Here is a 72,089-nt window from a genome sequence, read left to right as displayed (position 1 = left end):
CTACTATCTTCTTTTTTTTTTTTTTTTAACATATAATGTATTATTTGTTTCAGAGGTACAGGTCTGTGATTCAACAGTCTTACACAATTCACAGTGCTCACCATAGCACATACCCTCCCCAATGTCCATCACCCAGCCACCCCATCCCTCCCAACCCCCACCACTCCAGCAACCCTCAGTTTGTTTCCTGAGATTAAGAATTCCTCATATCAGTGAGATCATATGATACATGTCTTTCTCTGATTGACTTATTTCGCTCAGCATAATACCTCCCGGTTCCATCCACATTGTTGCAAATAGCAAGATTTCATTCCTTTTGAAGGCTGCATAATATTCCATTGTATATATATATACCACTTCTTCTTTATCCATTCATCTGTCAATGGACATCTTGGCTCTTTCCATAGTTTGACTATTGTGGACATTGCTGCTATAAACATCAGGGTGCATGTACCCCTTCAGATCACTACATTTGTATCTTTGGGGTAAATACCCAATAGTTCAATTGCTGGGTTGTATGGTAACTCTATTTTCAACTTTTTGAGGAACTTCTATACTGTTTCCCAAAGTGGCTGCACCAGCTTTCATTCCCACCAACAGTGTAGGAGGGTTCCCCTTTCTCCGCATCCCCACCAACATCTGTCATTTCCTGACTTGTTAATTTTAGCCATGCTGACTGGCGTGAGGTGGTATCTCATTGAGGTTTTGATTTGGATTTCCCTGATGCCGAGCAATGTTGAGCACTTTTTCATGTGTCTGTTGGCCATTTGGATGTCTTTGGAAAAATGTCTGTTCATGTCTTCTGCCCATTTCTTGATTGGATTACTTGTTCTTTGGGTGTTGAGTTTGATGAGTTCTTTATAGATTTTGGATACTAGCCCTTTATCTGATATGTCATTTGCAAATATCTTCTCCCATTCTGTTGGCTGTCTTTTGGTTTTGTTGACTGTTTCTTTTGCTGTGCAAAAGCTTTTTATCTTTATGAAGTCCCATAGTAAATATTCTTATGTAAGATACAGGAAAATAAATTTGAAATAGATTTAGTTAACATAAAAGAGGATATTTCTGGAGAAATAGTAGTAAATAAGATAAATGTAGTCCATTACCTTATGGAGATTAAGATATAGTGGGGGGAAAAAGAAAAAGAATTTATCAAGTGTGATACACATTAAGAATTAAGAAATATAAAAAACGTGGTACAATAGAAACATGTAATGATGTTATTTAAGCTATATTAGGGATTCACAAAAATGATGAGGAGTAATATTTAATGTGAGATTTGAAGAATGAGTTGACGTTAGCTGAGTAATGGGAGAGTGAATGAAAGAATATTCCAAAAAGAAAAATAAATGCAAAATCTATTATTGAGGGACAGTATGGCATATTTCAGGTCAGAAATCCAGAATGGTTGAGGTTTAGCAATTGAGAAACAGTGAGTGTGAGAAACTGACAGAGTCGGATCTCAGAGGATCTTAAGTTCAGGTTTAAGATTTCAGAATGCGTTGGCAGCTGAAATGCAGACTGTTGGCAGCTTAGCGCCATTTTCTTCTACTATTCTTTTCCTTTATTTCAGGGGCTGGGTATCTGAGCATTGTATTTCCCAGGATTCTTACCATAAGGATCTGGATCAGATCTACAACTGAGTAGCAACTGTATAAGTTTCGAAAGGTAGAGGAAAAACAGAAATTATTTTATTTTTCCTTCCGGTAGACAAGTGGGCTTTGTCAGAGGTGAGATTTCATAGTGGTTTTGTGGACCTTCATTCCACTTTGATGTTGAGGGTAAGTATGATCATTGCTGGCAGTTTCCTGTGCTTCCAGCAACTTCCCGATGCCTTAAAATCTAGCACACTTTTGATTTATGTACAGTTTTCCTTGATATTTAATTACATAAATCCCTAAATTAAAGTCATTTCTGTTTTCCTAACTAAATCCTGATTGATACAGTATTTGGTGTAAAAAAAGGGTGGGTAAAGTGCTATAAAAATAAAATAAAATTTAGAATGTGTAACATTGGCTTAGTTATGTAAGGTAAGACAAAGAGAAATTAAATATAGTAGAATGAAAGGATAGAGAATTTTGATATTCTGTGAAGAAATACATGTTGACACAGGCACATAACTGTGATGGCAGAATAATAGGTTCACTAAGTCTATAGTCTATGGAAAGCAGTTTGAAGGCTTTAGAATCATCATGTGTGCTGAATACTACTTGCTGCATTGACAAAGGGGTTACAAAGAAGAGGTAAATTCATTCAAGAATTAGCTGATTTCAGGGATAGATAAAAGTGAATGGAGAGGGGCTCCTGGGTGGCTCAGTTGGTTGGGCGGCTGCCTTCAGCTCGAGTCATGATCCTGGGGTCCTAGGATCGAGCCCCGTGTCCGAGTCCCTGCTTGGTGGAGAGCCTGCTTCTCCCTTTCCCTCTGCCTGCCTCTCTGCCTACTGGCGCTCTCTCTCTATTTGTCAAATAAATAAATAAAATCTTTAAAAAAAATGAATGGAGAAAATTCAGAAATGATGGACCTTAAACTGCTGAAAACAACAAAAACAAAATAAACAAACAAAACTAGTTGTTTTAGGACTCTGGTTATGAAGGAAAAGACTAGAAAAGTCTTCAGTGACAAAGGTCCAGTAAGGCTTCTCATTAAACAAATTGGCTAAACCAAATAGGAAGTATCAGAGTGAAGGTTTTACTTCCACAGCAAAGTAATTATCTCGGGCATCCTTAAGATAGCGAGCAGTAATCTGAGAGAAGGGGTCAATTGATAAAGAAAGGCAAAGGAATCAGACTTGGGAATTATGTCTAGGAAAATGAGATGCGGCTATTGGGATGTGGATCTGAGTGGAAGGCAATAGATTAGAGATCAACTAAGTTTTTAAGAGAATTATATTGCCAAAGAAATCATGAGACTATACTTAAAAACTTTGTTCATGTCTTAAGCTATTATTTGAAATTCTACATTTTTACCATTAGGGGACAATATGCAAAATCTCTTCAGACCTCAGAAAGCTGTTTCCCCAGCACATGCTGGTGATATAGCTGTAAAGAACAGTGCACAAGAAAGAATGTTCCCCAAAATAGACTTGGTACCCAGAAAACAATGGAAAAGTTTCTTCCCAGATATAACGATCATTACCTAATTAAATTTTTCCCTACACTTAGGGTAAGAGGTCTTAATAAGGTCTGATCATCAGGATGTCTCCCATTCTTTCCATTGCACGTGGAAGCTATTATTGATGTTATTATGTCCCAGCTTCTGTGTATAATAATGAATGTCTGTGTTAGGGATGGAAGTAATTTGTCTTTTTTGTGCACAGGTTCCTATATCTGACGAATCCATAACTAAATCTGATAGAGTTTTCTGAGCTTTGAGTTGTCTATTGTGACTGGAAATACATTATATTGTCTCACTTGGGGTAGCAATGAGTGCTTTCAGTGTGTGAGTATAAATAAACTGCATATTTAATGAAAAATAGAGTGCGCTATAGAGGAGAATCCTCTAGGTGTCACAAAATCCTTATCTTCTTCCTCCAGCCCATATGATTAGATTTTATTTTCCACTCTTCATTGTAGTGAGGTGTGGTGATGTCACTGGATTCTACTCCATGGGGTGTGAGGCATGTGAAATGTGCACCACTTCTAGGTCAAGCTCATAAAAATCTCCAATACACGATCCCTCATTCTCACTCTTTATTCCCTGCCCATGCATTTCCCTGTGGGGATCTAGAGAATGGAGGAACCACAGGATTCGAGGTGCCTGGGCCTTTGAATTATCTCTTTAATGACAGCCACACAGGAGAATAACTAGCACGACTGCTAGATGGTGAATTAAAGGAACACCCTCGCTGCAAGATGGAAGCGGGCAATAATAGATGTAGAGAGACCAGTTAAAGCCTTGGGGGAACAGAAGTTATGGTGAAGGAGATTTTTGTGATAGTATTAAGCACTATCAAAAGCTGCTGAGAGGGACGCCTGGGTGGCTCAGTCGTTAAGCGTCTGCCTTCAGCTCAGGTCATGATCCCAGGGTCCTGGGATCGAGCCCCGCATGGGGCTCCCTGCTCTCGGGAAGCCTGCTTCTCCCTCTCCCACTCCCCCCGCTTGTGTTCCTGCTCTCACTGTGTCTCTCTCCATCAAATAAATAAATAAAATCTTTAAAAAATTAAAATTAAAATTAAAAAGCTGCTGAGAGGTTGTATTAGTTTCATGGAAATGCCATAACAAATTACTGCAAACTGGGTGGTTTTACACAACAAAATTTGGGGGATCACAGTTCTGGGTGCTAGAAGTCCAAAATCAAGGTGTAGGCAGGTGTTGGAATAACACCCCCTGGCCTCTCAGTCACCACTGGAGTCATTTTTCCCTTTTCTGGAAGGACGGCATGTGTTAAAACCAAAAAGTCCTGCTGGCCATTTCCTGCTTATCAAATCCTAGAAGTCCAGCACCCTTTCCTGCTTATCGAATTCTGGAAGTCCAGCACCCTTCTTTCATGTCTTCCCATCTCTGCCCCTTTTGGTTCAGGTGGGCAGTGTTTCTGTGCAAATGGTCAATTGGACCCATGAGTCACAGTCTAATCTCTCCAGCAAAAGTTAGTGAAACCACACTGTTGGTATTCTCTTCAGAGCACGCTCTATCATTTTTTTTTTTTTGCAATTGGATAGCAAATCTCTGTTTTAGTTCCTATTTGCTTTATAGTTTCTTCCTTAATGTCTTTCTTTCCTCTTGTATTTTACTATAAGCAGCATGGAATCACCAGGCTGTGCCTTCCACACTTTGCTTGGAAATTCCCTCAGCTAAATATCCATGTTCATCACCTGCAAGCTCTACTTTCCCCCAACAACAAGACATAATTCAGCCAAGTTTTCTGCCAATTTATATTAAGCATTGCCTCTCCAAAGGCATTTCCAAAATCGCGTTCTTCATTTCCATCTGAGACCTCACCAGAAGAACCTTTAGCATTCGTTTCTACTAACAATCTCTTCAAGGCAATCGAGACTTGTTCTATCATGTACCTTGGAATTCTTCCATACTCTACCCATTTACCCTATTCTAATGCCACTTCTACACTTTTTAGGTATTTTTTACAGAGGTACCTCATGTCCCAGTGCCAAAATCTATATTTTCCTATGGCTTCCATAACAAATTGCCACAAACTGTACAGCTTAAAACAACAGCAATTCATTATCTAGAAGTTCTAGAGGATAAAGGTGCAAAACCCAGGTATAGGCAGGACTATGCTCTCTCTAAAGCCTTTAGAGGAGGATTTGCTCCATGCCTTTTTCTTTGCTTCTGGTGTTGCTGGCAATCCTTGGTGGGTTTTTTTTGTTTGTTTGTTTTTTAAGTTGGAGATGCATCAGTCCAGTCTCTACCTCGATTATCAAATGGTCTTCTGTGCATGTGCATGTGTGTGTGTGTGTGTGTGTGTGTGTGTATGACCCTTCTATTTTTATAAGAACATTTTATAAGGTCTTTTGGATTAGGAATTCAGTATAACTTCAATGTGACTTGATCGGCTCTGCAATGACTCTATTTCCAAATAAGGTTACATTCGCAGTTATTAAGGTTAGGATATCAACATATCTTTTTTTTCTGTGGAGGGAGAACAATTCAGCCCATAAAAGGGGTCAAATAAGAAATGGTCTATTTGGTTTCATTGGTTTTAGTAATATGAAAATTATTGGTGACCATAGCAATAACAATGGATAAATGTGTTATATAAGAATCAACAACGTGATATGACTACTAAAATAAATAATGAACCTTAAGATACTTAGTACAGTTATGTCATTAAAGGAAAAGAATGATGTAAGTCTATGCCACTTTTTTGGGTTTTTTTCCTGGCAAAGTTGTCCTGTGTCACTGAATTTTATTATGGCATCACAAATTTAGAAGGTCCAGGAGAGTCACTAGGATAGTTATGTCTGGAAACAATGATATATTTTAAAATAATGTGTTTAGACTTGAAAAGACACAATATAAGGGCCTTTGATAGCTATTTTGATAGCTGTCTCTGATACTTGATAAACTAGCATTTAGTTGAGAGATTAGGCTTATCCTGTGTAACTTCAGAAGACTGAGTTAAATTGAATGTAGGCAAAGAATACTTCATCTCCATATGAGAAAGAATTTAATCATTATAGGTGACTGGAAATGAAATGTGCTTATTTAAATGATAGCAATATCCACATGAGTGGAGAACTTTCAGCTGCGCTAAACAAATAAAAAAGTGGATAATATTATCTTTACATTCTCCCAAACCATGCATTTTATTATTTTTTTAATTAAGATGTCACTTAAGTCTATTTCTAGCTGTAATAAATTATATAATAGACATAGAAATACATGCATCTCCTTCTATTGGCTACAAATGGACAACTTTCATAAATTCACTGAATATTTATGCTAAATTATTTTCTAATTTTTCTAACTTTTAATTAGCTATAGTCTAATTCTTTGACTATATTTATCCCCCCTACTGTCGGTCTATTTTTCTTACCATAACACTCATTTAATAATTCTTTTTTAATAGCTGGCTCTTACCCATATTGTAAGTTCCATGGGAGTATGGACCATGTTGGTTTCGATCAAAGCTCTTAGTTCTGCATCTATATCTACATTCTGACTGATGTATAAAGTAAAGGCTATCCAACAAGTTTTTGTAAATAATAAATGTAGTTTTCTCTGACTTAAGAGGTTTTAGTCGACTGCCATTCTATTAGCTCTTATAAACAATTGTGATGATTTTCTACTGATTGCCGTATATGGAATCAAAGCTTAAAGAGAAATCAATGAGGTATTAAAAAGCCACTTCCAATTTATGATATTTATTGCTTAACTTTATTATCAAATGCCTATTTATTTTGTGGGGTAAGGGTGTTTGGTTGGCTCAGTCAGAAGAGTATGTGACCGGGGCACCTGGGTGGCTCAGTTGTTAAGCATCTGCCTTTGGCTCAAGTCATGATCTCAGGGTCCTGGGATAGAGCCCGGCATCGGGCTCCCTGCTCAGTGGGAAGCCTGCTTCTCCCTCTCCCACTCCCCCCGGCTTGTGTTCCCTCTCTCGCTGTGTCTCTCTCTGTCAAATAAATAGATAAAATCTTTAAATAAATAAATAAATACATACATACATACATACATAAATAAAATCTTAAAAAAAAAGAAGAGCATGTGATGCTTGATCTCAAGATCATGAGTTCAATCCCCACATTGGGTGTATAGATTACTAAATAAATAAGTTAAAAAAAAATTGGGGGAAACACGAGAATTGAAAAAGTCAAAAGAAATTATCATCTACATCTTGAATCTCTTCACACATAGTAAACCACTGTTACCATTCTCATGTACTTTTTTTAAAAAAATAGAATGATAAGTCATGAGAATAAAAGGCACAGCATAAGGAATATAGTCAATAATATTGCAATAGCATTGCCTGGTGACATATGGTAGCTACACTTGTGGTGAGCATAGTATAATGTATGAACTTGTTGAATCACTATGATGTACATCTGAAACTAATGTAACATTTTGTGTCAACTATAATCAAATAAATTTTTCTTTTTTTAAATTTAATTTATTTTATTATTTGTTTTTATTTGAGACAGAGAGAGAGAGCACAAGCAGGGTGGAGGGTCAGAGAGAGAGGGAGAAGCAGATTCTCTGCTGAGCAGGGAGCCCAATGCGGGGCTCGATCCAAGGACCCTGAGATCATGACCTGAGCAGAAGGCAGATGCTTAACCGACTGAGCCACCCAGGTGCCCCATCAAATAAATTTTTCTTAAGATTAAAAAGTAGATGATTTTCATAGATGTGATTGTACTATATTCCATAGTTTTGAATTTGGTATTTTATGATACTCAATACAAATCCTAACTACTACATTTTCCTACATTTTTTTATTTTGTTATGTTATGTTAATCACCGTACATGACATCATTAGTTTTTGATGTAGTGATCCATGATTCATTGCGTATAACACCCAGTGCTCCATTCAGTATGTGCCCTCTTTAATACCCATCACCAGGATAACCCATCCCCCCACCCACCTCCCCTCTAGAACCATTTTTCCAAATTATTAAGACTCTTAAATAGATGAAAACACCCCACCTGTTTAACTCTTTTAAATAATTTTACTATTTACTCAATATTGAGATTGCCTCTAATTTTAGTAGAATTTGTTTAATAGGTATTTATATGCTGTCTACTAAAAGCAAGTCACTACTTTAGGTTGTAGAGATACAAAACTATGCGAAACAAGTCTTTCCCCTTATGAAATGTATGTTCTATTTGAGAAAGATAATGAGCAAGATCATCTCCACTGAATGGAATGGAAGAAATTAAGCAAAATGGCTTGTTAGAAAATGTAAAATGGGAGGGAAGCTACCTTAGAAAGGAAACAAAAGAAGAGATCTTAGGAAGATGACTTCAGATCTGAGATCAAAATGTAAAAAAGTAACCCCCATGGGAAAAGTCTGGGTGAAGCATTCCACGGAGAGAGAATAGCAAGTTCAAATGCCCATAGCTATACCTCACTCTATTTTTTTCAAGGAGCAAAGAAAAGTTAGGGCCTGGAGCTCAGCAAATGAGGGTAACATGGGAATGCTGGTGGACATCAGAGTATGTTGCACATAGCGCTGCTCATGTTTAGAAGTTTGAATTCTATTCTCAGTCAGATAAGAATTCATTAAAGGATTTAATAAAGGTGTGACATCACTGATTTGTTGTTCTAGAAGCTAAATCTATCTGCCCTGCAGAGAAAAGGTAAGGGCACCAGTAGAAATAGGGAAGTCAGTTAGGTGGTGTTGAAGTAAGAGCAGAGATGGAACTTAAGCCATAACAACTTTGGTCCTGTCTCTGAACCTGGACTAGAAATAGCCCGCTCTGTTGTTGTTGGTTACCACATGAAATTATCTACTCAGACAGTCTTAGGGTTAGAGTGAAAGATGAATCATCCTTTAGGAAGGGGAAACTGAATTTTCTACCATCTTTACAGGGATAGAAACTTTAGCTGAGAAAGTTTATATAGAGCAAATGTGAAAGTAATCTAAGAAGAGTTTACCAAATAATATGAAACAAATGATTCTTATTTTATCCAATGTTTTTCATACATTCAGAAGACAGAGAAAGCCAACCATTTCATTTTCTTTTTTTTTTTTAAGATTTTATTTATTTATTTGACGCAGAGAGAGAGACTGCTAGAGAGGGAACACAAGCAGAGGGAGTGGAAGAGGGAGAAGCAGGCTTTCGGCTGAGCAGGGAGCCCGATGTGGGGCTCGATCCCAGGACCCTGGGATCATGACCTGAGCTGAAGGCAGACGCTTAACAACTGAGCCACCCAGGCACCCCCAACCATTTCATTTTCTGAAAGTTATATAGCATTAAGTGGGAAAAAATAAACTATTTAATAGCATGCAATAAGCTTATATGCAATGAGGATAAAATAAAATAGTTTAATGTCATTATAAATTTATAAATTTATTTATTTAAAAATAAAAATAATAGTTTAATGCCACTTATAAATTAGATGTGATATTCCTAAATTTAAAAAATTAGCAGATCAAATTCTACAATGTATAAAAAATAGTAACATATGATTAAGAATGCCTTACCCCAGTAATGCAAAGATAATTTGTTATTAGAGAAAATTTGACTAATACAATTTCTTACATTACATAAATATAAATTCCTATACTATTAGGTTAAAGTAATAATAATAATAATAAATGAAGAAGAGGAGGGGGAAAGAAAGAAGCAAATATAATATTGGACAAAAGTCAGTAATCATTCAAGGTAAACACTCGGCAAGTTAAGAATAGAAGGTGCACTTAGAAAAATCTGTATTTTGGGGCGCCTGGGTGGCTCAGTTGGTTGAGCGACTGCCTTCGGCTCAGGTCATGGTCCCGGGGTCCTGGGATCGAGTCCCGCATCGGGCTCCCTGCTCTGCGGGGAGCCTGCTTCTCCCTCTCCTGCTCCCCCTGCTTGTGTTCCCTCTCTCACTGTGTCTCTCTCTGTCAAATAAATAAATAAAATCTTTAAAAAAAAAAAAAGAAAAATCTGTATTTTGGTTCTTAGAAATATATAAAATAGGCATGTCAGGTAATATACCTATTTTAAATAGAGGAAACTAATATTTATAAAGATTAATTAATTTGACCAATGTCACACTGGTAGGAAATGAGCAAAGACTTAATACTTTGACTTTTAAACTCTAAGATGATTTTTCTCCCATATAGCTTGCCATGTACTAAATTCGTTGACTATATCTATTTAACGTTCAGGAAATGCAATTTAAATAGCTCCCTTTTAGGAGTACCACATAAGAGAATTAAATTAGTTCATTTAAAAAAAATTTCTAGTGATCCATGAAATGTCTACACTGTTAATAGGAAATTACTTATGGATCAATGTTATGTGTTTTGCCAAAGAAATGTGTTAAAAAGCAATGGGCCTGATTCTACCTAGTTTATCCACCAATCATTAAATAGCTAAATAAATATAAATAAATAAATAAATAAATAAATAAATAAATAAATAAATAGATAAATAGATAAATAGATAAATAAATAACTCTCTCTTTTTTAAATGTTTACTAAATTCCTCCAGGACATGAATATTTTATGCACTACTTTGACACAAAAGATTAAGTGAGTTTTTTAAATATGGAGATTTATTTCCTTTGCTCAGTAGTCGAATCTTTGATGCAGAAGCAGCCATAGTTAATGTGAAGAACTAAACACATTGTAAGTACTTAATATTAATTATTCCTTTCATACAGAGACATGGTTTAGGCTAATGAATATGCTATTTTAAGTATTTGATCATTTTCTTTAAGCCACCAGCCAAAGAACATCTGCTTTATACTACTTTCTGGGGGAGCTGATGGATTTCTTCTGAACCCTCCAGAGCTTATTCATTTCCTTTGAACTATAGACCATACTAGGGATGTAGCTAATTGAAGTTAGGTTTACAAGTCAGCAAAGTTCATTGTCCTAGAGAGGAAGTAAATATCCCATTACCTTTTCATTAAATTTTTCCAAAAAAATATAACTTTATAACTTTACATTCCACATAGAATTGTCACAGTTTCCAAATGCTTATCTCTCTTTATTTATACACCCATCTGTTTGTTATACCTATACTCAAAATTTTTTATTGAAAACTTATTCTGTTCCAAGTAATATTTTGGACACTGAGTTATGATGACAGTCTGTGATTGCCATATAAACTTTCCTCTGGAACTTAGATTTTACTGCCACAGACCAAATTTATTCAGATAAACACAAAAATGAATGTAATATAACAAGTATGATAAATGTGAGCAATTCTTAAAAGAAAAAGTTTGTGGTGATCGGAGGATAGTTATAGGAAAAACTGACCTATCCTGTGAAGCCAAGGAAGTAGAAGAAAGGATTTGAATTGAAGCCTAAAGAAATAATAGAAGTTAACTAGGCCAAATGGTGACCAGGAAGATTGTTCCAGACCAAAGAATACCATGTGTTTAGGAGCATATATACAGCTGCTTAAATCTGCCTATCAATAAAGATGATGTAATAATCCAAAAACAAAAATGACACCAATGTAATGCTTCTGCCTCAGGACAATTATACTTTCTGTTCCCTGCAACAAAATTTTCTTTCCCCCAAATATCTTTTTTTTTAAGCTTTTATTTATTTATTTGAGAGAGAGAATGAGACGGAGGAGGGTCAGGGGGAGAAGCAGACTCCCTACTGAGCAGGGAGCCCCATGCAGGACTCCAGGATCATGACCTGAGCTGAAGGCAGTCGCTTAACCAACTGAGCCACCCAGGCGCCCTCCCCCAAATATCTTACAAACATGGTCAAATATCCCCTTTGCATTGAAATCTTCCTTAAATACCCTTCTAAAAATAAAAATCATTCCCTCAGCCCAACAATTGCTACCCTTTAGCATGATATATTTTCCATCATAAAATACACTCCATCTGACATATTCTGTATTTCTTTCTTCATGTGTTTGTTGCTTATTGCCCTCTCAGTTTTCCTGAGAACAAAGACTGTATTCCCCTGAATCATTGTCTAGCAAATCACGAGTGTTTAACAAATACGTTTTGAATGCTGTGATAGATAACCTAACCTTTCAGAATGCATACAATATGCCAGTGACTCTGTTGCTGTTGTTTAACATACATTCTCCCATTCTATCTTCTTAAAACTACAAAGTTTATATTATTCTTATTATACTAATGGACATTTTAGACTTGGGAGAGTTCCACAACTTTCCCATGGTCATACAATTAGTAAATGGCAAAGGTAGAAATTGGACTTAGCTCTATGTGACTCAAAAACCCATACTTAAGAAACAAAAAAACAAACAAACAAAAAATACACTGCATTGCATTTTAATTTTTTTTTAAAGATTTTATTTATTTATTTGAGAGAGAAAGAGTGAGAGACAGAGGGCACGAGAGGGAAGAGGGCAGAGGGAGAAGCAGACCCCCTGCTGAGCAGGGAGCCCGATGTGGGACTCGATCCCGGGACTCCAGGATCATGACCTGAGCCGAAGGCAGTCGCTTAACCAACTGAGCCACCCAGGCTCCCTAATTTTATACTTTGTTACCAGAAACTCCGCTACTAAAACTAGAAATAATATAGAAAGGAAAAAAAAAGAATTCCAGGGTGGAGATTTCTTCTCAATGGGCCTCCTTTCCCTCTGTACAAAAGAAATAGGCATTCTAGTAAAGCTACACATTTGTGTCTATTCCTTGTTAAGTGACTTCAACCTACATATTTACTAACTAGACATGATTTACCTAGTTCCAAGTGAGGGATGTATAAATCCTGTGAATTTTTTGTGTAGCTATTCTAAGCCTTAACTTAGGTCTCAAGTGCCTGGGAGAAAGAAAGAGAGGAAGAGAGGAAGAGAGAAGGAGGGGGAGGGAGGAAGGGAGGAAGAGAGGAAGGGAAAGAGAATTCCCTGTCCAATGTCTTCATAGTCGATTCAGCAAAGGAGGCAGGAACTTGCTTCCATACCCTCTAAAGTAAGGTAGACATTTTATTAAAAGGTCTTTTTCAAATGATCTGTAAATCACTGCATCACTGTATTACAATATTTTGTTGTCCTAGCTGGCATAATTTCCCAGTCCTTTCTCCTAAGGAGGCTAAATTCTCACACCAACATTTCAACGTTTCCAGCCGGTTTCTTTCTGGCTTTCTTATTTGTAAAAGTGCCAGTACATTCCTCTCAGCATATGAGCCAGACCTGGACAATCTCCAAAAACATGGGAAGAATCTCCATGACACTAATACTGAGGCAGACTTGGCAGAAGGAAATCAGTGCTTTCCCTCAAGCATGGAAAAGTGTACAATGCCCATGCCAATCTCCAGGCTGCCCGTGTGTCTGGCACAGTTTTCATCCTCTAAACTATAGATTCTCTGATATTTGTTACCCATTTTATTATTTTATTGAGCCAAGCACCTCCTGGGATTCGTATCACCCAAACAGAGTAAAGAGTTTGTTTTGATATATGTTTATTTTCCACTTTTAATTTTCATTGCATAGACAACTTTTTCTTTTCTTTTCTTTTTTCTTTTCTTTTCTTTTTTCTTTTCTTTCTTCTTTCTTTCTTCTTTCTTTCTTTCTTTCTTTCTTTCTTTCTTTCTTTCTTTCTTTCTTTCTTTCTTTTTCTTTCTCTTTCTTTTCTACAGGCAGTAATTTTCTCTTCTCCAGAGCAAGATTATAGACATATTACAATAACATCCATAATTCACAATGATAAACCAATAAAACAAATTTTACATAAATTTATAAAACAAGCAGTTTGTCTTCACTATTCCTCATGTGATTCATATTTTGCATCTTTTTTGGCCATTCCTTATCTTAAATTAAACCTACATTAGTGTCAAAACATGGGGAAAAAAGGGCGCCTGCGTGGCTCAGTTGGTTAAGCGACTGCCTTCGGCTCAGGTCATGATCCTGGAGTCCCAGGATCAAGTCCCACATCGGGCTCCCTGCTCAGCAGGGAGTCTGCTTCTCCCTCTGACCCTCCTCCCTCTCATGCTCTCTGTCTCTCATTCTCTCTCTCGCAAATAAATAAAATCTTTAAAAAAAAAATGGGAAAAGAAAAGGAGACAGTGACAGGAGGTGATGAGCAATGACCAGGAGGAAAATGCTTGTTATTTTACATTACTGAAAATAGGCCACCACTGTCCCATCTAAAACATCTTATCTGGACTTCCCTTACCTGTAAGGATTATTATTTCATTAATACATTAAATTACCTCTTGTTTTTGGGGTGCCTGGGTGGCAGAGTCAGTTAAATGGCGGGTTCTTGGTTTTGGCCCAGGTTGAGATCTCAAGGTCATGGGATCGAGCCCTGGTAGGGCTCCAGGCTCAAAGCAGAGTCTGCTTGGGTTTCTCTCTCTCTCTCCCTTTCCCTCTACCCTTCCCTCCCCTCAAATAAATAAATCTTTAAAAAAATTTTAAGAAAATAAATTACCTCTTATTTTCTTATGCAACTCTGTACCTGAAAAAGCAGAAAAGTTTGTTGCAGCCAGTCCAAACACCCACGATCAGAGGTTTTTATTTAGGAAAATTAAAACAAAATAAATGTTTAGCATGACATTTGAACACTTAAAAGCTACTGAATGATTTGATTATAAGTAAGAAATCTTAATATCTTTGGGTAAAGGAACTGGATGAATATTATAGCACCCACAACCAAATGACAAATAGGGGGAGGTTATCCTAAAAAGTATATGATAATATGGGAAGCTTGAAAAATCAAAATTGCCTGGTTAAGGATGTCCCAACATTGGAATTTCAGTTATACATGAGACATATTTAACTTGACCTGTAGGTGAAGCCTTGGACATGGTTCTAAAATATAACTAATAATACCCTTTACTAGTTTACCATGTTTTATAATTTCCTAGCTATATTGACAACCACCACCTCACTAGGTCTGACAGAATTTCAAATTTTTTTTAAAGATTTTATTTATTTATTTGAGACAGAGAGAATGAGAGAGAGAGAGCACATGAGAGGGGCGAGGGTCAGAGGGAGAAGCAGACTCCCTGCTGAGCAGGGAGCCCGATGTGGGACTCGATCCAGGGACTCCAGGATCATGACCTGAGCCGAAAGCAGTCGCTCAACCAACTGAGCCACCCAGGCACCCCTGAATTTCAAATTTTTAACAGTTTAATAATACACTTTTATTTGTACTGTTTGTTATGAGTTGTTTTTTTTAAAGATTTATTTATTGATTTGAGAGGAGAGAGAGGATTCTCTCTCAAGCAGACACCCCACTGAGCATGGAGCCCAACCCGGGGCTCAACCCCAGGACCCTGAAATCATGACCTGAGCTGAATCCAAGAGTTGGCTACTACTTAACCCTACCCAGGTGCCCCGTTATGAGTTACTTAAAATATTTATTTATTTTTGGTAATTGGCAAAATGTCACTAAAATTAAAAATAATTATTTCATTGACGTTTTCCTTTAAAGGTTGACATGAACACAAGTCTGAGAATCAGAGTCCAAACACCTATCAGCAGATTTAAAAAAAAAAAAAAAAGGGTGTCAAGTTGTTCTCTGATGCCTGTTATAAATAATTCAATGTTATTCTGAAAATTAGTAGGAGAAAACTTGTTTAAAACGGAGTGAGGAGGCCAGAAGGGGAAGTTCTCACACCCTACAACTCTTTGACAACTGTAGACCCAACAAGAAGAGAAGCACCTTGTAAATCAATGCTACTTTAGCTACTACTTTACTACTGCAGCAGGAGGAACAAAGGCTTTCCTCCTCCCCTGGCAAAGCCTGGCCAATGAGAAACAGTCACAACTCAGCCAATGAGAAGCCAGTACATTTTGAACTCCTGTGGACTTTTTGTTTATAATAGCCCTCTCAACTTCCTTCTTTATAAATGAGTGTTTCTCCCCTTTTCTCTCTGGACTTACCTAGGGTCTTGCTGTAGCTTGCTTGTCCCAAATGGTAATTCTTTGCTATTCTTGAATAAAATAAACCCATTTTTCTGGTAAAATAAAATATGAAAATATGTGTGACAGGAGAAAATAAGCACATAATTAATTACAAAGATGAAAAGATCATAAGGAATCTTGATATAGACCCTCCTACATGGTGAGATATGGAATAACAGCCGCAGAAGAGTCACGTTATTACTATATATTTTAGTATGTTAGAAATTCAATCTAAAATAATATATGAACCCCAGAAGTTAATATACAAAATTGTTATTCTGCACAATCTTTTTATCCCATTTTTCAAATTAGTGTATAAACTGCTACTTTCAGCATAGTAATTTCCCACCAAACCCTCCCCCAGGCCCCCACCCCTGCCCTCAGACCCCCACCCCTCCCCCAGCCCCCCCACCCCACAATGTCCTTTCTCCCAATCAACTTTATCTCCCTAGCATCTAATGTCTCAAGGATTGCTGCTACAGCAGAGTCCGTGAACTATATATCGGAATGATACAAAACATTGCAAGAGGGCGCCTGGGTGGCTCAGTTGGTTAAGCGACTGCCTTCGGCTCAGGTCATGATCCCAGGGTCCTGGGATCGAGTCCCACATCGGGCTCCCGGCTCAGCGGGAAGCCTGCTTCTCCCTCTCCCACTCCCCCTGCTTGTGTTCCTGCTCTTGCTGTCTCTGTCTCTGTCAAATAAATAAATAAAATCTTTGAAAAAAAAAAAAACATTGCAAGATTCTGTGGAAAAGATTACCTGGACTGGGAGAAGAAGAAGAAAATTATAGTCATTAAGAAGGAAACTTAAGTGAAAGGGCATTCAGAAGGACGCCTATGACTTGCCCTTTATGTCCAGATGGAGTCTTGATGCAAGGTGAAAATGACAGAATAACAAAAATGGTTTGGAAGGATCTCAAATCATAGGGAATGTGTACAATTCTTTCTAATGTAATGACAAGCCTAGCCCTCATCCAGCCTTTTAGTCTTCTCTGCACAGTTTGGCAGAACGGTAAAAAAAAAAAAAAAAAAAAAAAAACCTACCAGGAGAGTAGCCAGTAAAAACTGCAACAGACTTTCATAATTTTCCCATGCTCACTAGGATTTGGAGAGTAGCAAATATCTTCTGTTGTCTCAAGAAGGGAACAGAAGTAGCTGGGAGAGTCAGACTTGGAATCTAATTCCAACAGGAGAACAGAATACATGTATGGACTGTCATGCAGCATTTAAGCTACCTAAAGGCAAATGAGATCATAATTCCTTTAGAGTTCTAAATGATTTGCCATGGATACTTTACAAGGAGGTGGGGGTGCGGGTGGGGCTAGAGAGAATTCTGTTCTAGAAGCCAAGAGGAGAAAGAGTTTCAAGAGAAGAGTATAGAAGTCAAGACAGCTAAGGACTGAAAAGCATCTTGTAGATTAGCAACCCAGCAATCACTGGTAAACTGAGTGACAGCAAGCACAGTTCTGATGGGTACACACACCAAATTACAAGTTTTTGAAAAAATGGAAACAGTATTTTAAGTGAAAGTAGCCAATAATGTACTTAAGATAGCACCACAAATATTGGCAATGAAGATGAAGAGAGAAAGCAGTAGTTGAGGGGTATACAGTTGGAGGAAGGTGGTATTGTCACCGTTGTTTTGACTAGTGGAAGACCAAAGAAATAATCAAATAGCTGTTGGAAGAAGTAGAGTAGGAGTGCTTAACGGAACCAAAGAGAGACGGTAGTTTATAGAGTAAGTTAGCAGTGGGTGTAATTCAGGTCACAAGAATAAAGTTGTGTCTTAGAAGGGGTGGCTTAGTGACCATTTTCTGTATTAGATTTTCTCTTGGGTATTCGGAGACTTAGGTATTAGCATAAATAAGCCCAGAGAATTGGAGGAGCTATGAAAACACATTTATATGGAGGCTTCTTTTTGGTCACTTTTTATTGAGTTCAGTGCTTGTAATCTCATTTTGATTCAGCATGGATTTTCTGTTTTATTGATAGCCTTGCCTTTCTAAATATTTTGGATTTCTGTTCTCTTTCTTTGCTTCTCCTTTTCATTTGCCTGATCTGAGATTCCCCCGTACCTTCTGCTCACACCTGATGGCAGTACATAGTTCTGAAAAATGCTGCATTATGTTTAAGGTGTATATGCATCTGAAAATAGTTAGAATATGACTTCAGACATTTCAGAAACAAAAATCACTATAGCAAAATACCCCAATTTGCTGGAAGTCTAACCATTTATTTGAACCACAGACCATCGGTTGTATCACTTGTTTTAAAACTCACAACACTGGAGCTTGCTAATAAAGGTCTCTATAGTATGCCCCATTTTATTACATTGGTATAACTATTACAAAAGTGCTATAGCTTCTGAGACTTTTGTCTTTCCTTCCTTCCCTCCTTCCTTCCTTCCTTCCTTCCTTCCTTCTTTCCTTCCTTCCTTCCTTCCTTCCTTCCTTCCTTCATTCTTTCCTTCCTTCCTTCTTTCTTTCCTTCCTCCCTCCTTCCCTCCCTCCCTCCCTTCCTTTCCTCTCTCCCTCCCTTCCTGTCTTTTTTTTTGTAAGATCTCAATAGTATATTTACAATTCCAAAACTTGGTTTTATTTCTACCAACATGGTTTTGAAAAAAGTCCTCCTCTGTTTATATGACACCATTTATCTTACCAGGGCCCTATTTATTCTCCCTTTCAAATTTTGTGTTTTACTTACTTATTCTACTTTTAGTTTTATTATGAAAAATAGCTTAGGCACAAAAAAAATTGTCTGAGACATAACATATACAAATTTAGAGAACAATAATGTAGGAATTACTCATAGCTACCCCAGAATTTATCTCTCCACAATCGCATCTCTTTCCTTCCTCCATAGAGCACCACCAAATTTTGGGGTAATCATGTTCTTGCTTTTCTTTATAGTTTGTAACACCTATGAATGTCCTATGTCCTTGAACATTATATATATAGAACCATTCTGAATATATTCCATTATCTTGCCTCTTCAACATCGTATCATTGATATTCAATCAAGTTAGTATATGTAACTTTAATTCATTTATTATGATTGACCATGAAATATTTATCTATTCTACTGTTGATATACACTGGGCTGTTTCTATTTTTTACTATTACGAACAATGCTGATTCTGGGAGTGCTAAAAGAAGTAGGGAACTGAATCTACCAGCTAGTGCAGGGGTATGGGCCATCACTGATGTGACGCTGGAAAGAACAGCAAGCAGACAGAAGGGAGCAAAGCCTCCATTCCTTTCCCCGCCTCCGGTCTGCCCCAGTGTCCCTATTTGCAAACCTAAAGGAAACCAGATGACAAATGATATATATATCATCACTGCCCCAGCCCCCAAAACACAAAGGTGATTTATAAAGGTCAATTTATAGCTGAGAGATAACAGTTTAATAATCAACAAAATAGTTGAAATAATTAGGCAAAAAATTAGAAATCTAAAGGCAGTGACAATAGAAGATAAAAAAATTAAGGATGGAGGCTGAACTTAAAAAAGGTATGAAGCAAATAGGAAATAGAAAAGGCACGTAGCTTGATAAGAAATACACTGGGAAAGAAAATGTACAGGGTTTCAGAGGGATTTGAATCCAGGTCTGGGTGAGTCCATATACCATGTCTTTTCAGTTGTCTTGCTGTCTACCACAGAGGACATTGAATATTTTAAGAAAGATTTTCCTATTTAATTAGATCTATTTTTGAAATAATGGAAAGACCAAACTTACACCAAACTTAAGAAGAAAATGTTGCTTCTCAAAGATTTTCAGACGCAGTTGTGTTTAAAATAGTCTGGTCTGTTTTAGGGAAGGAAAATGAAAGAAGTAAATATCTTATTATTAATATTTTCAAAGAAGTAATAAAATTATAGCTCATATAAATGAGAGTGTAAAGGGGGTTGATATGAAAGTATGTCAAAAAAATGAACTGACATTTATTTTCAACAGAAGAAAGAGGGCAATGGGAAACAAATACCCCAAAATTGGCAAATCCTTGATCACTGTAATTGGACTTTTCTTAATAAATTAAATAATTAATGAATCAGTAATATGAGGTCTGATGCTGTACCTTGATCTTTATGTCTTTTTTTTTCTTCCCTTTCAAGAATAAGACAAACTGGCACCTGGGTGGCTCAATCAGTTAAGTGTCTGCCTTAGGCTCAGGTCATGATCCCAGGTCCTAGGATCCAGTCCCACATTGGGCTCCTTGCTCAATGGGGAGCCTGCTTCTCCCTCTGCCTGCCACTTCCCCTGCTTGTGCCCCTCCCCTGGCAAATAAATAAGTAAAATCTTAAAAAAAAGAATAAGACAAGCATTTTCATTCATTTACTTTTATAAAGTCAATTATTGTTTATATCATGCATACTTAATTTTTTTCACACCAATCCTGTCTGATTCTTTTTGCACTTCCCTGGAGTTCAGATTCATTCTTCCTAAACTGTATTCTATAAAATTTTAAGTGATGATCTGTCTTTGGTAAACTCATCTTTTTTGTGTATTAAAATGCATTTCACCTGCTGACTTAAATTTTACTTTGTAAACAATTCTTGTTTAAACTTGTTTTTCACTTACACATAACACCTTTTTAACTCATTATCTTTTGCTTTTTATTTTTGCTATTGATATATCTAGTATTTATTTAATTGTAATCTTATTGTAAGGAATATTTCTTTTTCTCTATCCTTGTTGTTTTGTTTTGTTTCTAGTTTTTCTTTAAATTCCAGTTAGTTAACACACAGTGTAATATCAGTTTCAGGTATAAAATTTAGTGATTCATAACTTACATATACTACCCAGTGCCCATCACAGCAAGTGTTCTCCTTAATAGCCATCACCCAGTTAGCCCAACCCTATCCGCCTCTCCTCCAGCAGCCCTCAGTTTGTTCTCTACAGTTAAGAGTCTGTTTTATGGTTTGCTTCTCTCTCTCTCTTTTTCCCCCTATGTTCATCTGCTTCATTTCTTAAAACTTTTTCTCTGAGTATTTTAAAGTATTGGCACAATGCTCCCCAGAGTAAACTCCTTATAATTTATCATACTTGAGGTTTGCTGTTTTTACCAAGGCTATAAAATCATTCCTTTATTAGGTCTACAAAATTCTCAGTTAATACATCATCACAAACATGCTTTTTCCCCTATTCTTTGTATTCTTTTCTTCTGAAATATATATACATATATATGTGTATATATATATACATATATATGTTATAGATGATAGATGATAGATGTTATATATATTTGGAAGTGGAATAGGTTGTTTTGTTTTGAAAGAAATCACTATTTATGAAGCCAAATTAGTAAAGAGCATAGCATTATTTCAAAATAAAGATAATCCGTGACATTCTCCCCCCACCCCCCACCCCGGATGCTTAGAATGTGTTATTTTCCTTGGGTAAGATCTTGGGCAATGGAACCAAAAGACACAATTTTGAATTCTTGCCCTGTCACTCTTTTAGCTGTGTTACCTTAAACATGTGATTTTATTTCTGTATTTGTATATTTATATAAAAGATGATGACATTCAACATCTCTTTGAAAATATTACTAGTTAAGGTAATACTTGTAAAGTGCCTGTCATATTCTTCATACTACATTGATGTTACTAGTTGTTACACTATCGTTATTCAAATGCAGTGCTATTGACAGCCAGAGAGAGTTTCCACTTGAAGTTACTGTCCAGGACTATTTGGTGGGAATTGAACCACTGCAATGATTCCCAGGTGGGAACAGCATCTCTGACCGTGGAAGAGCTCCTCAAAGTAAAGATTTGGTTAAAAATATGCTGATTTTGGGGCGCTTGGGTGGCTCAGTTGGTTAAGCGTCTGTCTTCGGCTCAGGTCATGATCCCAGGGTCCTGGGATGGAGCCCCGCGTAGGGCTCCCTGCTCAGCGGGGGGCCTGCTTCTCCCCCCTCCCTCTGCTTCTCCCCCTGCTCATATTCTCTCTCTCTGTATCTCTGTGTCTTGAATGAATAAATAAAAAAACCTTTAAAAAAAAAATATGCTGATTTAGTTCCTGCATTCCAAGTGTCCTCATTTAATGTAACCTCAGTTTGCACAAAATAAAGTTTTCTCAACAATACCACAGTGATTGTTCAATGACTGTTTCCTTCCTACAGGATCCCTTCTGCTTCACTGCCTAGGAGCAATGTTCAGACTAGCTGTGATTTGTGTCTCATCTCATCTCAAACCAATACCACTACTGAATTTGCTTTTTTAATATGAATGGCTTTCATTTTGTCTATGAGTTGATTTTAAAAAGTGTGCTGTGCTTCAAGTGGACATACTACTTTTAGTTTTATGCACTTTGAATGATCTATATGTAAGAAACTGCAAATTGGAATGTTTTTAATAGAAAAGATCATAAAATTATAGATCTGAAGGATTATTTTGAAAAAACAAAGTTGTGAAATTTTATAAAGAAACTGAGAAGGAGGTGTTGATATAAATTTTTATGGAATCTAGTCTATAGTTTTTAAAGTATTTTATTCTATAAAACTTAATATGTTATTAAATTGAAGTAATTTATACACCATAAAATAGTTGGGAATGTTCTCTTTCAAATGTATTTCTATATAACAGAAATATATCATTTAATTGGGAATATACTCACATAGCTTCCATGTGTATTTAGCAAATATTCAATAAATATCTACTACACACTGGTCATTGCTCACATACTGGGAATATGATGATTAACAATGTAAAGTCACTGACCAAGGAGTTTTCCATCTGGCAGAGAGGAGAGACAAGAGGACAGATATAAAAAGACTACAAAAGGTGCAATAATGAGATATGCACAGAGTGTCTCTAGGACACATAAAAGGCATTCAAAAGGCATAGGAGAACCTCCACAAAAGACTGGGTAAGAATGTTCCAGATTGAGGGAGCAACATGAACAAAAGACAGTAAGGCAGAGGATTAGGGAAATGGAGTCTGGAAACCAAAAGGTGGAAGTAGCTCATTATGACAAGTGCATACAGGCTGACCAGGGGGGGCATGGAGAGGTGAGCAAAACCCAAATCCTAAAGGACTTCATGGGCCATGCTAATCAATTTTGGTTTTATCATGAGAGATATAGGAAACTATTAGAAGGTTTTAAGACAAGGGATGGTGTGACCGGATTAGATTTTAGAAAGAATCTGACAGAGGACCAGAGAAGGGAGTGTAGAAGCCACGCTCAGAGGAAAGGACTCAGTGGGAGGTGGGTGGAAACAGGGAACCAGGGGGATCTACAGAATCTAAATCAGAGTGGCAGTGAGGATGGCAGACAGTAGATGGTTTAACAATTTTGTATATAGAATTGATACAAGTTGGAGTCGATTTCCTCATGTCAGTTTTGGGTCACATTTGCTTTTCCATTTCAGGTTGCAGTCTTGCACATATCGGGGAGTTAAGAGGAGCTTTCAGTGCAAGAACTCCCGGCTTTGCTACCCATATGTCACTTGTGATTGAAAACACAAACACAGGTCACCAGGTGAACTGCCATGTCCTTGCCTAACTCGACATGGCGTGGGTAAAAATTAGTTGAGGCAAGAATGATTTCATTGTTGGAAAATGTTAGTTTCATCTACACAAAACTTAATGAAGTGGGAGAAAAAAATGTGAAATATCTCAAAACTAAATATTGCACTCACAGATGAAATCATAATTCAGTGCTGTCAGTGTGGTTAAGTCCGAATTGTCATTAAACTGACACCTTTACTAAGCAATAAATTGAGAATTATTATGCAAGAACTCTAATAATTATTACTAACATTGTGAGGATTTTACCATTTGCTAAATATTTTCCAATCCATTATCTCATCATGATATACTTTTCTTATGATATAATGTATTCTGTGTGATATTAGTGATATATTTCATAAAGTTGTGATCACTCAGACTTTCTATGTATGGGTTAGCAGAGCCATGCTCTTTCCAAAACATATTCTCTGTTGAATGCAGCCAGCCACATCCTTACAGGAATTCATCTGTTTGAACATATTACCCTTTATTTGAAAATCTCTTCATTGGCTTTCCATAAAAAATCTGTACTGATTTTAAAGTTTTTTACTCACTCATAAGGCACTTAATGGCCATAGACCAATATGTGTGCTAGATCTATTGTCTCTATATGTCCCTTGTTGCCCATTGAGGTCACAATGAGCAGGCTATTTAGTCCTTCCAAAAGCATAAAATCAAATCCCTTGAAGCTGAGGCTTTTAGAAAATATGTTCCCTGATTGTGGAATGTAGTTGTAATTTCAATTCGTTGTATTCCATCTGTCTGCATGCAAAAAGAAACTGTTGTGTTTGGTTACCTCAAAATACTTAAGATTATTATTTTTGGCTGTCATATCTCTATATCTTAGTGTATGTATGTCTTTAATAAAATCTACTGATATGCTTTATCCAGTTTATTAAGCTTAAAATTGATCATTTTCTAGCTCCAAGGGACATCGAACTTCCTCCTACATGATTTCCTACTGAAGAAATAAATGGGTTGTTCGGGCACGTGGATGCTAGTAGAACACATAGAAAAACAAATTCTAAAAACAATATAAACTCTTTCCTTTATTCTCAAACATGTACTTCAGGCTCTAAAAGAAAGAATTGTGGGTGAGTCAGCTAGGTTTAAAGTTAGAGAATTAGAATTATGAAAAGACATTTAAATTGTATATAATAATGCAATTGCTAGCATCTCAAGATACAAAATAAAATGGGGACAAATCATCCTTATGGAAGAGTTCCAAATAATCTATGTAGACATTCTTCTCTCCAGCAGGTAAAGCTTGACCCTCTTCTACTTGAATGTGGGCTAAGAGGATAACTCACTTCCAAATAATTAAGTATGAAAAGAGAAAACTACGTTACAGTAGAGATACTTGGCAGTCATTAACTTCATCAAAGTTAACATCACCAGGGATATGTTGTTGATATCATATAATCTGTAAAATGTTGTAATGAGAAGGCCATTTCACCTCTGTGGCATTCTTCCTCAAAACTCTTAACCTCAGTTTAAGTATAAGAAACCCATCAGAAAAATCAAAAATGAAGGACACTCTACATCACACTGGACTACTACTCTTCAAAACTGACAAGGTCACTAAAAATAAAGACAAAGGAGCTGTTCCAGACCAGAGAAGATTAAGGAGATGTGATTACTAAATGCAATATGATACCCTGGACTTGATTCTAGAACAGAAAAATGATGTTCATGGAAAAATTCTTAAAACCTGCAGTTAATAGTAATTCACCATTAATTTCTTTGTTTTGAGTAATGCACCATGGTTATGTAAGATGTTAATATTAGAGGAAAGTTTCTAGAAGGTAGAGTATATCTGAAATCCCACAAAATTTATTTTACAAACATTTATTAAGCACCTGCTATTCTTAAAAGGTTGTTAAATAGAGCTACATCTACCATATATTCACTATAATTCTCTTCCCATTTGTATTAATTTATAATATTGATAAATATTTTGAGCCTCAATTTGAAGAAATGAAAAGGTCAAGATGATAATTGCTTACTAGCCAAGTAACACTTTACTTCATGGAAAAAAAAAATAGTTCATAGTACCTATCTTTGTGATAGTAATTTCAACCACAAAAAAAAAAAAAAAAAGTTTTTTAAGGGCTGTTTTTTTTTTCTTTATTGCATTACCTTTCATGCTTTATACTTGATTTTATAATATTTTGAGGTTTTCACATACTAAGTATGGAAACCAAATAAAACATGATATAGCATGCTATCCAATAGAGGACGCTAGCCAGGAATAAGTTAATGTTCCATTCACACTAACAGTTTTTGGGAAATTCTGGCCACTCTGAGGTTTGTCTTATTGTCTGAAAAACAAAGAAAAAGGTGATCTTTAGAATTCTAAATTTTATAAATCTTAATAATATGATGAGGGGAGAAATCCTTTGCAAATAATAGCTTAAAATAATTTTAATCATTTTCAACTTTATATTTTTGTGAAATGTTTTTGGCTAGATAACATGCTATTAAAATCAAAGCTATATAGTCAAGCAATCATAACAACTATGACCTTTTTATGCATATCTTCTTTGGACTATTTACATCGCTATGCCTAATCAGGTAATTAATACATTAATACAATTTCAAGTGTATGGATGCATGACAATTGACTAAGAGACAACCTACTATAATACACTAGACACAATCTCATACACAGCAAAATTTCTGTCTTCGTTCTGGCAATATCTTGTAAAGGACTTTCTATGTCTGTCTATACCTATAGTTCTTAAAGGGAGCAACAGTGGAAAAGAGTCACTCTTAAATCCCAGGTATTTCCTTAAAAAACATGTGAAGTTTTGATTTTTTATACAATCTCAGTGAGTTTGGAAATCTTGTAGGATGAAACTTTCAGCACAATCTTCAGTATTTGCATTTTATCTGTTTTCTAAATATTATGCATGTTATGTATTTATATTATTTATAATGCTGTATGTTTTCTTTTGTTTTTTTTGACAGCAAGACCATTAGGGTTAAGGAAACATAGAGATAGAGGGGAAAAGAATGTGCAATATAAGAAGTTGATGTAGGAAAGGATGCTCTTTGGAAATAAGATGTTTCTTTCTCAAGTCTAAGTACTTTCAACCAATCGGGGCACATGATGCAAAATGAATACAGTTGATCACAGAGACATGGACTGTGGCTTGCTAAGACCTTGGGCCAAACAGATATAGCAAGTCACTCAGTTCCTTTTCCTTTTCAGAAAATCTTTCTCAGCAAGAGGCAGCTAGTTTTTTCGCACAGCAAGCAAGACTCAGCATGTGAAGCTTTGAACAATCCTGCACTGCGGGGAATGTTTTGCAGAAACTGCATGACAAGATTGCCAAAAAGATTACCTCTTGATTTCCTTTGCCCTTGGGTTTATTTCATCTAATAATGGGGCAAAGTTGGTGTCTTCTACAATGAAGAGAGAATTTATTCATGAGTTATATGCGGCAAAATTGTTTTAAAATCCTTGTTCCTCATAATTTCCTAAGAAAACAATACCTCATTGAATATAAAATGTATGTTTTTACTTTTAAAAAATGTTTATCATCCTACTATACTTTGTAAGCATAGAATAATGTGTTCTTGCAACAGCTTGAAGCCAGAACCCTAAAAAGAAGTATTTCCTCCTTCTCTACTAAAAAGGTGTGAACAACCATCAGAACATAATAATATAGGGTCAAAATAAGTGAAAATCAGGCCATTTAACTAAAACAGAAAAACTCTATAAACAATATAATACTATAAATTTCAAACATGCTACTTTTATCTGTTACTTTGAGGTCTGGTAAAAAAAAAATCTTAGATATCAATTATTATTGCACTAACAGACATGGCTGTCCTAGCCTAAGAAATACCATGAGGTTAGTGTCAGAACACATAGTTTTAAGTCCCATTTCTATTGCTTAGTGCTTAGCATTTTGAATTGTATTTTCTTACCTATGAATTGAAAATAATGATGGTTAGATTGCCTAACACATATAGTAATTTTGAGGGTATAATAAAAGGTTACATATTTTCTCAGAATTATAAGGATATATTTAATAAAAAATAAATAAAAATCTAGTGCACAGAAAAATTTATCATTGTAATCTGTCACATTTAGTTTACCATAATCATTCCAGATAGTCTACTAGTCATAAAGTCACATAGTTATGAGTATTTAGGAACCCCACTTACATCAATGAATAGATCATCCAGGCAGAAAAATCAATAAGAAACATCAGCCTTACATGACACATTAGACCAGATAGACTTAATAAATAGAAATAGAATATTCCATCCAAAAGCAGCAGAATACAGATTCTTCTCAAGTGCACATGAGAAAATCTTCAGGATAAATCATATTTTATGTCATAAAACAAGTCTCAATAAATTTAGGAAGACTGAAATCCTATCAAGCACCTTTTGTGACCACAAAGTTATAGAACTAGAACCAACTACAGGAAGAAGACAAAAAAATTCACAAATATGTGGAGATTAAACAACCTGCCACTGAACAACCAATGGGTTAACAAAGAAATCAAAGGAAAAATTAAAAAAATAAAATAAAACCCAAAACCTTGAGACAAATGAAAATGGAAATACAACATACCAAAATCTATGGAATGCAGCAAAAGCAGTTTTGAGAGGGAAGTTCATAGCAATACAGGTCTATCTCAGGAAACAAGAAAAAGCTCAGATAAACCATCTAATTTACACCTAAAGGAACCAGGAATAAAAGAACAAATGAAGTCCAAAGTTAATAGAAGGAAGGAAATAATAAAGATCAGAGGAAAGATAAATGAAGTAAAGACTAAAAAGACAATATAAAAATTCAATGGAAAAGCTGGTCCTTTGAAAAGATAAACAAAATTGACAAATAACTAGCTAGACTCAATAAGAAAACAAGAAAGAAGGCTAAAATAAAATCAGTAATGAAACAAAAGTTACAACTGATACCAAAGAAATACAAAGAATCGTAAGAGACTACTATGAACTACTGTAGGCCAACAAATTGGACAACATAGAAGAAATGGATAAATTCCTAGAAACATACAATCTTCCAAGATTGAATCATGAAGTTAATAGAAAATTTGAATAGACCAATTTACAGGTAAGGAGATTGAATCAGTAATCAAAAACCTCCCAACAAACAAGTCTAGAACCAGATCGTTTCACTGGGTGAAGTCTACCAAACATTCACAGATTTAATATCCATCCTTTTCAAACATTTTCAAAAAATTGAACATCAGGGATCATTTCCAAACTCATTTTACAAGGCCAGCACTACTCTGATATCAAAACCACAAGAATGTCTCAGAAAAAGAAAATTACAGGGTGATATCCTTGGTAAACATAGATGCAAAAATCCTCAACAAATTTTAGCAAACTGAATTTTTTTTAAAAAAAGATCATACACCATGATCAAGTAGGATTCATTTCAGGGATACAAGGATGCTTCAACAACCACAAGCCAATCAACATGATACACCACATTGAAAAAATGAAGGATAAAAATCATATGATCATCTCAATAGATGCAGAAAAAAAATTGACAATATTCAACATTCATTTATGATAAAACTCTCAACAAAGTGAGTATAGAGGAAACATACCTTAATATAATAAAGACCATTTATGACAAACCCACAGCTAGATATCATACTCAGCTGTGAAAAGCTGAAACCTTTTCCTCTAAGATCAAGAACAAGACAAGGATACCCACTCTTTTCTCTTTTATTAAACATAGTATTAGAAATCCTGGCCAGAACAATTAGTCAAGAAAAAAAAAAAAAGCATCTAAATTGGAAAGAAAGAAGTAAAACTGTCACTATTTGTGGACATGATTTTATATATAAAAATCTCTAAAGACTCCACAAAAAACTGTTAGAACTAATAAATGAATTTAGTGAAGTGGCAAGGTACAAAATCAATATATTAAAATCTGTTGTATTTTTATACACTAACAATGAACTATTACAAAGAAAACATAATAATCACATTTATAATTGCATCAAAAAGAATAAAATACCTAGGGATAAATTTAACCAAAGAGGTGAAAGATGTGTACACTGAAAACCAGAAGACACTGATGAAAGAAATTGAAGAAGATATGAATAAATGGAAAGATATACTATGCTCATGGATTAGAAGAATTAATATTGTCAAAATGTCCATATTAACCAGATTCAATGCAATCCTGTAGATGAGAAAATTCCAATGGCGTTTTTTACAAAACTGGAACAAACAATCCTAAAATTTGTATGGAGCCACAAAAGACCCCGAATAGCCAAAGCAATCTTGGGGAAAAAAAAAAAAAAAAAGCTGGAGGCATCACTCTCCCTGATTTCAAACTACATTACAAAGTTATAGTAATCAAAATGGAATGGTACTGGTATAAAAACAGACACACAAATTAGTGGAACAGAATAGAGAGCCCAGAAAAAATCCATATTTATATGGCCAATTAATTTATGCAAAGGAGGCAAGAATATACAATGGGAAAAAGATAATCTTTAATAAATGGCATTGGGAAAACTGGACAGTAACATGCAAAAGAATGAAATTAGACTGCTATTTTATACCATGAAAAAAATTAACTGAAAATGGATTAAAGACTTAAATGTAAGAACTGAAACCATAAAAATCCTAGAAGAGGGGCACCTGGTGGCTCAGGCATTAAGCTTCTGCCTTCGGCTCAGGTCATGGTCCCAGGGTCCTGGGATCAAGCCCCACATCGGGCTCCCTGCTTAGCGTAAAGTCTGCTTCTCCCTCTCCTACTCCCCTGCTTGTGTTCCCTCTCTTGCTATGTCTCTAGCTGTTAAATAAATAAATAAAAATCCTAGACGAAAACAGGTTGTAAGCTCCTTGACATCAGTCTTGACAATGATTTTTTGGATTTGACTCTAAAGGAAAGGACAACAAATATAAAAAAAAAATAAACAAATGGGACTACATCAAACTAAAGCTTCTTCATAGCCAAGGAAACCATCAACAACATGAAAAGGCAACCTGTTGAACAGGAGAAAATTTTTGCAAATCATATATTTGATAGGAGTTAATATCCAAAATATGTAAAGAACTCATGAAACTCAACAACAACAACAACAACAACAACAAAACAATCCAATTAAAAATGGGCAGAGGATCTAAATAGACATTTTTTTCAAAGAAGACATACATATGGCCAACAGGCACATGAACAGAAGCTCAGCATCACTAATCACCAGGAAAATGCAAGTCAAAACCACAGTGGGATATCATCTCACACTTGTTAGAATGGTTATTATCAAAGAATGAAGTAAAGGGAACACTTGTGAACCATTGGTAGTAATGTAAATTGATGCAGCCACTAAGTTCCTCAAAATTTAAAAAAAATAGAGTTATTATATGATCCAGCAATTCTATCTCTAAATATATTTAGCCAAAGAAAATTAGGAAAAAAAAAATGAAAGATATACCCTATGTTCATTGTACCATTATTTATAGTGGTCAAGATATGGAAACAACGTAAGTGCCATCAGTGGATGAATGATAAAGATGTGGTATATAATGGAATACTAATCAGCCATTAAAAAGATGAAATCTTGCCATTTGTGAAAACATGGGTGGATCTTGAGGGTATTTCATTAAGCGAAATTAGTCAGAAAAAGAAAGACAAGTACTGTATTATTTCACTTATATGTGTAATCTTAAAAAAAAGTGAGCAAACAAAACAAAACAAAACAAATAGATACAAAGAGCAGACGGGTGGTTGCTAAAGAAGAAAGGTTTTTGGTGGGTGGGCAAAATGAGCAAAGGAGGTCAAGAGGTACGAACTTCAAGTCATAAAATAAGTCATGGGGATATAACATACAGCATGATGACTACAGTCAATAACATTATATTGTATATTTGGAAGTTGCTAAGATAGTAAATCTTACAAGTTCTCATCATAAGAAAAAAGTTTTTATAACTCTATGGTCACAGATGGCAACTAGGTTTATTGTGGTGATCATCCCTTAGTGCATACAAATATTGAATCATTATGTTATATACATGAAACTAATATGTTATATGGCAATTTTACTTCAGTTTAAAAAAAGCATATAGGTGTGTGAGGACACAGGTAAGTTGGGATAAGGATCAGGATCACTTCTTCTTGAAGTGACATGTGATCCTGAGATCTGAAAGATGAATAACAGGTGACAATGTAAAAGATCAGGAATAGAGATGGCCTCCAAGTAGATGAACAAACATATGGAAAATATGGCAACACAAGGGAATTTAATTTGGAATTTAATTCCAAGGCTGGAATTAAAAAATATATAGTGGTTCAGGGAAGTGGTGACTTGAGTCAATTCTGAAGAGGTATGTAGATTTCCGCTCATGTTAACTGTTAAATATAGGTTTCTACTCAAGGAATCAAAAGAAATATTTAAAGAAGTAGAGTAATATAAATAATCAGTGTCCATTTTTAAAAGATCATTCAAAAATAATGTGGAGAACAGATTGGAGGAGGACAATTATAAACCAGAGGGACTAGTTATATGGTTATCTCAAAAGTCCAGGGCAGAAATAGATGGAAGTGAACAATGTAGTAATATGTTTTGGAGGGGAGGGCTTGAATATGGCAAGAAAGAAGAAAAGGTCAGTGATAACATGATATGTAATCTGGTCAAGGCGGGCCTCACCAAGGAGATGCTCTTTGAGCAGAAACCTAGGATGACAGGAAAGAGCCAAACACAGGACAATTTGGAGAAAAATGAGTGCAAAATCTCTAAGTTTGGAACTCATTCGGTAGGTTTGAAGAAGAGGAGGGATATTCAACAAGATGTAGGTAGGAAATAAAATTTTGTAGTAAGATAATGAAGTGATATTTTCTTTTTTTAAAGATTTTATTTATTTATTTGACAGAGAGAGAGAAAGCACAAAGAGGCAGAGTGGCAGGCAGAGAGAGAGGGAGAAGCAGGCTCTCCACTGAGCAGGGAGCCTGATGTGAGGCTCGATCCCAGGACCCTGGGATCGTGACATGAGCCAAAGGCAGATGCTTAACTGACTGAGCACTTCAGGCGCCCCAATTTTTTGATGACTCTTGTCTGATGACTCTTGAACTGTTAGGCAATATCATTGTGCCATTGAGGGTGGAAGAGAGAATGTTGATATTTCAGGAAATATAGGGTGTAAACTGGTCATTTTGAAGAGTGGGAGCATGAAAGGCATTGTCAGGTTTGTTTGTCTGTTTGACAGTGCAGAGGAACATATGATGCTAAATTTAAAGTGAGACAGGTCAACAGATCTGTGTTTTCTTTTTCCTAGCCCATGTAATCAGCCCTCTTCTCATGTGAAATTTGCAATAAATTGTGTTAACAATCATAGTTTTGCCAGTGGAGTATGACAGAAAGAAAAGGGGCCAAGAGAGTCATTCTAGTCAGGTATGATAAAAAGCAAGGTGGGGAAAGAGGGATTAAGTATGCAACAGATGAGGGTAAAGAGCTAGCGTATCTGGTGTGAACAATGTTTAAGTATTATTATGGGAATTGGCTATGATGGGCCAGGAGTAGAATGCTTTACCTTGTGATTTTGCATCTTGTGCATTTGATGGTGAATGCAAGTTCCATTGCAGCACTTGCCAGTACAATAGCCATTAGCCACTGTGGCTGTTTTAATTTGAGTGCTAATTAATTAAAAGTAAACAAAGTTATAAATACAGTTCTTCAGTTCAACTAGCCATGGCTCAAGTGCCCGATGACCACATGTAGCTAATGATTATGGTATTGGATGCTGCGGAGCTATAACAACTCTGTCAATGCATAAGGTTCTATCACATAGTGCCAGTCCAGATCGCCATCTTTGGAATGGGTAGTAGAGAATGAAGATAAGGAATATCAGTATAAGTGAGGTGGACAGAAAAATAAGGATCTATGATGTCCATTGAGTCTTCACAAGGGTACAAAACTCCAAAAACTGGTGACAGACGGAGAGAGATGACACTGTGTGGCTAAAATTTTAGTGTAGGTGACAGCAACAAGAATGTGTAAGGAGAGCTATCATAGGGATGGCAAAAGCGTGAAAAGATGTAAAAGCTTTAAACAGTAAGTAAGTATAGATGAGCAATCCAAGGGGAAAGAGGAAGGGAGACTGAGGCTTCCAGGAAGAGGAGATGCCACATACAGGCTCATGGAGGCCACGAGAAAGCATGATCCTTTTGAGAAAAAAATGGGAATAGCTTCAGATGGCTGGAAAAATGAGAAGTGGAGTGCCTAACACACTCACACAACCATTTCAGGTTCGTTAACACAGTCAAGTCCAATAGCTTCCCTGGGAGCCTTGTTAGGAGACTAGATAGTCTCCTAATATTTAGTTCTCTGTTGCTTCAGCAGTGTCTTCATCTTCTCAACAATTTGCTTGTGTAAATAACATCCCTGCTTCCCCCACCAACCAAATGGGTATATAAAGAGTAAAGTGCTGATTATAGGACTATCTAATAATATCCTGGATAGGGACACCAGTGGGATTGTCAAATCCAATAGAGATAAAATAATCTCCAATGGCAAAAACATGTAGGTAAATGTGTAAGTTTTCACATATACTTGTGTATACATACATGTAATTCTATAAATGTAAAACATCTGTACACATATGTGCACAAGATATACAAATCTCTTACAACATCATGCTTCTAAATATCATTTATTAAATCTCTCACTTATAAGGAAAAAACTTTTTGAGCAAAATGGTAATAGGAAAAAAATACTTGGAAGAATGTGAAGGATTTTTCTACTCTCTCTCCTTATGAAATCAAGGGAAAAAGAAGCAATTATCAAGGTAATTCAAGGATAGAATAGGAAAAAAATACTTGCCTAAATTTTCTGAATAGTTAATGAATACTTGAGCTTAAGGCCTCAATTATCCAAGTAAATGAATCTGTTTTCTACTGTATTTTGCTTGTACACTTAATGAATAAATTAAATTTGCCTATGGTTCTAATTTGCCTCAGGTGCTAGAGAAATTCTTTCCTTTCTCTCAAGGTACAATTAAGTCTCTGTTGGGCTAGGCTCAATATTATTCAACATATAACATATTATTGTTATTCGAGACATGTTATGGTAAACTGTGATCAAAGCATACTAAAGGTGTAGGCCATGCCTACACACAGCCAAAACATCCACATGAAAAAGTATAACGCAGCTTGCTTTGCCTAAATGAATGCCATAGGAATATTGCTCATTTGGTAATTAATGAAACTTGATCTTGATAGCTTACCTTTTCTTTTTACTAACATGTTTTTAAAATATTGACATTATAACCACAAACTATAAAAAAGAGGCCACAACCTGGTCAGTTTGGGTTTTGTTGGGCATTTTTCACAACCATGCAAATTATAAAATACAAAATATTATTTCTTTCCAAATGTTTGAAGTTAGCCATGTTTAAACTTTCAGAATTCTAAATTGGTAAGATGTGATCAAGCATCATTTTTATAATGCAGATGTAAGAATTCCTTAGATACATTGAAGAAAAGAACTACTACACTCATAATATACCCTTGATAAATGTATTCAACTTAATTGATTTAAATGAATTATTTAAAGGAATGGGTGGAGTCAAATTTCCAAATAAAGTGGTTTTGTTTATTTTAGAAATGTCATTATCATCCATGGTCTATTGCCATCTAAAAACAAAAGACCAAAGGGTATGCCTATAGGGATATTAGCAGGGAGAGCAGACGTTCTGGGCTAAGTCCATTGTAATTCTAACTTTATTGTATAGCGCATTGCACATTTTGAACTTATATTTATGCTTTAAAATTCAGAAATCATAGCTGAAGTGACTTCCCAAATATATCAATAAGAAACAGCTTGTTTAGTAAATGAAGTATCGAAATGCTATGATCATACTCTGTTCTCTTTGATAAATTGAGTAGTACTGTGAATTTCTCTCTGACACCCTTTTTTCTTATACATGCCTAAAATTTGAAATTAGATATACCTGCAACTTACCAAGAACACAGCAGGACTGAACTGCCCTTAGGTTTTCTTCTAGATAAGATTCAATGGCCTTGCATCTGAAAGCAATTGAGGACACATTTTAACATGAACTGAAATAGATTCAGGCTGAATGTTCCATAAGTGGTAGAGAGGGCAAATAATAGATTTTTGGAAGTGGTAACCACATTAGGTCAACCCTAAATTCAACAAATGAGATTCATGATGCCAATGATCATGGTCACAGCAATCAAAAATAAAACTGGAGGATTTGTATTTCGTGACACTATGCAGACTGACTGTGGTGGGTCACAGCCAAATACATTTTAATATATTCATTTACCTATAATTTCAAACAACTTATTCAAACATGTATTTGGTCTATTTCAATTCCTAACAACATTGTGAAATAGTCAAGTCAGAGAAGCTACCCATATTTTCCAAGTAAGAAAAGTGTACCTTTCAGTTATGTGAGTTGTTCAAGGTTTTACGAGTAAATAAGTAGCTTCATTCACCTTTACTCCGAGTCCCAATCTATTTTCATCAGACTACAATATTTTGCCAACACCTAATGATCCATTTATATCCACTCAAGTTCATTATAAATACCATTAATCTGCTAAAAGAGCAAAAGAAGCAATGCACTGTTATTTTCTTCATGTATTTTTTTTCATGATAGATGTACTTTTTAATCCCCATCACCTATTTCACTCACACCCCACCCACTTCCCTTCTGGTAATCATCAGTTTGTTCTCTATAGTTAGCAGTCTGTTTCTTGGTTTGTCTCTCTCTTTTTTTCCTTTCTCATTTGTTTTGTTTCTTAAATTCCACACATGAGTGAGATCATATAGTATTTGTCTTTCTCTGACTGACTTACTTCACTTAGGATTATACTCTCTAGTTCTATGTTGTTGCAAATGGCAAGTTTTCATTCTTTTTATGGCTGAATAATGTTTCATTGTAGATATATACCACATCTTCTTTATCCATTCATCTTTCGATGGACACGTGGGCTGCTTCTGTAGTTTGGCTGTTGTACATGATGCAGCAATAAACATAGTGGTGCATGTATCCCTTATATTTAGGGTTTTTGTATTTTGGGGGGTAAAGACCCTGTAGTGAGATTACTGGATTTTAGGTTAGTTCTATTTCTTTTTTTTTTTTATTCTTATGTTAATCCCCATACATTACATCATTAGTTTTAGATGAAGTGTTCCATGATTCATTGTTTGTGCATAACACACAGTGCTCCATGCAGAATGTGCCCTCCTCAATACCCACCACCAGGCTAGCCCATCCTCGCACCCCTCTCCCCTCTAGAACCCTCAGTTTGTTTTTCAGAGTCCATCGTCTCTCATGGTTCGTCTACCCCTCCGATTTCCCCCGCTTCATTCTTCCCCTCCCGCTACCTTCTTCTTCTTTTTTTTTTCTTAACATATATTGCATTATTTGTTTCAGAGGTACAGATCTGAGATTCAACAGTCTTGCACAATTCACAGAGCTTCCAGAGCACATACCCTCCCCAGTGTCTATCACCCAGTCACCCCATCCCTCCCACCCCACCCCCCACTCCAGCAACCCTCAGTTTGTTTCCTGCAGTTAAGAATTCCTCATATCAGTGAGATCATATGATACATGTCTTTCTCTGTTTGACTTATTTCACTCAACATAATACCCTCCAGTTCCATCCACGTCGTTGCAAATGGCAAGATCTCATTCCTTTTGATGGCTGCATAATATTCCATTGTATATATATACCACTTCTTCTTTATCCATTCATTTGTCGATGGACATCTTGGCTCTTTCCACAGTTTGGCTATTGTGGACATTGCTGCTATAAACATCGGGGTGCACGTACCCCTTCGGATCCCTATTTTTGTATCTTTGGGGTAAATACCCAGTAGTGCAATTGCTGGATCATACGGTAGCTCTATTTTCAACTTTTTGAGGAACCTCCATACTGTTTACCAGAGTGGCTGCAGCAGCCTGCATTCCCACCAACAGTGTAGGAGAGTTCCCCTTTCTCCACATCCCCGCCAACATCTGTCGTTTCCTGACTTGTTAATTTTAGCCATTCTGACTGGTGTGAGGTGGTATCTCATTGAGGTTTTGATTTGGATTTCCCTGATGCCGAGCGATATTGAGCACTTTTTCATGTGTCTGTTGGCCATTTGGATGTCTTCTTTGGAAAAATGTCTGTTCATGTCTTCTGCCCTTTTCTTGATTGGATTCTTTGTTCTTTGGGTGTGGAGTTTGATGAGTTCTTTATAGATTTGGGATACTAGCCCTTTATCTGTTATGTCATTTGCAAATATCTTCTCCCATTCTGTCGGTTGTCTTTTGGTTTTGTTGACTGTTTCCTTTGCTTTGCAAAAGCTTTTTATCTTGATGAAGTCCCAATAGTTCATTTTTGCCCTTGCTTCCCTTGCCTTTGGCGATGTTTCTAGGAAGAAGTTGCTTCGGCTGAGGTCAAAGAGGTTGCTGCCTGTGTTCTCCTTTAGGATTTTGATGGACTCCTGTCTCACATTGAGGTCTTTCAACCATTTGGAGTCTATTTTTGTGTGTGGTGTAAGGAAATGGTCCAATTTCATTCTTCTGCATGTGGCTATCCAATTTTCCCAACACCATTTGTTGAAGAGACTGTCTTTGTTCCATTGGACATTCTTTCCTGCTTTGTCAAAGATTAGTTGACCATAGAGTTGAGGGTCCATTTCTGGGCTCTCTATTCTGTTCCATTGATCTATGTGTCTGTTTTTGTGCCAGTACCATGCTGTCTTGATGAGGACAGCTTTGTAATAGAGCTGAAAGTCCGGAATTGTGATGCCACCGGCTTTGCTTTTCTTTTTCAACATTCCTCTGGCTATGTGGGGTCTTTTCTGGTTCCATACAAATTTTAGGATTATTTGTTCCATTTCTTTGAAAAAAGTGGATGGTATTTTGATGGGGATTGCATTGAATGTGTAGATTGCTCTAGGTAGCATTGACATCTTCACAATATTTGTTCTTCCAATCCATGAGCATGGAACGTTTTTCCATTTCTTTGTGTCTTCCTCAATTTCTTTCATGAGTATTTTATAGTTTTCTGAGTACAGATCCTTTGTCTATTTGGTTAGATTTATTCCTAGGTATCTTATGGTTTTGGGTGCAATTGTAAATGGGATCGACTCCTTAATTTCTCTTTCTTCTGTCTTGTTGTTGGTGTATAGGAATGCCACTGATTTCTGTGCATTGATTTTATATCCTGCCACTTTACTGAATTCCTGTATGAGTTCTAGCAGTTTTGGGGTGGAGTCTTTTGGGTTATCCACATAAAGTATCATATCATCTGCAAAGAGTGAGAGTTTGACTTCTTCTTTGCCAATTTGGATGCCTTTGATTTCTTTTTGTTGTCTGATTGCTGTGGCTAGGACCTCCAATACTATGTTGAATAGCAGTGGTGATAGTGGACATCCCTGCCATGTTCCTGACTTTAGGGGGAAAGCTCTCAGTTTTTCCCCATTGAGAATGATATTCGCTGTAGGTTTTTCATAGATGGCTTTTATGATATTGAGGTATGTACCCTCTATGCCTATACTCTGAAGAGTTTTGATCAAGAAAGGATGCTGTACTTTGTCAAAAGCTTTTTCTGCATCTACTGAGAGGATCATATGATTCTTGTTCTTTCTTTTGTTAATGTATTGTATCACATTGATTGATTTGCGGATGTTGAACCAACCTTGCAGCCCAAGGATAAATCCCACTTGGTCATGGTGAATAATCCTTTTAATGTACTGTTGGATCCTATTGGCTAGTATTTGGTGAGAATTTTTGCATCCATGTTCATCAGGGATATTGGTCTGTAATTCTCCTTTTTGATGCGGTCTTTGTCTGGTTTTGGGATCAAGGTAATGCTGGCCTCATAAAATGGGTTTGGAAGTTTTCCTTCCATTTCTATTTTTTGGAACAGTTTCAGAAGAATAGGTATTAATTCTTCTTTAAATGTTTGGTAGAATTCCCCTGGGAAGCCATCTGGCCCTGGGCTTTTGTTTGTTGGGAGATTTTTGATTACTGCTTCAATTTCCTTAGTGGTTATAGGTCTGTTCAGGTTTTCTATTTCATCCTGGTTCAGTTTTGGTAGTTGATACATCTCTAGGAATGCATCCATTTCTTTCAGGTTATCTAATTTGCTGGCACAGAGTTGCTCATAATGTGTTCTTATAATTGTTTGTATTTTTGGTGTTGGTTGTGATCTCTCCTCTTTCATTCATGATTTTGTTGATTTGGGTCATTTCTCTTCTCTTTTTGATAAGTCTGGCCATGGGTTTATCAATCTTGTTAATTCTTTCAAAGAACCAGCTCCTAGTTTCATTGATCTGTTCTACTGTTCTTTTAGTTTCTATTTCATTGATTTCTGCTCTGATCTTTATTATTTCTCTTCTCCTGCTGGGTTTAGGCTTTATTTGCTGTTCTTTCTCCAGCTCCTTTAGGTGGAGGGTTAGGTTGTGTACTTGAGACCTTTCTTGTTTCTTGAGAAAGGCTTGTATTGCTATATACTTTCCTCTTAGGACTGCCTTTGCTGCATCCCAAAGATTTTGAATAGTTGTGTTTTCATTTTCATTGGTTTCCATGTATTTTTTTAATTCTTCTTTAATTTCCTGGTTGACCCATTCATTCTTTAGGAGGATGCTCTTTAGCCTCCATGTATTTGAGTTCTTTCCGACTTTCCTCTTGTGATTGAGTTCTAGTTTCAAAGCATTGTGGTCTGAAAATAGGCAGGGAATGATCCCAGTCTTTTGGTACCGGTTGAGACCCGATTTATGACCTAGGATGTGATCGATTCTGGAGAATGTTCCATGGGCACTAGAGAAGAATGTGTATTCCGTTGCTTTGGGGTGGAATGTTCTGAATATGTCTGTGAAGTCCATCTGGTCCAGTGTGTCATTTAAAGTCTTTATTTCCTTGTTGATCTTTTGCTTAGATGATCTGTCCATTTCAGTGAGGGGGGTGTTAAAGTCCCCCACTATTATTGTATTGTTGTCGATGTGTTTCTTTGCTTTTGTTATTAATTGCCTTATATAATTGGCTGCTCCCATGTTAGAGGCATAGATATTTACAATTGTTAGATCTTCTTGTTGGATAGATCCTTTAAGTAGGATGTAATGTCCTTCCTCATCTCTTATTACAGTCTTTGGCTTAAAATCTAATTTGTCTGATATAAGGATTGCCACCCCAGCTTTCTTTTGGTGTCCATTAGCATGGTAAATGGTTTTCCACCCCCTCACTTTAAATCTGCAAGTGTCTTTGGTTCTAAAATGAGTCTCTTGCAGACAGCATATCCATAGGTCTTGTTTTTTAATCCAGTCTGATAGCCTGTGTCTTTTGATTGGGGTTTTTAGCCCATTTACATTCAGGGTAACTACTGAAAGATATGAATTTAGTGCCATTGTATTGCCTGTAAGGTGAGTGTTACCGTATATTGTCTGTGTTCCTTTCTGGTCTATGTTGCTTTTAGGCTCTCTCTTTGCTTAGAGGACCCCTTTAAGATTTCCTGTAGGGCTGGTTTTGTGTTTGCAAATTCCTTTAGTTTTTGTTTGTCCTGGAAGCTTTTTATCTCTCCTTCAATTTTCAATGACAGCCTAGCTGGATATAGTATTCTTGGCTGCATATTTTTCTCATTTAGTGCTCTGAATATATCCTGCCAGTCCTTTCTGGCCTGCCAGGTCTCTGTGGATAGGTCTGTTGCCCATCTAATGTTTCTACCCTTGTAGGTTACATATCTCTTCTCCCGAGCTGCTTTCAGGATTTTCTCTTTGTCTATGAGACTCGTAAGTTTTACTATTAGATGTCGGGGTGTTGACCTATTTTTATTGATTTTGAGAGGGGTTCTCTGTGCTTCCTGGATTTTCATGCCTGTTTCCTTCCCCAAATTAGGGAAGTTCTCTGCTATAATTTGCTCCATTATACCTTCTGCCCCTCTCTCTCTTTCTTCTTCTTCTAGGATCCCAATTATTCTAATGTTGTTTCATCTTATGGTATCGCTTATCTTTCAAATTCTGCCCTCATGATCCAGTAGTTGTTTATCTCTCTTTTTCTCAGCTTCTTTATTTTCCATCATTTCATCTTCTATATTACTGATTCTCTCTTCTGCCTCATTTATTCTAGCAGTTAGCACCCCCATTTTTGATTGCACCTCATTAATAGCCTTTTTGATTTCTACTTGGTTGGATTTTAGTTCTTTGACTTCTCCAGAAACGGTTTCTCTAATAACTTCCATATTTTTTTCAAGCCCAGCTAGTATCTTTAAAGTGATGATTCTGAACACTAGATCTGACATCGTACTAATGTCCGTATTGAGTAGGTCCCTGGCAGTTGGTACTACCTCTTGTTCTTTTTGTTGAGGTGATTTTTTCCATCTTGTCATTTTGTGCAGAGGAGAATAGATTAATGAGAGAACAAAATGCTAGCAGAGTAACAATGTCCCCAGAAAATATACTCTAAACACATCAGAAAAGACCTGAAGCAGTGGGAAAAGAAAGGGAAAGAGAGAAAAAGGAAAAAGAAAAAAAAGAAAAAGAAAAAGATAAAGATAAAAACAAAAACAAACAAAACAAAACAACAACAACAACAAAAAAAACCCAGAATGTGATCAAATATGATCAGGCTGGTATGTAGATCAGTGCCACACACTAGATTTGGGGTGTATTTTGGTCTTTTAGAAGAAAGTGCCTCCCAAAATTTTAAAGAAAGAAAAACTTATATATGTACAAAAATAAGGGTTGATATGATGAAGGGATGGAATATGACTGTAAAGATGGAAATTATAAAAAATTTTATAAAAGGAATTGATAAGAAGTTGTTTGAAAAAAGGAAGAAGAGGATTTAAAAAAAGAAAAAAGAAAAAAAAAAGGGAGAGGATGTGATCAGGCAGGGGAATAGAAAACACCATATACTAGAGATTTAGGGTATATTTTAATCTGTTAGAAGAAACTATCTCAAAATTTTAAAGAGAGAACAACTTATATATATAAGCCAAAATTATGAGTAACTACTATGAAGGGATAGAATATGACTCTAAAAATGAAAAATAAAAATGTTTTTTTTAAAAAAAGGGATTGATAAGATGTTGGTTGAAAAAGGGAAAAAGAAAAATTCAAAAAGAAAAAAAAAGACAGTTAAAAAAAAATTAACTTTGAAAGACTAAAGAATCATGGTAAAAAAGCCATGAATTCTACGTGCAGTAGTCCCCTAGCGCTGGAGTTCTGCCATTCTCATTGATCGGTAAACTTGGTCTTGGCTGGCTGTTCTTGCTGATCTTCTGGGGGAGGGGCCTGTTGCCGTGGTTTCCAAATGTCTCTGCCGGAGGCGGAAGTGCCCCGCCCTTGCCCCCTCCCAGCTAAGTAATCTGCTCGGGTTTGCTCTCTGGGGCTTTTGTTCCCTGCGAGCTTTCCATACAGCTTTGGAGGCGGAGAGTGAAAATGGCAGCCTCCGAATCTCTGCCCCGGAGGAGCCGAGAACTCGGGGCCCCGCTCCTCAGTGCACCCCCAGAGAAAAGCAGTCAGTCACTCCCGTCTCCCCAGTCTCCGGCTGCACTCCTTGCTCACCCGGCCTGTGACCGCGCGTTTCTATCTCTGGCACCCGACCCCGGGTGGAGTCTCCAAACCCAGCAGATCCCTGCGGTGCACTCCCGCGCGGCTCCTCCCGGGGGAGGAAGGGGAGTCTCCCCGGATCTGCTGCTTGTTGGGTTCCTGCTGGAGGAGCAGTGGCCCGACTGTGCCGCGGATCACGGTTTATGGCAACCCCGAGCTGAGAGGCCGCGCCTGGGCTCCGCCTCTGCAGCCGGCTTCCCTGCTCCGTTACCTGGGAGCTCTGCCACACTCAGGCATCCCCGGTCTTTCTGTGACCCCGAGGGTCCTGAGACCACACTGTCCCGGAGGGTTCCACCCCCCGCTTAGCCACCAGAGTGACGTCCCTCGGCGGAGCAGACTTTTAAAAGTTCTGATTTTGTGCTCCGCGGCTCTATCACTTGCCAGAAGCGGCCGCTGGAGGCCCCTCCCCCGCCGTCTATCCTCCCGAATATCGCCTCGGATTCACTTCTCCGCACGTCCTACCTTCCAGAAAGTGGTCGCTTTTCTGATGAGAGAGTTGTTGCTCTTCTTTTCTTCGATCTCCTGTTGAGTTTGTAGGTGTTCAGAATGGTTTGATCCCTATCCAGCTGAATTCCTGAGACCAGACGAAATCCAGGTCTCCTACTCCTCCGCCATCTTGCTCCGCCCCAGGTTAGTTCTATTTCTAATGTTTTGAGGAACCTCCATACTGTGTTCCAGAGTGGCTGCACCAGTTTGCATTCCCACAAACAGTGCAAGAAGGTTTCTTTTTCCCCACATCCTGGCCAACACTTGTTTCTTGTGTTTTTGATTTTAGCCACTCTTACATGTGTGAGTTGATATCTCTGTAGTCTTAATTTGCATTTCTCTGATGATGAGTGATGTTGCATGTCTTTGCATGTGTCTGCTGGCCATCTGTATGTCTCCTTTGGAGAAAGGTCTGTTCATGTCTTCTGCCCATTTTTAAATTGGATTATTCTGTTTTGGGGTGTTGGGTTATATAAGTTCTTTATATATTTTTCCATAGTAACCCTTTATCAGATATGTCATTTACAAATATCTTCTCTCATTCTGTAGGTTGTCTTTTGGTTTTGTTGACTGTTTCCTTCATTGTACAGAAACTTTTTATTTTGATTCAGTCCTCTTCATGTCCTTCTTAAAATGAATTTTGAATAGTATCAAACTCAAGTAAATAAAAAGCATTTTCTGAATCAAACAAATTTGGAGGAAGAAAATTCATGGCATTATAATGCAATAATAAAAATAAATTTTGTATCTGACTGTAATTTTTTAAATTATAATTTTGAATGAATCAAGTTGTATCTATAAATAATTTCTTATTTAAAATTCATACATTTCCTAGAATGCAGTAAAAAATATGTAAAGCATGACATACTCTGGAAAGATTTTTCTTACTCTGACATATCAAATATAAAATATACATAATCTCTGATTTTGAAAATGCACAATGATATGACTTCCAATGAGAATTTTTCCATAAGAATCTGTACCCTTTTTTGGCACTGATATTTATAAAGCCAATTTTTATTGTACATTCTTTTAGTATAGATTCATGAATTAAATTAATATTGATGTTATTTATTCTATATGAAATTATACATTCTTTCTCAACATTCTTTGAACTCTTTCAAATGAGCCATATAGAGTCTGGCTATAATACCAGCAAAAGAGGATAAGGGTAGAAGTTTTGAAACAAATTTTGTTTTGGAGAATTTTAAATTTGGAAGCTGTTGTAAGAAATCCTTATGAAAAATAAGAATTAACTGGATCAGCTGTTAAATTTCTTAAACTGGATTTGTTTAGTATCAAATTTATTTTGAGCCTGTTTTCCAAATCCTCAACAGGTTTCCTACATATTATTGCAATCCATATGTATGGTAATCTTGACAAAATAAGGTGGCTACTATCTTCACAACTCTGGGACTTAGTGAACCATCTTGGGAATTACTTGGCATTTTAAAAGTAACATTCAATATACCAATCAAGCAGTTATTCTGTCATTATTGATAAAATTTCATAATAGCAGGGAAGTTGAAAATTGCCCATGGGGAGAAAATTGTACAAAAAAATAACTAGTTCTTTCGTAATTTGATTTCACGTGTACATCATATACCTTTAATAATATTTGAGACATGAGCTGATAACCAGCTTAAGTCAGTTGCCTCCTCCAATATAGAAAAATTAGGTTTTTATTCAATCACATTATTTAACTATTTATGTATTTTTAGAATTGAGAAAAGCATCTTACCACTATAATCAATGAGATTTGTCAGATCACAGCAAAATAAGAGCTATGCTTTCTTCAAGTTACAAATATATGTGAAGATAAAAAATTGAATTCTAGTGTAATTGTTATTCCATGAACACAACTACCAAAAACTGTAATTTCTTTCTTACTCCTTTGGCCAAAACTACTAGTGAATGCTTATGGAGTGTATTCTGTATATTGATCACAGCCCTATCAAGTTAGTAGTTATAAAGTTCATTTTATGGGTGGGGAAACTGAAGTCCTATGAGGTTAAGTAAAATGCTCATGCTCATTCAGTTGACAAATGAATTTATTTATCTTTATTTTTTGTTGTGTTTTTAAAGATTTTATTTGTTTATTAGAGAGCATGAGTGCAGGGGGTAGTGGTAGTGGCTGGGTGATAGACAGAGGGAGAGGGAAAAGCAGACTTCCCACTGAGCAGGGAGCCTGATGTGAGGCTCAATCCCAGTACTCTGGGATCATGACCTGAGCCCCAAGGCAGATGTTTAACCAACTGAGCCACCCAGGTGCCCCATGTTGACAAGTGAATTTAGTCATCTAGTTTATCTAGTCCAGAATCTATGCTCATATTTACTAAGCTCATGTAAATCTGCTTCAATGTTTGTTGCTTTTTGTTCAATTAGCATTATTTGACATTTGTTGTTGTTAATCCCAGGAACCAAAAGCTTTCTTACTGCATTGGCCAAAATGGGAATTAAATACCTTATATTTGATTGTATTATTCTAACCCTATTTATCAGGCAGAAAGTTAATTGTCACCTGAAAGAGTTTCCAATTCAGAGTTAAATAACTGTGTATATAATAGAGTTTTACTATGATATTCAGAGTGAATTTTTGGTTTTCTGAATAAGCTTATTTTGTTATGTCAAACATAATGAAAATGTTCCTTAAGTTTTAATCAATGCATCATACCCTATTCAAACGATATCAGCTGGATACTAGTTTAAAGAAAACTTTAAGTTTTACTTAAAGCAAAACTATGAAATTTAAAACCCAACATATTTTCTATATCCTACATTAGAATATGCTGACACTTTTATTTTATTTCTTTACTATATGCATCATGGCCCTGATCTTTGTATTATGTATCATCGCTTCCTCAAAGTCTTGTAGGTGAGTAAAAGATGAATTTTAAACCTTGTCAAGTGGTGATCAATATCAGTCTTCAAGGAATAGCTTACAACAATAGAACTTCAGGACTCCTTAAAAGAATACACTGTTCAATTCCTTTAATATATTTTTTGTCAAAAACTATAATAGTATGATTGAATGTAAGGTACTTTGCACGCAATATAAATCCTTTACAGTGTCAGAAATAAATGTTCCTATATGATAGTTTTCTCATATAAGCTGATATCAACATTTTAAATGATAAGCAATAAGATTTCATCTATATCAACCACATTAATACATCAGATACAAATCAAGAATAGCTGTCCATGGTCTTATATGTTTATAAACTGCTAGATATTTTATTCAAAAATATTAATTAATAAGAATATTTTCAATCAAATTCAGTTATTCTACTTTTCAATATAAAGGGACAATGATGTTAATAAAATCTAGTAGTCTAGGGCTGTTTTTCATTATTTTATGCACATTTGTGATTAGAAACATATTTTAATTATATTCAGGACAGGCACAATGGAAGGTTTTTTATAGAAACCAGAAAAAGCCCAAAGCTATGATTATATTTAAGTTTTGTAACTTAGCCAAGTCCATTATTCATATTTATAATTTAAAAAGTCATAGTGCTTTCAAAATATTTAGGCCCCTCCTGATTGTATTAATATTTGATATTTGATTAGGTTAAAATGCAAATGTGAACCCTCCATATGGTGCAGAGGAACAATATGTTCCATGTGGCCAAGCCACCTTGGATCTTTCAATAATAAATATTCACAAGCTCCATTAACACCACATCATCACTACTTAAATTTTAACCTACCAGGTTTTGGGTCAGTGATAAAATTTAGTCAGTATCTTCACAACAGCAGAATTAATGCTGGTAGAAAGTACAGGACATGAAAGTGGACAATTTCACTGAAATAAGTGGAATGAAATCCTGCAATAAAATTTTTTCAAATACAAAAAAAGTGGGGAGAAATAAGAAAATAACTTTAATTCTGGAGAGTGAAAGAAAATATCTGGTAAGGCCAAAAATTAGGAAGCAAAAAAAAAAAAAACAGTTTAAACAAATTAACTTCTTGTTTCCTGTTTGCCTAATTTTATTTTTAATTGTTGTATAAACTTTTATTTTGAGGAATATCTTAAGAAACACTATAGCAGGGCGCCTGGGTGGCTCAGTTGGTTAAGCGACTGCCTTCAGCTCAGGTCATGATCCTGGAGTCCCAGGATTGAGTCCCGAATCGGGCTCCCTGCTCAGCGGGGGGTCTGCTTCTCCCTCTGATCCCCTTCCCTCTCGTGCTCTCTGTCTCTCATTCTCTCTCTCTCAAATAAATAAATAAAATCTTTAAAAAAAAAAAAAAGAAACACTATAGCAAATTGATGTAGGAAGATTAGAAGGCAAATGAATCTCCAATGATGGAAGATAGTGATTCTGGTCAGCATATATTATTTCAGATTTGAGAGCTGGATAGTGAAGTCACTTTGCAAAGACTAAATAGTTTAGATTATTTTTTTCAAGAGCAAAATATTTACGAAATATATTGATGGAAGGGTTGTGATGTTGCTTAGTGCATGGAGAAAAAGAGGTCAGAGCAATGAAATTGATCCCTGATTCGGCCAGTTAATTTAAATGTTTCATGTTGGAGGTGAAGTTCACAGAGCAATTTTTTAAAAATGATGTATAATTTAGAAGAAGAGCAAATAAAACAAATAGGCATTTTTGGTTTGCTCCTCAGCATCCACCTTGCACTTTGAGGAACCATAATGAGGAGTCAGAGTTCACCCAACATGAAAAGTGAGGCTCGGGAAGCAGACAAAATGAATTAGTTTGTTCAAGGTGTGGGTAAGAGGCCTACTAAGGTCCAGACAGAGGTCACCTCAGAACTTTCACATGGTTTGCCTGGACAAAAATAGGCTTTCTTTCTTGCAAGTGTGTTGATTTGAAAAGTGAAATGTTGCAATTAGTTTCAGATGACAATAAAGCCAGTTTATGAATAAGTCTGATACATTAAGCAGGGCACAGTAAAACATAGAGAAACAGACCTAGGATCTCAGTGACAATGAGAATGACCTGACTGAACCATACTGAAGTTTGTAGTATTTCAGGATTGACTCAATTACCCATGCCAATAAACATATTTTATTAAAGCAAAATGGATTTTTTTCTTATTTGCAAAAAGCATCCCCATAAAAAAAAAAAAAGAAAAAGAAAATGAGTAAATGGACTAACACCTATTTAATCCCACAATTAGTCAAAAAAAAAAAAGAAAAAAGAGAGAGAGCGAGAAAGGCAAATACACACACATATACACACTTACAAGTAACTCAAAGCACAAAACTTACATAAAAGTTTGATGTTATGCAAATTCTAAAAATTCCAAAGTCAGATAATGATCTTTTCTTGTCCTCACTTTCATTATTTTTAGCTCCTTGCTTTTAGCTAGACTTTTCCCATGTGAGCTGAGCGTGGAGAATATTGGAATTTTCCTGTGGATCTTAAAAGTCTTATTCCTTGAAGAATCAGGGGCTGCATTATTCATTGAGGAGTTAGGAAATGCCATAGCTTGGCAATTTCACTACCTTTAAGGAGATGGAGGAGGTCAAAGAGCTTGGATATTTTGGGCTTCTGATCGCATATGAACCTTTCGTCCTTGTTATGGTCACTCGTCACATGGGCGTACTTAGCCAGCTGCTGCAGGAGCAGCCTCAGCAACTTAATCTGGTGCCTCACTAGAAAGAATTTTCCTTCACTCTTCACTAACCATCTAATCTTAGCTTATGCCTCCGGGAGCCCACACTTTCAGCATTTTCTTTCACCACTCTGTAGAGTTTGTGACTGCAGTGTAAGCAACACCCAAATGGCTCATTAAAGCCATTATTATTAGCTTCAGACAATCCTGGGAGGTCTACATCAGCTTTTACCTGATTTCATTGTCTGTGCACTGAGTAGGACTATTTTAGGACAAAGATGCCTCAGTTCCTGAATAAGCAGGAAATAGTCTTATTTTAAAAATAGCAAAAAGCATAAAGGGGTAGAGATAGCAATGGATTTAGTAGGGTTTTAGTAAGCTACATTGATTATGAAAATTAAGATTTTTTCCCAACAACTCCATAGAAGGAAATTCAGAATGAACAGGGCTTTTATTATCCCCTTTAAATCTCTAGTTTCTCAATATTGATTTAAAGCCTTTTCAATACTAATTATATATTTTCTGTGTCATTGAGTACAAAAGGATTTAGGTGGAAATTGATGACATCCACATGTATTTATGTTTATGCACATGAAATGTATATTTCAATGGGTGACAAAGAAAAAGCACAGTTTTGCATTGCTGGTGATGGCTTTGTTAATACCAAGATGTGTGGTTGTAAATGACAATGTCCACGTGTGTATCATGAAAATCATAAGCTTATCTACTTATACTTGATGCCTTTGAGAATTTTTGGTAGGTCATAATTAGAACTCCCGAGTGCTTGATTCACTCCTCTGCATTAAATAAACCACTTAGTGAAATAGATGATCACATTCTGCACATGAAGTACTTTAATATGACTAAGTAATATGCTGGAGACCTAAAAGTTCCATTACCTGGAATATCTCATTTTTGTTGTTGTTGTTTTCTGACTCATTACTTTTACCTTTTGATCCTTCAGTCCACTATTGAGCCCCTGTGATTTATTTCTGAGAATTCTAAGGTGATGTCTTATATGTGCTCAATGAGCCCAGTGTTTGAGCTAATCTATCATGTTCTCCTCTCACTCTGTGTGGCCATAGACTCTGCCTCTGCTCTACATGGTATAAGAGATCTCTGAGAGTATCCTCCTCCTTCACCTAAACAGCTGGTATTCCAGGGCATCTATGCCAGGAATGCAGATGTTGCAGCTATACAAGCCTCCACCTCCTTTGTCATCCCTCCACCTCAATGCCAGTCCCTGTAGTACTCAAAAACTTTCTCCTGATGACTCAAAGCTGTGAGAATTTATCACACTCAACATCCAAAGAACAAATAATCCAATCAAGAATGGGCAGAAGACATGAACAGACATTTCTGCAAAGAAGACATCCCAATAGCCAACAGACACATGAAAAAGTGTTCAACATCACTCGACAGCAGGGACATACAGATCAAAACCACAATGAGATACCACCGCAAATTTTGCACTAATTTTCAGGAAATCACAAAGTACATATATCTATGATTATAGTCACATGATATTAGAAGAACACACCACAGGGGTGCTTGGGTATCAAGGTGTCACAGGGTCCATTAAAATGATACGTCTAGTCCTTTTTCTCTCTAAAGATGTAGGCATGGACCTAGAAGACTGTAGACAAAGATATATGCAAGGTACCCATTGTTTGTTTTTTTTATAAACATATAATGTATTATTTGTTTCAGGGGTACAGGTCTGTGATTCATCAGTCTTATACAATTACAGTGCTCACCATAGCACATACCCTCCCCAGTGTCCATCACCCGGCCACCCTATCCCTCCCACCCCCCTCCATCTGATTAACCCTCAGTTAATTTCCTGAGATTAAGAGTCTCTTATGGTTTGTCTCCCTCTCTGGTTTCATCTTGTTTCATTTTTCCCTTCCTTCCCCTATGATCCACTGTCTTGTTTCTCAAATTCCTCGTATCAGTGAAATCATCTGATACTTGTCTTTCTCTGATTGACTTATTTCACTTAGCATAATACCCTCTAGTTCCATCCACATGGTTGCAAATGGCAAGATTTCATTTTTGATGGCTACATAATATTCCATTATATATGTATACACTACATCTTCTTTATCCATTTATCTGTTGATGGACACCTAGGCTCTTTCCATAGTTTTGCTATTGTGGACATTGCTGCTATAAACATTGGGCTGCACGTGCCCCTTCAGATCACTACATTTGTATCTTACGGGTAAATACCTAGTAGTGCAATTACTGGGTCATAGGATAGCTCTATTTTCAACTTTTTGAGGAACCTCCATACAGTTTTCCAGAGTGGCTGCACCAGCTTGCATTCCCACCAACAGTGTAGGAGGGTTCCCTTTTCTCCACATCCTTGCCAACATCTGTCCTTTTCTGACTTGTTAATTTTAGCCATTCTGACCAGTGTGAGGTGGTATCTCATTGTGGTTTTGATTTGTATTTCCCTGATGCCAAGTGATGTGGAGCATTTTTTCATGTGTCTGTTGGCCATTTGGATGTCTTCTTTGCAGAAATGTCTCTTCATGTCTTCTACCCATTTCTTGATTGGATTATTTTTTCTTTGGGTGTTGAGTTTGATAAGTTCTTTATAGATTTTGGATACTAACCCTTGATCTGATATGTCATTTGCAAATATCTTCTCCCATTCTGTCAGTTGTGTTTTGGTATTGTTGACTGGTTCCTTTGCTGTGCAAATTTTTTTTTTTTTTTTTTTAGATTTTTTTGTTTATTTGACAGAGAGAGACACAGCAAGAGAGGGAACACAAGCAGGGGAACCGGGAGAGGGAGAAGCAGGCTTCCTGCTGAGCAGGGAGCCCGATGCGGGGCTCGATCCCAGGACTCTGGGATCATAACCTGAGCCAAAGGCAGACGTGTAACGACTGAGCCACCCTGGCACCCTGTGCAAATCTTTTTATCTTGATGAAGTCCCAATAGTTCATTTTTGCCCTTGCTTCCCTTGCCTTTGGTGATGTTTCTAGGAAGAAGTTGCTGTGGCTGAGGTCGAAGAGGTTGCTGCCTGTGTTCTCCTCAAGGATTTTGATGGATTCCTGTCTCACATTGAGGTCTTTCATCCATTTTGAGTCTATTTTTGTGTGTGGTGTAAGGAAATGGTCCAGTTTCATTCTTCTGCATGTGGCTGTCCAATTTTCCCAACACCATTTGTTGAAGAGATTTTTTCCATTGGACATTCTTTCCTGCTTTGTCAAAGATTAGTGGACCATAGAGTTGAGGGTCCATTTCTGGGCTCTCTATTCTGTTCCATTGATCTATGTGTCTGTTTTTGTGCCAGCACCATACTGTCTTGATGAGGACAGCTTTGTAATTGTAATAGAGCTTGAAGTCCGGAATTATGATGCCACCAGCTTTGCTTTTCTTGTTCAACATTCCTCTGGCTATTTGGGGTCTTTTCTGGTACCATACAAATTTTAAGATTATTTGTTCCATTTCTTTGAAAAAAGTGGATGGTATTTTGGTAGGGATTGCATTAGATGTGTAGATTGCTCTAGGTAACATAAACATTTTCAAAATATTTGTTCTTCCAATCCATGAGCATGGAACATTCTTCCATGTCTTTGTGTCTTCCTCAATTTCTCTCATGAGTGAGTATTCTATAGTTTTCTGAATACAGAATCTTTGCCTCTTTGGTTAGGTTTATTCCTAGGTATCTTATGGCTTTGCGTGCAATTTTAAATGGGATTAACTCCTTAATTTCTCTTTCTTCTGTCTTGTTGTTGGTGTATAGAAATGCAACTGATTTCTGTGCATTGATTTTATATCCTGCCACTTTACTGAATTCCTGTATGAGTTCTAGCAGTTTTGGGGTGGAGTCTTTTGGGTTTTCCACATAAAGTATCACATCATCTGCAAAGGGTGAGAGGTTGACTTCTTCTTTGCCAATTCAGATGTCTTCTATTTCTTTTTGTTGTCTGATTTCTGTGGCTAGGACTTCCAATACTATGTTGAATAGCAGTGGTGATAGTGGACATCCCTTTTGTGTTCCTAACCTTAGGGGAAAAGCTTTCAGTTTTTCCCTATTGAGAATGATACTCGCTGTGGGTTTTTCATAGATGGCTTTTATGATATTGAGGTATGTACCCTCTACTCCTACACTGTGAAGAGTTTTAATCAAGAAAGGATGCAGTACATTGTCAAATGACTTTTCTGCATCTATTGAGAGGATCATATGATTCTTGTTCTTCCTTTTGTTAATGTATTGTATCTCATTGATTGATTTGTGGATGTTGAACCAACCTTGCAGCCCAGGAATAAATCACACTTGCTCATGGTGAATAATCCTTATGATGTACTGTTGCTTCCTATTGGCTACTATTTTGGTAAGAATTTTTGCATCCGTGTTCATCAAGGATGTTGGTCTGTAATTCTCCTTTTTGATGCAGTCTTCGTCTGGTTTTGGGATCAAGGTAATGCTGGCCTCATAAAATGAGTTTGGAAGTTTTCCTTCCATTTCTATTTTTTGGAACAGTTTCAGAAGAATAGGTATTAATTTTTCTTGAAATGTTTGGTAGAATTCCCCTAGGAAGCCATCTGGCCCTGGGCTTTTGTTTTTTGGGAGATTTTTGATTACTGCTTCAATTTCCTTACTGATTATGGGTCTGTTCAGGTTTTCTATTTCTTCCTGGTTTAGTTTAGGTAGTTTGTACATCTCTAGGAATGCATCTATTTCTTCTAGATTGTCTAATTTGCTGGCATATAGTTGCTCATAATATGTTCTTATAATTGTTTGTATTTCTTTGGTGTTGGTTGTGATCTCTCCTCTTTCATTCATGATTTTGTTGATTTGGGTCATTTCTCTTCTCTTTTTGATAAGTCTGGCCAGGGGTTTATCAATCTTATTCTTTCAAAGAACCAGTTCCTAATTTCTTTGATCTGTTCTGTTCTTTTGGTTTCTATTTCATTGATTTCTGCTCTGATCTTTATTATTTCTCTTCTCCTGCTGGGTTTAGGCTTTATTTGCTGTTCTTTCTCCATCTCCTTTAGGTGTAGGGTTGGGTTGTGTATTTGAGACCTTTCTTGTTTCTTGAGGAAGGCTTGTATTGCTATATACTTTCCTCTCAGGACTGCTTTGCTGCATCCCAAAGATTTTAACAGTTGTATTTTCATTTTCATTTGTTTCCATGAATTTTTTAAATTCTTCTTTAATTTCCTGGTTGACCCATTCATTCTTTAGTAGGATGCTCTTTAGCCGCCATGAATTTGAGTTCTTTCTGAATTTCTTCTTGTGATTGAGCTCTAGTTTCAAAGCATTGTGGTCCGAAAATATGTAGGGAATGATATCAATCTTTTGGTACTGGTTGAGTCCTGATTTATGTCCTAGGATGTGATCTATTCTGGAGAATGTTCCATGGGCACTAGAGAAGAATGTATTCTGTTGCTGTGGGATGGAAGTTCTGAATTATCTGTGAAGTTCATCTGGTCCAATGTGTCATTTAAAGCCTTTATTTCCTTGTTGATCTTTTGCTTAGATGATCTGTCCATTTCAGTGAGGGGGATGTTAAAGTCCCCTACTATTATTGTATTATTGTCAATGTGTTTCTTTGATTTTGTTATTAATTGGCTTATATAACTGGCTGCTCCCATGTTAGGGGCATAGATATTTACAATTGTTAGATCTTCTTCTTGGATAGACCCTTTAAGTAGGATATAGTGTCCTTCCTCATCTCTTATTACAGTCTTTGGCTTAAAATCTAATTTGTCTTATATAGGGATTGCCACCCCAGCTTTCTTTTGATGTCCATTAGCATGGTAAATGGTTTTCCACCCCCTCACTTTAAATCTGCAAGTGTCTTTGGGTCTAAAATGAGTCTCTTGCAGACAGCATATCCATAGGTCTTGTTTTTTTTATCTAATGTGGTATCCTGTGTCTTTTGATTAGGGCATTTAGCCCATTTACATTCAGGGTAACTATTGAAAGATATGAATTTAGTGCCATTGTATTGCCTGTAAGGTGACTGTTACTGTATATTGTCTCTGTTCCTTTCTGGTCTGTGTTACTTTTAGGCTCTCTCTTTACTTAGAGGACCCCTTTCAATATTTCTTGTAGGGCTGGTGTGGTGTTCCCAAATTCTTTTAGTTTTTGTTTGTCCTGGAAACTTTTTATCTCCTTCTATTTTCAATGACAGGCTAGCTGGATATATTATTCTTGGCTGCATATTTTTCTCATTTAGTACCCTGCCATGCCAGTCCTTTCTGGCCTGCCAGGTCTCTATGGATAGTTCTGCTGCCAATCTAATATTTCTACCATTGTAAGTTACAGACCTCTTGTCCTGAGCTGCTTTCAGGATTTTCTCTTTGTCTCTGAGACTCATAAGTTTTACTATTAGATGTTGGGGTGTTGACCTATTTTTATTGATTTTGAGGTGGGCTCTCTGTGCCTCCTGGATTTTGATGCCTGTTTCTTTCCCCAAATTAGCTAAGTTCTTCACTATAATTTGCTCCAATATACCTTCTGCCCTCTCTCTCTTCTTCTTCTGGGATCCCAATTATTCTAATATTGTTTCGTCTTATGGTATCGCTTAGCTCTCAAATTCTCCCCTTGTGATCCAGTAGTTGTTTATCTCTCTTTTTTTCATCTTTTTTATTCTCTGTCATTTGGTCTTCTATATCACTAATTCTCTCTTCTGCTTCATTTATCCTAGCAGTTAGAGCCTCCATTTTTTATTGCACTTCATTAATAGCCTTTTTGATTTTGACCTGTTTAGATTTTAGTTCTTTTATTTCTCCAGATAGGGATTCTCTAGTATTTTCTATGCTTTTTTCAAGCCCAGCTAGTGTCTTTATAATCGTCATTCTGAACTCTAGTTCTGACATCTTACTAATGTCTGTACTGATTAGGTCTCTGGCAGTCAGTACTTCCTCTGGTTCTTTTTTTTGAGGTGAGTTTTTCTGTCTTGTTATTTTGTCCAGAGAAGAATAGATGAATGAGTGAACAAATGCTAAAAGGGTAACAATGACCCCAGAAAAACATACACTAAACAAATCAGGAGAGACCTGAAACGGGGGGGGGGAAAAGAGAAAAAAAGAAAAAAAAAAAGGAATATGATCAGGCTGGTGAATAGAACAGAGCCACACACTAGATTCTGAGTGTATTTTGATCTGTTAGAAGAAACTGCCTCCCAAAATTTTGGAGAAAGAAAAACTTACATATATACAAAAGTAAGGGTAAATATGATGAAGGATGGAATACGACTGTAAAGATGAAAATTTAAAAAGATTTTAAAAAAGGAATTGGTAAGAAGTTGGTTGAAAAAAGTAAGAAAATTAAAGGAAAAAAAGGAGAGAATGTGATCAGGTGGGAGACTAGAACAAAACCATACACTGGATTTAGGGTATATTTTGGTCTGTTAGAAGAAACTGTATCCCAAAATTTTAAAGAAAGAAAATCTTATATATATATATATATATACAAAAAATAAAGTTAAATACAATGAAGGGATGGAATAAGACTGTAAAGATGAAAATTAAAAAAGATTTTAAAATGGAATTCATAAGTTGGTTGAAAAAAGGAAGAAAATTAAAGAAAAAAGAAAAGAAATACAAAAAGAAAAAAGTAAATAACATTTAAAAAATTAACTTTGAAAGACCAAAGAATGAGAGGAAAAAAAGCCATGAATTCTATGTGCAGTATTCCCCTAGCGCTGGAGTTCTGCTGTTCTCATTGATCGGTAAACTTGGTCTTGGCTGGCTGTTCTTGCTGATCTTCTGGGGGAGGGGCCTCTTGCAGTCGTTCTCAAATGTCTTTGCTGGAGGCAGAATTGCTCCTCCCTTGCGGGGTCGGGCTAAGTAATCCACTTGGGTTTGCTCTCAGGAGGTTTTTTTCCCTGCAAGCTTTCCATACAGCTTTGGAGGACGAGAGTGAAAATGGTGGCCTCCCAACCTCTGCCCTGGAGGAGCCAAGAACTCGGGGCCTCACTCCTCAGTGAGCCCCCAGAGAAAAGCAGTCAGTCACTCCCGCCCCCCGGTCTCCAGCCGCACTCCATGCTCACCTGGCCTGTGACCGAGCATTTCTATCTCTGGCACCCAACCCCGTCTGGAGTCTCCCAACCCAGCAGAGTCCTGTGGTGCACTCCCGCACCACTCCTCCCTGGGAAGGAAGGAGAGTCTCCCCGGATCTGCCGCTTGTTGGGTCCCTGCTGGAAGAGCAGTGGCCTGTGCCACGGATCACAGTTTATGGCAACCCTGAGCTGAGAGCCTACTCCTTGGCCCTGTCTCTGCAGCCGGCTTCCCTGCTCTGATACCTGGGAGCTCTGCTGCAGTCAGGCACACCCAGTCTTTCTGTGACCCCGAGGGTCCTGAGACACACTGTCCCAGTGAGGGTTCCACCCCCTGCTTAGCCACTGGAATGACGTCCCTCAGCGGAGCAGACTTCTCAAAGTTCTGATTTTGTGCTCCTCAGCTCTATCACTTGCCGGTAGCGGCTGACGGAGGCCCCCTAACCCGCCGTCTATCTTCCTGATTATTGCCTTGGGTTCACTCCTCTGCATGTCCTACCTTCTAGAAAGTGGTCGCTTGTCTGTTCATAGGACTGCTGCTATTCTTTTCTTCGATCTCCTGTTGAGTTCATAGGTGTTCAGAATGGTTTGATACATATCTAGCTGAATTCCTGGGACCAGACGAAATTTAGGTCTCCTACTCCTCCACCATCTTGCTCCTCCCTCCAAGGCATGTTTCAATTACTGCAAGGTACTCTTAGTTTTACTAAGAGCTAACACCCTACACTTTCTTATTAGGTCACATTCATTTTGTTTAGCTCAGTGTCCTAAAACAAGTTACTTCCCATGTGAATCTTCAGATTTCCACAAAATGGAATTCTGTTTGGTCTGTTACTTTAGGTCTTCACCTGTGCTCAAAATTACCTATAACTTAACAGTGTACAATTTAGAATTGTAGCTCAAATTAAGCTAGTTCACATTTCTGCTATTTTCATCTATGATCTATTTGAGTAGCAGTAACTGATTCACTCATAAAAAGTAGGTTTGCAAATTCATGAATATTTTCAAATGTATTGGAATTATCTTCAACTAGAAACTGAAAACCCCACTCAATGCAATAAACATTTGAATTCAATTCAGAGATAAATTAATAACATCGTAATTTGACTACCTTTCTGTAGATTCATTTGAGAATCACTTCTTTCCCTATCCAAGTCTAATCCCTTCAACCATGTGCAAAATACATTGCCAATACCTTTTTCATTGATTTTGTTTCATCAATTTCATCCTGTCTCTTCTTTACCAGATCATTCTCTTACAAATATAAACATATGCATAATGCTCATTTTCTAATGATGAAGGGGAAAGAGTTGACCTCAACCTTATGACACACTCAAGCTAACCTCCTCCCATTCTTCCTTGCCCAGTCAAACTTCATTTATATTATTATTCAGCTTCTTGCAGTCTAGTTTCTGCCTCCAAACTCTCAAACCACGTTGACTTCACAAGGAAAAAACAATCAAATTAAAAAAAATAAAATTCCTCACTTTTCTTCTTCCCTCACTTGCCTGTTGAATCACTCTATTGTCTGAACCCAGTAGAAAACAAAGGACATGAATCTGTTGATGAAATTGGCCTCCTAGCACCAATGAAAATTTCCAACCCAAGTATTCTTGCCAATATCATACCCATTTCTTTGGAACTGTTCCAAACGTATAGTGCTGGCAGAAAAGATGGATTTAAATAGCTGTAGTTGTAACATATATTCCTGTTCTCATGACCGCAGCTAGTTAGGGTTGGAACATAATCATTGTCTAAAAAGAATTGATCATATTCTGTTTCCAGGAAATTTGCATTTAGGGCACAGAGAGCCAGACACTTAGATGTTGCACCAGTGAGATCTTGTAGAATATGGGCAAGAGCCAGACATGATGAGATGAAGTCTGAACAAGCTGTCTTAAGCAAAGGCAACCTCTCGGCTAGAGGAGACGGGAACAGAAATGCCCAGGAAAAATGAGTTCAGAATCCATTAGCCTCCAGATAGAGTAGCTAACTGATAACTTCCCACTTTTGAATGAGCTCAGTTCTAGTTTCTGTAGAATTTCTATTTTTTAAAAATACACTTTTTAATTTGAGAACGTTGCATGGCTTTTCTTCCTTCCAAATGATGCATGATTAAGATAATTTCAAGAAAGGTAACGAATGATATATTAAAAAAAAAGAAAAATACTCCCCCCCCCAAATAAATGTTCAAACAGGAGTTTTTATGTTTCTCCAAAAGACAGAGAAAAATACACATTGAAAAAAATATATTTTCCAAGTGAATACACTTTACTAAATTATATGGTAATTTGACTCAATTGTTGTATCCTTGTATAACGCCCAGTTACAGTTTTTAAAATGTGAGTTTAGCCGGGCATTTATTCCTATAAACCCTCTCTAGACTACCAATCAGATTTTGTTTTTGTTTTTGTTTATTTTTTTAAGATTTTATTTATTTGAAAAAGAGAGAGCACAAGAGAGTACGAATGATGGGAGGGGCAGAGGGATTGGCGCCCCACCAATCAGATTTTGAATAAGCATGTAAATCAACACCTGCCAGAAAAGCTTATTGATTATCAACTGATATCAATTTTTTTTAAATAACAGTAACACCCACTTTTAAGTATTTAGCACAGAATCTATGGTTTGTATTTACATTCTGTGTGCCTTTTTACGTTTCATTTGGACTATAAAGTTATTAAGAAAGGAGACTAGGTGGGGTGCCAGCGTGGCTCAGTCAGTTAAGCGTCTGTGTTTGGCTCAGGTCATTATCTCAAGGTCCTGGTATCCCGCCCTGCATTGGGCTCCCTGCTCCATGGAGAGTCTGCTTCTCCTTCTCTCTGCTCATGTTCTCTCTCTCTCTCTCAATCTCTTAAATAAATAAATAAATAAATAAATAAATAAATAAATAAATAAATAAAATCTTAAAAAAAAAAGGAGACTAGGTAAACAAGTCTTTTGAGTGCTTCTGAGACATCTAGAAGTTAACTGCGGTTAAGTTACCAGAAATTATTTATGTATTTATCTATAGAAATTAATTTCCATTTTTGGAGTCACTATGGTATATCTATTTAGCAGCAGAAGGTGATGAGAACTCAGGAGTTTTTTGTCTGCTACTTACATAATGTAAAACTAAAACTAAGTCAGTTTCACTGAATACAACCATGTATACTGTATATAGCACAACTTCACAAAGTACTATTTATATAGACCACGACATGAATGTTCATTTTCTTTCCTAGCTGTTCAATGTAAAATTCGCACAACGATTCTTGGCAATTATGCCACATCTACCAGAACAATTAGATGTTTTAAATTTGTGTTTCTAACATGTAAGTTCCAACAGCAGGATTTTTTGTCCTTTTAGTTCACTGTGTATCCACAGCACCAAGACTAGTATCTAGGATATGATAATATGTTATTGCATGGATAATGATAAAACCAAAAGTACTGAAATCACTTGTATTATTTATCTAAAGAAAAACAGAATTCTGACTTCACTCTAGATTTACTGTATAACCACATCAAGCACTGGGCACAAAAATTAATTGACTATTAGAAACATAATATGTTAGAACCATCATTGCTGATTCACATCTAGTCACAAGACTAAATGGGCATACTAAATTCAGGATGTACACAGGAAAACTCCAATCCTATACTCTGAATCCAACTCTCAAATAGAGGTTCTCTCATAAGTTTTTGGCCAATAATACTTAGAGGAAAAGGTTGCAGGACAAAAAAAGATAAGATAGAGGATTCACAGAGTATTTTGTCTGGTCTACACAATGGGAAATAATTTATTTAAAAGCTTGAAAATTAAATAAAACCTAAAGCTCATTTTGAGGTTTTAATTAAACTAGTTCTTATTGGATTGTCTAACTTGTAGAGGAAATAGAAATTATAAAGTATGGAAATATGGTTTACTACTTAAAATCATGTACTTTGTAAGACATCAATGTATGGTTTCATGACATTTTCATTGTGAAAATTAATATTTACCAAGTCAATTCCTTGTGCCTGAATAATTTATATATGATATATTTCAATAAATGTTAGATGACAGTGCATGTTATTCATGAGGAATTAGATAGCTATATGTCTGCTAGAGTTCATACAAAAGATAACATAGAAGAAAGGAAAGACAAATTAGTAAAGTCATTAATTGTGTTGCTGAGTCTAATCATCTGTTTGTTTTAGCTAGAATTTTCTGCCTTTATTGCAGTCATTAGCACTTGACAGTGAATAATCTTGTGTTGAAAATTCCTAATTAGGTTATGATTTTTTTTTAAATTTATTGCAAAACCTGAGATTCTGTCAATATGGGTGGATATAGTGATTCTTATAATCAAGTCATGGGGTCTAACTTAAGATAAAAAATTACTTTCCGTAATAGCAGAACCATGAATAGAGTCCATAATTTTGCTGATGGTTCTTCCCTCTGCAGACATTAGCCATATAAAGGCAAGAGCATGTTGTAAATCAAGTAATGCTTCCATTAATCATAATGGGAGTTAAGTGTCTGTCATGAGAATGAATCCCCTTAGGTATTTAAAATGAGTTTCGGTTACTATACATCTGTCGATGTAGCTTGGTAAGATATTTTCACACTTTCAAAGAATCGCCCCTTTCGGCAAGATTAAATAAGAAAGCATCAGATGAGCATGCTTTGCCAGGCGTCTGAGTTTCAAACGCTCCTGAGGACTCCAGAAAGCATGTGAGGCAGCATCTGTAAAATGTGTGCACGAGGCTGGGAGAATGATCCAGAATGCCTACCCCTCAGGTAACTTAGAGACACCCAGCATAACACACTTGCTGCCAGCTCCTTGCTGGATCTCCACCAGATCTCTGGAGGCAAGGCAGAGTCCTTCACCCAGAGCAAAAATGAGAAATCTGTCTTCTTGCCAGATTTAGGTAAATATTATGAATTGAATTGTCTGACTTTGTAATTAAGACATATTTAGATCCAGCAAATGCAAATAGCTTCTTAATTTAGGCTATTGCTATCTTCATGAAGCAAAAAAGGAAATTATTGGATGTCCTTACAAAGGTTAAAAAAGAGGAGGAAGAAGAAATCCAAACAAACTTATTTAGAACTCGTTGCATTCTTCACGATGTTCAGGTTTCTCTATAATCAAATTAAGGATTAAAGGTTTTACCATATAATTGCAGAAATACTTCTGCACTGAAACATCTTCATTTTTATGTAATTGGAATTTCAGTATAGTTGGATCCATAATACTTAATGGTATAAGGATAATAAAAATGAAGGCTAAGAGGCAAGAGAGAAGACTGGAGGGAAATAAATACGTGGGTATGGGAGACAGCATTGATTTTAAGAATATTTAATATTAATAATAAGGGTAGTAAGGGCCAGAGAGTGAAAGGGAAAGAAATAGACTAAATCACAAAAACAGCTTTTGTCAAAGTTTCATACAAAGAATAATATTAGAAAAAGAAAAAGAAACCAAGAGTCTAGAGATACTAGTTTTTCACAGTTGAAGTGTGGAAACTAGAGATAAAGAGCAGTAATATATGGGTGAGAATATATGTGCCTCAGGATGGATACATTTCATGATGACTAGTCACATTTAATATTTAAATAAATGGCACAGAAAATACATAATAAGATTCATAATTTTGAAAATAACACCAAACTTCTGGGAAGACAGCAAAATATCAAGTTAATGGCTACAAACGAAGAAGATTTTATGAGGCTGCGCAGGTGGTTGAAAAAGTGACAGAGAAATTTGAACACATTCAAGTGTAAGATAATATGAGTACTGAAGTATAATAAGAATGCACGTGTAAGATGTCAGTTAGATCAGGAAAAGGATTTAGGCGTCATTTCCCTGATGACAGTAATCCAATATGCTATGTGTTAAAAACACAATCCAAAAATATATCATCACTGAAAAAGACGCTGGAAGCCAACAGAAGACAATGGCTAGGTATTACAGTGTATTTAATGTGGCAGGTACTATTCTGGTCTCTAAGGATAAAACACCAGATAAGGCCCGATTCCACGGAACTAGTGTCCAATGTAGAGGAAAGACTAATACTAGTAAGTATATTTCAGGAATGTCAAAGCACACACCTGGAATTTTCTTCCTGCAGATGTAAGCAAATCTCGCTTCTTCTGCTTCTTCAGGTTTTGGCTCAAATCCTATCTTCTCAAGGAGCCTCTTCCTGAACAGCTATTTAAAATTGCAACACTGTTCCCTATGTTTAAAACTCTTCCATATGGGTCTTAGCAACAAGATTTTAGATCTGACACCAAAAGCAAAGGCAACAAAATAGAAAAACAAGCAAGACTACATCAAACTAAAAAGCTTCTGTGCAGCAAAGGGAACAATCAACAAAATAGAAAGGCAACCTATGGAATGGGAGAAAATATTTGCAAACCATACACTTCATAAGGGATTAATATCTAAAATATATAAGAAATTCATACAACTCATTAACAAAACTACAAATAATCCAATTAAAAGTGGGCAAAGGACCCCAAGAGACAATTTTCCAAAGAAGATACTCAAATGCCTAGGTACATGTAAAGGTGCTCAAAATCACTAATTTTATTAGGGACATGCAAGTCAGAACCACAATATCACCTCACTCCTAGTAGAATGGCTATCATCAAAAAGACAAGAGATAACAAATGCTACAAGAATGTGGAAAAAAGGTAACCCTTGTGCTCTGTTAGCAGGAATGTAAACTAATTCAACCACTATGGAAAACAGTATGGAGGTTCTTCAAAAAAATTGAAAATAGAACTACCCTATGATCCAGCAATTTCACTTCAGGGTGCATATGCAAAGGAAGTGAAATCATCATCCTGGAGGAATATCTGCACCCCCATGTTCACTGCAGTGAACTTGGCTATTATTCACAATAGCCAAAATATGGAAAGAACCTAAGTGTCCATCGACAGATGAATGGATAAAGAAAATGTGATACAATATATATAAATATATAAATAACAAAACTGGAAAAACGCCAAAAAATCCCCACAAAATAATTCTCCCAAATATGACATACTGTCCAAGAATTCTGACTTGTAACTATTGCAGATCATTTTAAAAATTTTTATCCATGAGAGTTTGAGAGTAAGGAGTTTGGAAGAACCTATGGATTATTAGAAATGCAGAATCTCAGATGCAACCCAGACACACTGCCTCAAAATATGCATATCGACAATGTCCTCAAGTAAAATTTATGCATATTAAAGTACGATAAGCATTGCAAAAAATAAAAATAAAAAAATAAAAATAAATAAAATTGCAACACTGTTACCGTTGCCTAACACTCTTTGCTTTCTTGCTTTATTATTTTTTTTCTATATAATACTTCTCACCACTAACATGTCATTGAGTTTACCTATCTATTTGTTTATTACCTACGTCTGCCAACTAGAATGTACATTTTATGCAGCCATGGGGTTTTGTCTGTTTATTTACTGCTATATCCCCAGTGTTTAGAAGAGTCTTAGGAACTACAGGTACTTAATAAATTTTGTAGACTTAATGAGTAATGTTATGTTTTGAAGAAACTAAACTAAACCAATTTGATGGAGATTGTTGGGGGTTGAAGTTTACGTTAGATTGTGGGGTCAAGAGAGCCATTTAAGTAGATGATGAGAAATGAGAAAGAGCCTGCCCTGTAAAGATGTGGGGAGAGGCAATGTCATAAGGAAACAGCAAGTTCAGAAGCCAAAGGCAGGTATGAAAAGTAAGAGAAGGGCTGTAAGGAGGGGAGTGGGTGGTGGGGGTGGGGAGAGGAGAGAAAATGGAACCATTAGATAAGCAGCAGCCAAATTAGGTATTGCCTTGTAGGCCATAAAGTATTTGAATTATATTTTGAATACAATTAGATACTTTTAGGACTAAAAAACAAAAGAGAACAAACAAGCAAACAAACAAAAAACCCCACAACTCTTAAGCTATTACATAGGATATTGGTGAAAGGAATACAGTGAAGAATAGTAGAAACAGAGCCTCCAGGAAGTTTTTGCAGTGGTGCAAATATTAGGTTAGGGCAGTGTAATAACATTGGAAATAGTGAGAGGGGGCAAGATCCCAGTCAAATCCTTATTTAACTCACAAGCTTAGTGATATTGGCCAAGTTCTTAATCACTACAAGCTTTGGTTTGTTTATCAAAAAAATGGGATTAATAAATTTCTTAACTTCAAGTCTTGGATGATTGGATGATTAGATCATGGTCAAATGTTTTCAGGTTAAGAAAACCTTAAATCTGATGGTTTTTGCATGGACTAATTCTCCAGATGTAAAGATATATGTGCATTATTAGAAACACATGGTAGGACACCCACTAGATATAAATAACAGATATGACATTTATTCCCTCTTGGAATATATGATTCAGAGCACTTAAAATTTGGACACATGCCTGAAAACCACCTGCAGATGAAACAAAATACCTCCGAGAGACTCAGAAACTGGGCGTATCAAGAGCACGTGCTCTGTTCTGATTTCAGCTCCTCTTCTAGATTCAATGCTCTTCATAAACCTGCTTTTAGAAATGAATGCAAAAGGTGAGGAGTCCTTTTGTCTAAACTTTGTCAGAATTCTAGCATTGGTTCTGTTCAGAGAAAACATAAACTAAAAGATTTTATTGTTGTTCACCTTATATTGATAAAGTTATTCTTGAAAAGTTATATATTCATAATTAAGACACAAAGAACAAGAACTTATGTGGATATTATACAAAAACTAGCTTATAATATTGATAACATACTCTCCTCTGTGTTGTCATATTTATTTTCAAAAACTAAATTGAAGACATATATTAAATTAAGATTTTCTTAATATGACTGTCATTTTAAATATCATTTTCATCACCATGGAGTAACACCTAAATCCACAATCAACTGTGAAGCAATATGTAAAACATTGAAAGAAAAATGAAGGGCTCAAATAAAAGTATAAAACACTATACATCATGAGTAATAAATGGTTACATTGCAACATAATCCCTTTATCAATATCCAAGGCTCTAAGACTTATTTATTCTCTTATTCTTACAGAAAGAGCCCAAATTTGATTTATTTATCTCATTTCAATTAAGGAAAAGGTGCCAGATCTGTTTGTACAGTAAATCCCAAAGATCTGTTAAGAAAAATAATCCAAACGTGGAAACAAGGCAGAAAATGGCTATGTGTCTTTAATATCATACTGGAGCATTGTATAACAGGCTCACCCAGTATTAATTCTCTATGGAATGCACCTTTTCGTTTGACTTGCTATTTACTACTGATTTATGCCCAGAATTTATTAAGGTTAGTATTAACTTGTATATTGTTGTCTAGTAGAGAAGCAAGTGATTTCTGTCCAATATAAAAGATAACCACAAAATTTACAGTTTTAATGACCTATAGGACATTACACAATTTTGTTTCTAGCTTAGCAAATTTATTTCACCATGCCCTTCCCAACTAACTATAAAAATTCATATGTCTCAGGGGTTCTCAATCAACCTTACCATCCTACTGGGTCCTTCATTAATGAGTCAAATACATCTTTGATATGTGCTCACTCTATATATTTGTTTGAAACATGATTTTGACAAAGAAAGTGACACCTTGACAATTTTCAAGCTTCCATCAAAATGTTGAAGCAGATTAAGCTTAATTTCTAAAAAGGCTATCCAGTGCAATTTTATTTCCCTTTGGACTTTGGATTAACTCCCAAGGTGCCCTATTTTACCTTCACTGAATTTCTCTCTCTCTCTCTCTCTCTGGCTTTATTTTTGTTTCTGGTTCTTGGCAAAGTTCTGGTTCTTCTGACAGTTAGTTCATGCTAAAAAAAAAAAATCATTCCCTGTAGGGAACAACAATGGTTGAGAATAGAATTCTGTGGTCTAACCTTTTGGTGATCTCCAGTGGGAACCTCTCTCAGGTTAGAAATGAAAGAACATTTATTTGTTAGTCTTTTTCTTTGTTTTGCTTTTTATCCACAATGACTTTTTAGTTGATTAAAACATTTCATGCTCACTGGAAAGGAGAAACACTTTTGAGATCTGGATAAGTGAGCTTTTATGTTCTGTTTAGATTTGACCTTGGTTAAGGTGCAGACCATAAGCTGCAAGTTCTCTTGTGTCTCAGTATCAGTAATTGAGGAAAGCCTTTACCCCTTGTGTAAGAGTTTGAAATATTTTTGTTCCTCATTAAGTGTACACAAATTTGATTATAATTTCTCTTAAATAAAATAATTTCTATATTTACATTTTATAGAAAAGAAAATAAAGCAAACAATAAAAAGTAACATAAGATTTCTAGGGATGGGGAAGGAAGAAAATGACCTCCCAAAATTTAAATGTGTTGGTCTTAAACAAGGAAAACAAACTTCTTTCAAATCAACTAACTCAGAACCATATTATATAAGAATTCAAGTTTATATAATCAGGGTGAATCCTTGGTAAAGACTAGTTTTATATTTTGGTTAAAAACATTAGCTTTTCTCTGTCTTAATTATTTGAATTATGATACAAATATGCATCATTTTTAAATATGTCTTGGACTTGCATCTAATAAAAGTATTAGTTAATATGAACTTTCTAAACTTCTTATACTGGTACAGATCACATACACTAACAGTACTCCTACATTAATGTTTAAGAATATAGAATATATGTATTGTTAAAATACATTAAATTATATTTTTAGTGAACTTTTAAAAATTCAGCAGTGATTATACTCTCTGGGGTGTCAGCTTAAACATAATTTCTCAGATTGTTAGTTAATTTAAAATCCTGGGACAAGATTAGATTGAGTTAATGGTAATTTTCGGATACCTGAAAAATTTGTAAGTAAGAAAAAATTCAGAATTCTTGCTCAATTAATATATATCTAATTTTATAATTAAAAATGTCATAGAATAACTGTACCTTTTGGTTTTGTTTATAAATATGTTTATTTTTTTCCGTTCCAGAAAATGTTAAAGAAGTAGTTCAAGCTGTAATAGTTCTTACTATATATTTTGTGAGCTTTGCTCATGTGCTAAAATATTAGTTCTTAGTGGCTTACCTCCCAATTTTCTCTGCGATATAGAAATTAATTCATTTGCTTAAGAGTCTAGGAACAATAATGTCAAAGAAATACAAGTGAAGGTAATGGGATGTCTCCCTCTCCTTCCTCTATCCCTCTCTTTATCCCACTGCAAGGGAAAATAGTTTTGTCCTAACCTAAAACAAAATGTCAGCTTGTTCCAGATACAGTGTAAGACAAAACTTAAGTAGTACTACAATTTGTAGAATATTTAAGAGAAGTTAATTCTATTTGCCTTGGTTTACAGTTTATTTTGAGTTGAGTTGTGTTCCCCCAGAAGATATATTAGAGTCCTAATCTCTAGGTCACTTGTAAATGTGACCTTATTTAGAAATAATCTTAGCAGATATAATCAAGTTAAGATGAGATCCTTAGGGTGGGCCCTAATTTAGTATAACTGGTGCCCTTAGAAGAAAAGGAGATTGATACAGAGGGGAGAATACCACATGAGGAAGTAGAGACCCAAAGGGAGGAAGAAGGCCCTGTGAAGATGGAGACAGGCACTGGAGTCAGGTTGCCACAGGCCAAGGAATGCCTGGGGCCACCAATAGTTGGAAAAGGCAAGGAAGAATCCTCCCTTAGAGGCTTCAGAGGGAGCTTGGCCCTGCTTACAGACTTTTAGCTTCCAGGATTGTGAGAGAATAAACTTCTGTTATTTTAAGCTACCCAAATGCAGTAATTTGTTATGTCAGCTCTGGAAAACTAATATACAATATCTGTATATATTGAATCTGGAAAGAAATGGTGATGTGTATCAAAACATCGAAGTTGACTCTTTTAAGGGTTTGTTCATTAAAAAGGAAAAAATTTGTGGACTTTCTATTGCTAAAAGTTATATTAAAGCAAAACTGGGGTACTTGGGTGGCACAGTTGGTTAAGCGCCCGACTCTTGATTTCAGGTCTGGTCGTGATCTCAGGGTTGTGAGATTGAGCCCAGTGTGGGGTTCTACACTCAGTGTGAAGTCTGCTTAACATTCTCTCTCCCTCTCCCTCTGCCCCTCCAGCTTATGCTCTCTCTCTCTCTCTTTCAAATAAATAAATAAATCTTTAAAAAAACACTAAAATTTTGGTTTTCTCATGGATAAAATGACTAATTGATCTTAGAGTATTTAGTCTGTTCTTAACAAATAGTAATAAATAGTAGTTTTTATCTTTTGGATAAACTTCCATATAATAGGGATAGTATTTCTCCAGGATAATTTCTTGTGGCTTATACTGACTTGGTTTTATCCTTGATTATTTTTAAAAGCAAACAATGAGAAGTGCCTGGGTGGCTCAGTCAGTTAAGCACCCAATTCCTGGTTTTGGCTCAGGTCATGATTTTATGGTCATGGGATCAAGCCCTGCATCGGGCCCCATGCTCAGTACCTCAGTCTGCTTCAGATTCTCACTCCCTCTCCGCATGCCCACTCTCTTGCTCTCTCTAAAATAAATAAATAAATAAAATCTTAAAAAAAAAGCAAAAAGTGAGTATTATTTGCTTCAGAAAGAGCTCTGTTTCTTTAAATTTGTGTCTTTGATAATTCATTTGATTTTGCCATCTCAAGATCATATCCTAAATTTAAAAAAAATATAATTTTCAAGATGTCTTTTATATCCAAAATTAGCTTTGATATTTCCCAAATGGCTGTTTGCAATAATCATAATCATTTTTTTCTTTCATCTCAAAAAAGGAGGATACTAGGAGTAATTAGATTTGTTTTGGTGCTTCTTTCTCATTAATTAGCTCAAAACTAGTGTATGATCTACAAGGGAAGAGGTGTCCGATAAAAGGTGAGGCTTAGCCTTTCTTGGGTTAATTCTGTACAAGATTACTGATATAATATGTTTTAAAGATGATATCCTTTACAAGATGTCTCAGTCTCCCTGGAAATGTATCAATGCCTTCATTGTCCATACTATGTTCTTACCCTCAAGGGAAACATTGATCAGTTTCTTAGAAAAGTGTTATTTATTTCACTCCAAAACAATCTTGTCCATTCTTACACTGTTGGTTGCTGTAATGACATAACCACCTCTATTCAGTCTGTCGCCAACAGGTCATTTCTACCTTCCCCTAACGCTGGCCTGAAGGCTCTGCCACAAACTACAGATTTTGTTGAGTTTTCAACAGTGAAGGACGGTCTCAAGGCCTTTCTGGGAAAACAACAATAGCTGTACTAGGTATTATTAACTACTGTTACATCAAGAAAAAGATTCATAGATATGGGTTTCTGAGTTGTCATTGCTTAGAAAACTGTCAGACTGTACTGAGGACTGAGTCAGGATTTTCTTTCTCTTTTTAGTTAAGAAAGAGATGATTCAGGAGGGCAGGCTGCCTGCTCAAAATCCAGTGGAAGAATTAATGAAGAAGTGAACGAGATGCTGAAGGAAATCTAACTGTGGTTACTCTTTATTGAATGTATGATGGTGTTGCTGCTACAAGCTCATATTCTATTTTGATTAGTAGAGAAAAGAACTTTTTACTCCTGATCCATTTCTAACCCTAGATTCAATAGACTATGCTTTTGTAAACTGAAATGAAATATTCTTTAACAATACATTTTTCCTGACCCCTCATAATTCAGAAGCAACACTTTTACTAGTTCTTTATTTTCTTGTTTTTCTTCTCTTTTTGTCATTTGACACCAGTTCTTTACTTTCAGTGGCAATGTCATTATTTTCATAGGTTTAATAAGAATTGTCATCCTGTTTACAAGAATATAATTGCCGAGACTGATTGTGTAACCAAAGGCATAAATGGAGTGTCAAATTTTATTTGATCATCTATGATAATGCCACTATTAAGGACAAATAATTATACTTCATATATGAAATTAGTGCCTACAAAGCCCTCCCAGGAAACAGGTCTGGTAATTACTGTTCTATGGTTTATATAGTTTCCAGGCCTTACAGGTAATAAAGAAGGTTACTTCCTAGCAGGCTAGAAGCCAGGTTCTTGAGAAGTGAGGAACTTACACTTAATTATAGGTACCACAAATAAATCTTTGGAGATGAATTTTGGGGATTGATTTTGGAAAATCAAAAAAAAGAGTGAGTAAAAAGAAACTGCTCAGAAAAATAGAGAATATTGAAAATGCAATCCTAGTTTATTTATACAATTTTCAAATGAAAATTAATTATCTGCTTTAATAATTGTTCAATGTTGTATAGGTCTAGATTTGTTAATCATACTACAAAGAAGCTTATATGGCTAGTTAGCTTTTTTGCTATACCTATGTAAATTATTTAGGCCAACAAGAACAAAAAAAATGACAAGATTTTTTGTAAAAATATTTGGAGATTATTGATAATAAGAATTGTTAAGAAAAAAATATCCAAAATATAAAAATAAGGCAATAGGATGGTTAAGTGCCCTTACCAGGTCACCTTGGGCATTGTCTAATTAGCCTACTCAAGGATCATTAATTCTATAAAACAGGGGTTGGCAAATTATAGTACATTGGCCAAATTCAGCCCATAACTTATTTTTTTTTATGACCAACAAGTTGAAGAGAATCTTTACATTTTTAAAGGGTTATAAAAGACACAGTAAAGGGAATATGCAAGGAGATTATATGTAGCTTGTAAAACTTAAATGTTTACTATTAGGCCTTTCACAAAAAAGTCTACTAATTTGCTCTAGAATATGTTTTTGTCTGATTTGCAATTTAGTATTTGTTAAGGCCTGAAGTTTGAGAAGTTGATGTAAATTTGTAGATTTTTGTCCCTTAAAAGGCAAATTATTTCTATATGGTAAGAGAGGTAATGCTAAATGTTAAATTTTTACTGACTTATTGTATATTAACTGATTTTGTCTGTAATATAGCAAACTTATTTTCATCCTGAGAGATTATATAAGTTGTTGTTTTTAAACTCTTCTCTTTTTTTTTAGGATTTATTTATTTATTAGAGAGAGAAAGAGAGAGCATGTGAGGGGGGAGGGGTAGAGAGA

This window comes from Neomonachus schauinslandi, chromosome 4, assembly GCF_002201575.2.
Source record: "Neomonachus schauinslandi chromosome 4, ASM220157v2, whole genome shotgun sequence".
NCBI classification, from domain to species: Eukaryota; Metazoa; Chordata; class Mammalia; order Carnivora; family Phocidae; genus Neomonachus; species Neomonachus schauinslandi.
The sequence above is the reverse complement of the archived record's forward strand: the minus strand, read 5'-3'. Positions refer to the sequence as shown.